We start from the raw sequence: 71,639 nt of genomic DNA, 5'->3' as shown, positions 1-71,639 counted from the left end.
CATGAGAGGAAAAAACTTGCAAACATTTAAAAATCAAACAAACGCCAGAATATGATCGTAAATTTGATTTGTACGCACACATTCACAAATATACAGAAAGATGAAAGTAAACAACAAACAGCAATTTGCTGGTAATTTTAAATATGAAAATAACCTTTAAGCTAGGCATTGATTTAACTGTACTAATGGCTGCATATTTTCATCGTGAACCGGACTAACAAAAGTTAACAAATGTGAATACTACAAGCTTTTACTTTTGCTTAGCTATCAGACTATAACACGCTGTATATCTAAATAAACCAATAAAAAAGAGATCACTAAATAAAATAAAGTCCCTTTTTCCTGAAATGTATAATAAATCAAATCAAATGGGCAACTTGCCACAGCTGCGGCTCCGGCGAAGTTGAGTCCTGTCCCGTTCTCTTGGCACCCAGCAGGGAAAAGTGAACTTTTTTCTGCCCTCTTTCCCACCTAAAGCCCTGTCCTTGTCGCCCCACTGAGCAGATGTGAATGAATCGGCTCTGATGGTTGGTTTTTAGTTTGCTGCAATATTTAAGCTTGGAGCCAGACGGCCTTTATTTGCCGGGCGACGTGTGGTGACGCAGGAGACAATAGGATCAACAAAACCAGAGCGGGGATGTATGGGAGCAGGCCTCAGGCTCCCACACCAACATGGCCACTGTACTGCCAGGGCACCGGGTCCACAGCGGAGCAGTCAGGCTACATACATGCGACTTCCTCGAACATGCATACTGTATACAGAAGCATAGATACAGTAGAGGATGCAAGAGCAGCAGCATGTGCCTCCGGCTGTGCAGGCCAACATTAGAGCAGATAGGCAGGTCAGTGACAAACTTTGAAGGAGAGCTTATGTCCTTGTGCGGTAACACTGAATACTGTTGTTTATACTATTATCTAAAGTGAGCATTAGGTCAGTTCAACTATATGTAAAGGGTTAATTAACGTATTTTCCCAAATTTGAGGAAACAGTGGCTTGCTCCTGTCCACTTTTATTTGTCTGACTGAATGACTTTTACAACTATGTCGGGCATGTGGCTGTGATTATTCTGCACATGGTTTACAAGTAACACGACATTTATATCCACACAACATTTACTATGGATGATTGGGAAAATCTGAACAAATGAAAATCTGCTTCTGCACTTTTTTTCTTGGCTTTCCATCTCCAACATTTCAAAATTAAGATATTACTTTAAAAAAGGACAACCTCTTTCACCAGCTACAGTCTTTTTCTTTTGTCTTTAATAAATTAGAATCTGCGTCTCTCAATAAATGAAGAAAAAATAGTACACAAAAAAATAGTACTCGTCCTTATATGAAACAAAGACTTTTGTTTAATATAAGCATGTCTCTAATTCGTATTCTGTACATAAATCAGGACTATACATCTTGTTTGTTTGCACACTGTTATCTATATTATTTCTGGTTTAAAAATACCATAAATGCAATTTTATTAAAAAAAATTATGTAAACACATTTAAAATTTTAACTTTTAGGTGAACAAAATGTGAGTTTTTTAATGCTAGAAGAGACCTTTTTGTGTGTATGTATCTCATACGTGTGTCATTTATGTGTGAAAACTGTGAAGCACTGAATGATTGTACACGCTGTAATGTCTCTATTAGGGAACTAGTCAAACTCTGCCAGCTGAGAGAAGAAAAACATTCAGCTCCAAACTTTGATCTCAGAGTCATTCCACAGATGTTTGCACAGAGGAAAAGCTGCAGCGGTTCCCAGTGAGGTTGTTTTCCATTGTTTTGACAATTACACTATTAACAAATCACCATGAGTTTTATAAGGCTATTACATAAAACATAAAGATAGGCGAACTGGTATGTGATGCCTATTTAAAAATATAAATAAATAATTTTCTACCAAACCAAATAAGTCATATTTCCACTCCACAAAGCGTAAAAATACACGTTGAGATGTTAGACGATGCAGGTTAATTTCCAATTTGTCTAGTTTATCCTGATATGTGGAACATGTCAGTGATAAACATGACGGACTTCACCAGTTTGAACTGGTTCATTAGCAGCAACTGCTAAGATGGAAAAGAAAGGTACAGCAGGGAAGGGTTGAGCACTATTACTTCGTACAAAGAAACCCACTGTAGTCACCAGACCAATATTAAGTTCAATCTTTCATCCTCCACAGATGGGGGCTATTGTCAGAAAGGTGAAAAAATGGAGGACTTGTGACTGAGAAAGCAGACGGGCAAACCCAGAAACCAGCAACTGATAGTTATGTTATTTTGAGTAACCTCAAGAAAAGCAGAAAAGAAAGGAGAGTAAAAACCATTTCTGAAATCAACAGCACAGATTACCAGATAGAGTCACAAAGTGAAGGATGAGTGAGTGAGTGTGGGTACAAAGAGAGAGAGGGGTACTTTAGAAAGTTTATATGTCATGGAAAAAGTACCAGCCAGACTGCACCAAAGGTAATCTTTGAAGGGTTCTGTTTTTCTTACAAATTGTTAGGTGAAGCTGCATTTATCACTGAAATAAGGCAGTGGAATTCAGCTTGACTGTTTTTGTGCTGCCCTTTTTTGGTACTTTGGTATCTTTTTCGGGCAATTCATAGATTTTGGAGTGTGGTTTAATGTCCAAATAAACTTCATTCACCGGACACCCTGCAGGCTACAGTGCTAGCTGCACATGGCTACTACTGGGTTGGATTTGCTTTTGCACTCAGAACGTTCTGAAATATTTGTATCTTTGACAAGATACTCAAAGGTTTTGGTCAATATGATAGCATGCCACAGTTGATGGAGATTTTTTGGCTGCACATGCATGATGGTAATCTACCATTCTACCTCATCCCAAAGGTGGCTCAAAATCTGATTACACTGGAGCCCATTTGAGTACAGTGCCAACTTCAAGTTTGGAATGATTTGAGCTTTGTGCCATCTTAGATGGCAGCATTCATCCAAAATTTTTAGTCTCAGTTTCCTGTTCTTACTTGAAAGTGTTGGAACCCAGTGTGGTCTTCCGCTGATGTAGACCATTTTGGTCAAGGTTCAACATGTTGTGCATTCAGAGAAGCTCTTCTGCATACCTCAGTCTTAATGAGCCATTATTTGAGTTACTATTACTTTCCTATCTCCATGAAGCAGTCTAGCAATTCTCCCCTGACCTCTGACATCAACAAGGCATTTTCACCCAGATAACTGCTTCTCACGAATTATTTTTTCCTTTGGTGATCATTTTCTGTAAACCTTAGAGACGATTGTGCGGCAAATCCCAGCAGATCAGCAGTTTCTGCAATATATAGATTAGCTCAGGCATCGGCAATTATGCCGATCAAAGTTCCCTAAATTGCTAAATTGCCTTTCTTTCATATTCTTTTTTTTTTTTTTTTTTTTGCCTGTCCTGTTTGGTTCTTTTGCCGTCAGAATTGTTGTCTAAAGGCAAAGAAAGATGCCCGACGGATTTACTTTACCAAATGGACCATCCCAGCCTTGCTGTATTGGTCTATTTGATTCACCTTTGCTTTTATTGTTTATTTTATTTTCATTTGCTGAACACGGGACAGACTTGACTGGGGAAAAGAAAAGGGAGAAAGAAAGAGGGAAAGTGAAAGAGTGGGGAAGAGGGGCGGTGATAAAGGGCAAAAACCAAAAACCAACAAAACAAACAGACAAAAAGTACATATATCAATCACCTGGATCACCTGTTGAGAAAGAAAAAAGAGAAAACAAGCAAAGAAAAAGAGAGCAATATAATAAACAACATCATAGCGATGATCTATGTGAATATAGGTAGCAGCCAAAAAGGGTGTAGTTTGTGTGTGTGAGCACCCGTGTGTACACCTGTGAGCTTGTATTTAAAAGGTTCCTTCATGTAATGATCTGCTAGAGGGTGTGGGGAGCCACAGCCCCATCCTCCAGGGCATGACGCAGGTATGGAGGAGATAAAGGCTCCAGACATCCAGAGGCCCCAAGAGCAAAGGAGACCAAGGAAGACTAACGGAGGGGCAGCCGCGCCACTATCCCAGAAAGAGCTGAGGAGAGCCCCAGATGAGGGGTCGCTCAGCAGCCGCGGAGCAGAAGCCAGGGGGGTTGCAGTGACGTGCCCGTGAGCTCTGCCGGCAGCCAGCTGTGCCAGAGTGACCGAGCCCCAGGCCGAGAGGCCGAGGGCACCCCACCCGAAGGGGGTGGGGGACAAGCAGCCACCAGGAGTGAGCCGGTGGGTACCTGGATGCCCATCCCCGGACACAAAGAACCACCAATGCACCGATGTCTGAGGGCGTCTGCCACTGGCAGGAGGAGTGGTGGGGGGAGATAGGCCTCCATACCATGGAGTTAGGCCTTTCTTTCACATTCTGATGCTCAGTTTGAACTTTAGCAGGTCATCTCGATCCCGTCTACATGCCTAAATGCTTTGAGTTGCTGCCAAATGATTGGCGGATTAGATATTTGCGTTAACCATCAGTTGTAACATATAATAAAGAAATGATCCACCAAGTGTAATTTGAATTGTCATAATGACAGTCAGTAAGCCTTTCTTTACCTACGGGAATAAAATCAAACTAATAATATTCGTTTTTTTTAGCAGGAAAGCTAGCAGGTCTAGCAGGTCTTTGTGGTCTACTGACCAAATCTTTCTGATCTTACATTGTAACAAGTTGCAATGTTTGAACACTCTGAAGATTTATTTTTATTTTTATTTTTTGTATTTCTTTTTATATATGGCGTCTCATCTTATGATATTGAGCAACAGTTTTTTTTTTCTTGAAAAATGCTTTATAAATAAATTGTACATGCTTACACTCAAAAGAATGATTCTATGCCCTCGTAAACGTGAAGCAATCATTTTGACAGCTGAAAAAGATCAAATCAAAGGTTTAATTAATGAAAAAATTAATCATTTTAAAAATATGCTCTGTAATAAAAGAATGTATACTGGTCAAGTACATTTTGCTTGACCAGCTACCATTAGATTTAACATTTTGCATTCCATTTTCATGTAATCAGATTACTTAAAGTAAAAATCTTTAGGATTATACTGAAGTTTACACTGGTAAAGGTTTGTCCTCCTAATTAATTAGTATAAAGATGCAACTTCAACCTTACTGCCTTTGTAGTATCTGTGTGTAAAGTCTTCATAATTACCATCATTAAAAACATTACCAGTAATGATTTAACATAAGTTTGTTGCTACTTGTCTGTAAAATGGTGTTGTGTGAATAAAAGGCTTTACTATGCCCCATGTTTCTGTATGAGCATACGAGTATAAGTATAAGCAATTAGGATGTTTTGCATTAGGATGTTTTTGTACTGAAATGCAGAACCTTACCAGCCCGACAGACTTGCCCTGTTCAATATCAACATTGAGATTTCTTTGTGCCAACATTTAATACTTTTATTATAAACCCCACTTGAACTTTGCAAGAGTTTATTTGAAGAAAGCTTTTGTTTGTTCTTAGTCTAAACTGTTGAAAACTCGCTCTCTTGGTAAAACATCGATGCCCCAACTTAAAGGAAAGAACAGAACAATTACAGGACAGTCACAGTCTGACAGTTACACAACTCACTTCCCTCTGCACAATCACACTTCCAAGTTCCACAAATGCCCTGTAGTCCCTGGCTTCAGTGAAAGATGTTTGAACAATGCTCTTGTTCTTAAAAGAGCTATATGGCTATTCTGCTTGTTCCTGAAGTCACACTGTTTAGCGTCTTTTGTCATGTTTGCATGGCTTAGTGACTTTTCCCATTTATTTATACATGAGTTTGCGAGATGAGTGACGCAGCCTATTTGATTAACAGAAAGTAGTAAGCATTATCAATATCTAATAAAAGAAAGAGATGCACCATCACTGATTAATTGTTTTCTCAGTTTATTTTACAGATTTTTCAGATAGACGCTGGAGGTGACCTCATGCTCGAAAGCCACGTGTAAAAGATGTATCAGCACTCAGAGTTAGCACTCATTAATCGATAAAAGTCATCACTCCTTTTATGGGCGTATCTCCGCTCTGCCCATGTTACAGCCTGCCCTCACTCTCTCTCAGCCAATGGTGTTCACAAGCCTAGGTGACATCACAGGGCTGGTGAAGTAGCAAATCCACCTCTTGATGTCTGCTCTCTGATCTGTTGGTTGGTGGCAGATTTGGCCTCCAAACAGAGCTCCGCTGATCCCACAGCTTTTCACAAATGAATGATGTAATCTTTAGCAAACCATGCACTAGGCACTATCTTGCCGGGTTAAACGTCCCCGAATCATTTGCTACACTTTTTCTCTGCCTGACATGGCAGCCAGGAACATGAGTGTAAATGTTGCCTGACTATAGAGATATAGTATGTCTCCATGTGTCCAGGAGCAATCATATCTTCCCTTATAGAAATGTTCCCAACAAAAAGGCCAAATCCTTGTTTCCTCTGGCCCTGGGTGGCACATGGGCTCCGCCCGTTGTGCGTTGGAGAATAGAAGCCATGCGCAGAGCCCTGTAGAGGCTTCAGGGTGTATCCACTGAGCTGGGGGACCAGGGGAGTCCCTTTAAAGAGCTGTGTGTTGGTATAGTGGACGCTTGCATGCTAAGCCCTACGGTGGGCCCGTGAATGGCTCCGGGATTTCGCACAAAGACATGATGTCATGATGCAGGGTGCGGACCCTATTGAGCACGTGCATTGAGGCGTGAGGCCAGATTAGACCTCGAAGCAGGGCACCAACTGGACGTTAATCAGAACGCCAACACGCTAACAAACATATCGTACGGTGATCTGCCTACAGCGTGATGGTGCCATGCATTTCCTGCTCGCAGTGCCTTTGAAAGAGAGAAAGTAACCAAAATCTTAGGTTTGTAATGAACTTATAAATGTGATGCAATTTAAGACCTCTGTTACATCTAACAATATGCATTATGTGATTCCAACACATTGTAGCAGGGGGTTGGTTTGATTTGGCCTCCCCGTTACCCTTCACACAATGAACATCTCACACCACTCCCTGAGGGAAAACATTTTTAGAGGAGGAGTACTTTAGAAGCAACAAAACACTTTTGTATGCACGACATATAACACATATATAAGGACTGCATACAGTACAATTACACCTTCATCAGCAATGAAAGCAGAAGGTTGTTTCTTCTTTCTTTTGTGCTTCTGCTTTGACCCCATCGTGGGGTCATGTCCTTGCTGCAGTTAATGGCTGGACTCTCATCACTCTCTGTGGAAGCAGTCACCAACAGGTGCTGCAGTGCACATAGAAATACTCTTTTTCTTAGCTTCAAACAAGCACTCACACTTTAATATTAAAATACTTGATAAAAGAAGCTTTTTACAAGAGTGGATCAAATGAATCAGAGAAAAACAGAACATGGAATAATAAGAAAAGAAAACTTGTCAGTGTTGATGTCAATATTGCCAGCAACCCAAATTAAAAGGCAGGAAACATCAGTTAATTTATAATAACATTTTTTAATGGGAATTGGTGACCCCAACAAGCATATTAAACCATCCCATGGGCCTAATATTTTGTATAACTTCCTGCAGACCCACAGTTCTCCTCTAATACTTTTTTCTAAAGACATCGAAGTTCAACAGTCAGCTAAAATGCCTGCATATTATGCACAGCAGTCCTCATGCATTACACACTTTTGAAATTGATTTGTATAATCTCACAATAGGGGGCATCATTACTCAACAGAGGACTGGCATCCAGCAACTCTGAGGCTGCACGTCCACAAATGCAAAGGATGTTCGGTAGCAACATCACTGAGCCTAGAGAGTTATTATAAGGAGAAAAGACAGAGATTACAGAAGACAGAGATATATTCCATGCCATCCATGAATTTTTGATCCATCCTCTCAGAAGAGGGCATAGCCTGAGGAAGATTCAGCACCACCAGCTGTGTTACTGCTGTGCACAGCAACTGTTATCATTTCTTTTTGCGACTTGCCTTCAAGGTTTATCAGCACACTTCTTGACATGTATGTATTGTATGTGTATATATATGTATAAAATATCTAAATCTTTGGTTTTGACATAAAATGATAAGACAGGAAGGCTATATTCTTAGTGTACCAAGCCATATGATTGCGATATGACATAACATGTTTATGATTATTATATATGAGGCTACAGCAACACCTTCATTCTTTTCTTTTTCAGGCATTCGGTTATATTTGCAGCTGTGCTTGGGATCATTGTCCTGTTGCGTGACACTTTCAGCCAAGCTTTAACTGTCAGACATATGGCCTCACGTTTGACTCTAGAATACGTTGGTATACAGCGGAGTTCGTGACTAACTCAGTGGCTGTAAGGTGTTGCTCCTGTGGCTGCAAAATAAACCCAAATCATCACCCCCCCCCCCCCCCCCTCCACCATGCTTGACAGTTGGTATGAGGTGTTTGTGCTCATATGCTGTGTTTGGTTTCCACCCAATGTGCCACTGTGCATTATCTCCACTTTGATCTCATACATCCAATGGACTTTAGTGTTAACATCTTGTGGTTTGTTCAGATGCAGCTTTGCAAACCTAAGCCATGCTGCCATTGGAAGAGGCTTTCTTCTAAACAAGTCGTTTTTTGATTGTTCTGAACTTTAACATTTAACATGCTAACTTAGGCCTGTAGAGTCTGAGATGTAACTCATATTTTTTCCAGTTCCTCTGAGCAACAGTCTGACCTTTAGGTAAATTTGCTGGGAAGACTGGCAGCCATGTGAATTTTTTTTCCACTTGTAAGTATTTTTCTTTCTCTATAGATTTAGGAACTTCAAATTGTTTGGAAATCCCCTCATGACTCTTCCTAAATGGCAACAATTGTTTCTGTAAGATAACTGCTTATCTCTTTCTTCCTTGACCTTTGCAGGCCAGCAAATTGCCAAAGCATCTGCTTCTATAGAGGCGCTCACACTTACTGATGGAAGCTGTAGTGGTGTGTTCATCTGAGTTTTTGTTGCACGGCTGCACATCATCAGTTCAGAATTCTACAAGCCCAGTTTGATCACACAGCACTTTAAAGAAAAAACCTCTTGTTTTCAAACTCATAATGTTATTGTGTCTTTTTTCACACTCTTTTAATCACATGAACTTCACATGAATCATCTCTGTTGCTCGTAGTTCTGTACACACAGAGGAGACATTCACTGCGGGTTTAAAGCGATGGCATCAGCGATGCCCTTCACAGATTACAACGTGACCCGAGGGCAGCAGTGTGTCTCATGACAGAGCAGAACACTATGACCTCAGTGACATAAGGCTTATGTTTTAAAGACAGGGATACGCTTGTTTCTAAACTTGTTTGTTTAGTCTGCAAACATAAGGCCATGCATGTGTGTGTGAATATCTGAGTTTCATCATTTCTCTTTGTATTCCGTGACCTACTGCCTCACTGACAAAGTTTTTCTTTGTGTTTCTTTCCTTTTATTTTTAAATCCTTTTTCTTCATGAATCATCAATTTGGTTTTTGAGTGGTGTTGAATAAAGCTTTCTGACATTCAGATACCATCGCTTCGCTAGCAACTGTCTTTGTTATGCTTCCACTTTCACACAGACGTTCTTTGCTTTCAGGAAAAAAAAACAAAAAAACATTCTTCTCAGTCAAATTTTTCATTTCCTTCGAAAACTGGTGCCGAGCTGGTGTCTCTTTCCTGAAATGGGGAGAAAGGGTGAAACCATTCGTGAAGGCATTCAGAATTTACTGAGTGAACACTTGCTGTATTACCCAACAGAAACTGGTGAGAAGACAGACAAAAGCTGCAGTCTAGGAGCATGACATGGTGAAACTAAACTGAAGCCAAAAAAAAAACATGCCAAGCCTTCCAAATTAGTTAAAATTCACATATAATGAATACACACACCTCCTCACATGAATCTACACATACACACACAGGCCCTATATGTGTCGCATTTGGTCGCGAGCCACAGTATTGTGTGTTTCAGGGCTGAGTTCTTGCGCCCAGCTGGAAATGAGTTCTACCATTGTGTTTTGGGAAGTCATATTTGTTGAATTTGGACCAACCCTCTGACCTTCATGTGTTCAGTTGGTCACACGGGCATTAGTCTCATGGGACAGGGTCATTTAGAGCCTGGAAGTGCATAACCAGGCCCGCAGAACACACTTTACTACAGGAAATGGCAGACAAAAAACCTCATATGCACTAAACTCTGTTTGCTGAGAAAGTAAAATGTGTCATGACAAAGCCAGTAGTAGTGCTGACAAATTAAAGTTTGTTCACTGGTAAATATTTTTTACCGGTTATTGTGTGACATTTTGTTGGAAAAGAGAGCAGTGTGTTTAAACGGTGAGAAGATTGGACTGTTTGGACTAACTACCTGCATTTGTGTTTAAGGCTTCCCCTTCCGTGTCCTGTTAAGACTAGCAAACACCATCCTCCTGTGTCTGGTTGTTCAGTGGGCCACCGATATCAGATCCCAACTTGTTTGCAGTCTGATAATAGTGTTTTAATTTCTGAGTGTTTTTTGGCAAAGTTTGATAAACTCTCACCAACTTCATCTGGCATTTTCAGCAGTCTGCTACAGTCTTTTTGTAAGAAAGGGATTTTGTGACTGCTTTCTACTCATTCGGTAATTCAGCATAGCATCTGTCAATGTCTTTATGACGATATGAGGACTGAAAAATTGAAAACACAGTTGAAATAAGAAGTTGTCATTCATATAGCTTTAAAAATGTGGAAGACATTGCTAAAGAGATAAAAAACAGGAACCCAGAATGACTTCTGACTGCTATAAATGAAGTAGCATGGTGGCTGCGGTGTAGGAGGTGGTCTAGGTGAATTACTTCCTGGTCAAGCTTTACATGATTGAACAGGAGCAACCACAGCTGTATCCTAAATGCCTCAATACATGCGAATTAAATGTTTTATACAAACTGGCAGGGATTTCAACCGCATCATTCACCTCCAAAGACCCAGAATGAACAAGAGTTCATTCAGTAGATAAATTAACTGTGAGATCAGAAGATTCCACCTTGAATAAGTCATTCTTAAACTGTTGACACTTTCCCTGAGCTTGAGTCAGAGGATATTAGATGTAAAAGTCACAGACAACCTGGGAACTGCAACTGGGGGGGGGGGGGGGGGGGTTACAGATTTTCAGGCTTTCAGCCCTGCATGAGGAAATGAGCCATCCTGAGAGCTTGACTGAGTCCGCCCCTAGAAGAGAGAGTGACAGAGAGAGACTGGGTGAGATACAAGGCATGAATTGTTCTCACCATTGAATAAAGAAGGGGCAGCTTCCGCTCTAGCAACACCAGGCACTATGGAAGCGGAGAATCGGTGCGCATACAATGGAGATGGGGTAAGGAGAGGGGAGGCAGACAGGAGGTGTGAATGGAGGAAGGATGTAAGTCCTGTGCCCGACTAGATGTAAGAACCTGGATGAGAAAGATGCATTTTAGGACGACCACTCAGGAGAAAACTCCTTGACTTTTGTGCACATATCACTTGTTGCACTGACTTTCTCACAACCTGAATACAACCTTTCCAGAATGATACATTCCTTGGGACATGTATTAATATATTATTCATATACATTAATTCTATTGCTCTGGGACACAGAGCCACTGTGGGTCAGGTGTGTAGAGACTTGAGTAAATATGATTATTTTTATAAAATAAACAAGCTGACATCTTCTGACCTTTGTGAAACTTTATTGGCTTTTTAAAAAAAAAACAGCTTGAGAACAAGTGCATGAGAGAGATGTAAGTGTCTGGCCGAGTGTAACAATTATGTTATTACAATTAGTGTGGCCGATCCTTAAAATATTATCTCATATTCTCTCATATTGTTTTTAATGAAAATCAAAGATTACCAAGTAGCAAAACTACTGACAGCCATTACAAAGAGGACATAAAGTCTCTCATAGGGTTGTAGACGAAAGAGCCGGGTGCTCAAAATAAAGTACCCAGTACCAGCAAGGTGGCCTTAAAGTGGTTAACAATAGTTCTTGTGCATTTAGTAATACAAAGAAACATGTGTAGATAACTGTTTATGTATCTTTATGTTTATGTATCTGAGCCACCTTAATTCTTCTTTACGTAGAAGATGAGTCTGCTGTGATCATAAAGAAATGGTCATGGTCAGCAACAATACTCGAGTAGGCTGTGGTATTTAAACGATGCTAAGTTGGTAGTAAGTGCCAGGAAAATCATTGATACAAAGTAGGTAAGGTACTTTGCTTAGCATCTTGGAGCAACTGTGACCACATAATTTCCTCTAGGATTAATATAAAGTACTCTGATTCTGACTGATAAGGACTGATTCATGCTTTCATGTCGCTTTTTTTTTATTCTGACCCAACCATTGAAACATTGCAGGAGAAATTGACACTCATCAGACCAGGCAATCCATTTCCAATATCTAAGATAAATTGTGATGACTCCATGGAAACTATAGCTTCAGTTTCCTGGTCTTAGCTGACCGGATTGACATCCGTGGTCTTCTGCTGTGGATCCAAGGTTCACTACCTTGTTACCTTAGTTGCAATGAGTGTTTATATTTCAGCTATACCGTTGTCTTCCTAACAGCTCAAAGCAGCCTGACTGTTCTTCTCTGAACTCTGGAATCAACAAGGCAATTTTTCCCAAAGAACTGCTGCTCAGTGAATATTTTCTCTTTTTTCAAACCAGTCTCTGTAAACCCTAGAGATGTCTGTGCAGGAAAATCAGCAGCAAATCAGCAGTTTCTGAAATACTCAGACCTGGCTGTCTGGCACCAAAAAACCATGCAACGTTCAAGGTCACCTAACTCACCTTTCTTCCATGTTCATACGTTTTAAATGTTTCCATATGTTTTCTGGTAACTTTGCCTGACTGCTGAGGGTTATTGGTTTCAACAGCCACATGTGCTGAGAGTCAGCAGAACGAAAAGGAAAAAAATGCTGTCATCTGTGAAACCAAAACAATACCATGAAAGGTGTTAAAAGATGATATAATACTTGGGAAAATTCAGATTCAGAGTGTTAATATGAGCAACGCCTTTCATTGAGAGATCATTTATTAATTACTTATATTGATTACAACATGTTTAAGATTTAAAAGCCATTTTTAGCATTTGATATAAAAAAAAATATCACCCTGTGCAGCTAAGCACACTTGCCTCTGCCTGGGAATCAACAAGGTGTTTTGAAACCTGCAAGGAAACAAAACAAAAGGAGGATGAAAGCTATGATTTTTTGAGAAAGTGCCGAAAGGGTGACTAAGGTTCTGAGAAATGCAGAGTAAGAATGAACCTGTGGGCATGCATATCACTCAGGAAGAGCAGTCTCAAGGACTGGATGTGACTTTATAAGAGAGTAACACCCTCTGTCTCTCTATCAGGGAAATCCAGGCCAGACCCAGGATGACTTCATGCTCAGATCCTCTCAGTGAGCCAACCACCCAACACAATGTTATCTGTAGATAGAAATGGACACGCGGTCAGCCATCTACTGGCAGCCACCACCGAGGTGTTCTCACATATGCTACGCTGGCAATGATTTATAACTTGATCTTGTTTCTTCGAATGCATCTGGGACACTTTAACAATGAGCAGGAAGCCATAAAACATAGCCACGGTAAAGTGTCTAAGACAGAAAATACACAACAACAATTCATGAACATACTTAAATTGTTAAATCAACTGTAAAAGTGCCTCTTGCTTGTTATTTATTTGATTTAAAATAGTTCCACTCAGGGGTCCATCAGGCAGAAAGAAGCAGTCCTAAACTGCTTTTTTGTTGCCCTTGCCTGGTGGCTGCACGTCGCACTTCTGCTGGATCTGACCAACAAAGCTGTTCTTTCATTCACTGTTTGTTTTTAGGGTTATATAGGAGGCATACTTAAACACACCCCGTGTCTGTCTTCAGCCATCATACAAACTGAAAACATATGGGCTAAATTTGTTCACACACACACACACACACATGCATACACACAGTACCCATCTGTCCTCATGTCTCAGTTAGTTAGTCGTCTTGGGTGAGGGGTCACACAGATATCCCTCTTCCTGCATTTGTTAGGCTCCTTCTCCACGGCTGCACACTGGGATGCTGTAATTCTACCTTGGTGGCGAAAATATGGCATTAAGTCCATGTTTCCTTCGGCTCTTTCCATATCTTGATAACCTTGTTCTTAGGAGGGTGGAGAAGGAACTGACAAGGCCCTCTGCATGGATTTTGTTTGCTTTCATTTCGACATTCAAACATTCAATAATCTTATAAAAGCTTTTGGAATAAAAACACTGATAGCTGACTTTACAGTATGCCTCACCGACGTTTATTTGAGGCCCCTGGGTATTTTTTACTCCATGTAAATATGTTAATATTTGATACAGATGCAGAAAATAATGGCTTTTCCTTAAAATACAGTGGGCTACAGGTCCATTTACTCTCCAGCCTTGTTTTAAAAAGAAAGTGTGCTGCTTGTTTTGATAGCGTGTATTCAAACTGTGCTTATCTTGCCATATGTGGCTGTATAAACCAGTAATTTACCCCCCAGCATCAGCAGCAGAATGTACAGCTGCTAGAGAACATATGGAAAGATTCAGCAGCTAAACCCTGAGCTCTCAGGAGACAGTAGAGATTGAAACAAAATGTCAGACCTACATTTTAACAATCTTTAGTGTTCTTTAATGTTAATAGAAGTTAATCAAATAAGTATTTTAACTTAATAACTAAATATAATATAAATCACACTCTTGTTTGCTAACCTGTTCACCGTATTAACTTGAAAGGGTATAACACAGTCACTGACCACATGGCTATTTACATCTCTTTAACCGCTCAGGAACACAAATATCTAATCAGTTAATGAGTGTATTTAGGTGTGTAGGCATGGTCAACACGCCCTGAAGTTCAAATTGAGCATCAGAATAGGGAAGAAAAGTGATTTAAGTCATTGGTATCAACAACATTTCACGGTTGTTGCTCTGAGTAGTTCAAAAACTGCTGAGCTAATGAGAATTTCCTACACAGCCATCTCTAAGGTTTACAGAAAATAGCCCAAAAAAGAGAAAATATCCAGTGAGCAGTAGTTCTCTGGGTAAAAATGCTTAATTCATGACACAGACTCACCAAAACTGAACAACAAAAGACTGGAAAATGTAGAATCGAAGGACTAATCTAATTTCAGCTCATCTCTTGCTAAAGGGTGTTACCACAGCAGGTTGCTTTGCATGTTTGATTTAGCGGTTTTACACCAGAGGCCCTTGCTGGCACAACCTAAAATGGAGCTTGTGTCTCCAGCTGAAGTCAAACAGCTGTATGCATCTAAATAATTTAGAGTCAGCTAATAATATTACAGTGTGAAGTTTAAATTCAAACTATTTGTTATTTAATTTATGTGATTTATTTAATCCCCTAAATTTCAAATGTAAAGTGAGGCCTTTGAAAACAACCGTTATCATGCAGTGTTGTTTCTCTGTGGCATGTCACAGATCATGAGCCAAAAAAGGTTTACAGCCCACATCCCACATTCTCTCATTACACCACTGAAAGGATCGCAACTGAATTGTACATAGTAGTCAGTGCCAAAGCCATCGGTATTACTCAACATTACTCAGATAGTTCACTTCCTTTATGACTCCTCTACCTGTGCTACTGTTATTATGTGGCTTGACAGTAACACAGGTAAAAATTTAAAACAATTTGTAGCAAAAGCAAAACGAGAAATAAAGACAGAGCGAGTCTTCAGAAGTGTGTTTATGTTTGTAAGTTTGTTGCGCCCCATATGAGAATGTCACAAAATCAGGAGAAAATTCTAATTTCCCAGCATTGTTCATTTACTTCTTGTATCAACAATGACGGCTTTGTCGTATTAATTATGCGATGCTGCCTCAGATGTTGCCATAAAAACACAGACTGTGATCAGTGCAACTGTGAACAGAAATAACAGTGGAACGAGGGGGGTCCTGGTCCCTTTTCCACCGTTAGGCAATCATTGTAAATGTAATAAAACCATGTTAAAGAGAAGTCCTCACTGTGGTACACATGATGAGGCTGTGAATATGAATATCCAGCCTTTTTGCCATCTGTGCCACAATAAGGATCAAAGTGTTGTTGGTAAGAATAGAGCTGATCTCACTTTGTGGAGACTTATGTGACGTCTAAAATACAACTACTGTGGGCCTCTTGCAATTTCGACCTTGTTGGTTCAAAGCTTTGTCGGCCTATTATGTGCAGACAACACGGCTAATCACTTAGTGCCTCAACCACATGCTCTGCACGGCTTGTCAATGAAGCAACAGTATTTTAATAATAACCAATAGTTCTCAGTAAAAACGTCAATGAGAAAAGGGTGTGGTCTGTGTTTCCATTGGTCTTGAAACATACTGCCTTGAAAAACTGTGTCACTATCACACTAATAAGGTCTTCTTTTTACTTTACAACAGCTTACGATTGGAAACTCATGGCTTCAGTAACTGTTAAGTCACTTATAAATGAAATATCAATACAGTATCATTGTCATTCGTAGTGTTTTCTCTGTTTTTTTTTATCTCTCCTTGAGTAGTGTTTTTAAGATAGTGATCATTCTCGCTGGATTTGTGTGTTTTTTATCTGATGTGACATTCCACTGCTATCTTCACATCACCTGGGAACCTGAGTTTCATCTACTATCAGGCTCCTGATGTATATCTAGCTACCACTACTTCATGCCATTTGCATCAATGCTTGACTTCAGTCAAGATTTTGCCCCTTTTTATTCCCTGTAATAATATGAAGCAAGTTCAACATACACAGGATATCTTTCTGCTTTTTGCCGTCACTTATGCTAACATGAGGCTGAGCGATCGTACAATACTTGTTATCTTGACAAGCTAAACTGGAAATTATCATTGTAGGTACAGTCACATGAAAGGGGTGGCACTAGCAGCGTCTGGTCTCATTTTGCAAGGAAGATAAAGCCATAACATCAGGAAAATATGAAGAGGTTAAACATATAACCTAATGCATAGCTGATATGAAGATACCAGCCGGGTACTATAGCAATGTAGTCTATATTACCATTATATATACCATCATGCTCCAAGGAAGGCAATCTCTTTCATAAAGGCTGGAGAGAAACCCCAGGTGCACCCACATTTAACAACCGGCCTCCTCAACACAACCTCTGATTGGCAGCTACAGGCTGACCTGGGGAAACAACTTAAGTTCCCACAGCACATTGCAAAAACATCCCTCTGGCCAGATATGATCATTATTTCTGAGGCCTCAAAAGAGCTGATCATGCTGGAACTCACAGTGCCCTGGGAAGAGCGGATTGAGGAGGCCAATGAAAGGAAACGTGGAAAGTACCAGGAACTAGTGCAGGAGTGCAGGGGAAGGCGCTGGAAGACTTTCTATGAGCCCATAGAAGTGGGTTGTAGGGGCTTTGCGGGACGATCACTCTGCAAAGTCCTAGGCTGATTGGGTGTGGCTGGGGCAGTCAAACAGAGGGTCATCCAGGCTGTGAGCGAAGCGGCAGAGATAGCCACTTGGTGGCTTTGGATTAAGAGGGCTGATCCGTGGGTAGCTACTGGTACGCAAGTTGGGGCCTGATCACCCCGGCTGGGTCGCCTGGGTGAGGGTGTATGATGTTGTGAGACCCGAAACAACTGATGACCCCAGGATACATCACTGAAGATGCGTACCAGTGCATCCAGGAGATGTGTCTTGTATAATATTGGTGCAGTATTTGAAACACTTTATGAATATTTGAAGACTGGAAAGGGCACACTGTATTAACAAAGTTTAGCCTATTTGAAGGTTGAAAGTGTCCTGACTATATCAGTTAACAGGGTTTCAATGCCTAAAATGCTACACCTCTAGTAGACCTTAATATTGTTAATCCATTAAATTAATGTTTAGAGGGGTGTAAGACAGTCATAGTTTATTTCACCTGCAGGCCCAGTGAGTTTAAACCATCTAAGAATATACTAAAGATTAAATGTAAAAGCAAAATTCAACCACATGCTTAGATTTTGTGCAGATTTGATGTAAGGTCTACTAGAGGTGTAGCATTTTAGGATCATTCATTATGGCATTTTTGCTGTTAACAAAGAAAAAAGAAATAAATCGAGAAATAAAGTCAAGTATCTATATTGATGCTCATCAGGGAAAAACATAGACATGTGCAGACATCCAAAGGATCAGGAATGGTGACTCAGCTGATTGGTAAGTAGGCGGTGACTTCGTACCTGTTAAGGTCAGAGGTCAAATTTATTTATATAGCACACTTCCAGAAAGATGATGCTTCACAAAGTGCTTAACAATATAAAAATGCCATTAAAAAGAAACAATATATAAACAATAATAACAATATAAAACAATGATAGGATAATAAAAGAATTTAAAAAATAACTAAGACTATTAAATAAGACCAAAATGCTTGGGTCATAGTGTGTTAAAAGCCAGGACATAAAAATATGTCTTCAGAAGTGATTTAAATTGATCAAGTGTTTGTGCACTTGGTCAGGTCTGAGACCTGCCACAGAGAAGGCTCTATCGCCACGAGATGTGAGATTAGTCTGTGGGATGGATAGCATTAATTTCGAGCTACACCTCATGACTTTTCCTAGAGCATAAACAGAAAGGAGCTCAGACAGGTAAGAAGAGGCTCGGGCGTGAAGTGACTTAAAAACAAAAAGTAAAAGTTTAAATTGGATCCTGTAGTAGACAGGAACCCAGTGTAGGGAGGCTAAAGCTGGAGATATATGATCTCTCCGTTTGGTACCAATGTTAATATGTATTCTGGGAAATCTTCTGCAGACTAAAGGTGTCTGTAGCAACAGGTTACCATGGTGATAAACCCTGATAAGATTTGTTATTCTGAAAACCCACCATTTCCTTAAGCCTGAACTTAGCTGGATAACCCCACTATTCACTGTAGATCACTGTGCTCCCTCAACTACAACTAAAATGAAGTATTGTGTTTTTGTAATGAAAATGTTAAATACGCATATTGCAAATAAGTTATTCTAGTAACAACTAAACCCATGTTAATTACTTGGTTTATAGTGGCAGGATCTGCACCAATCACCAGGATTGAGGAGGACACTGATTCTGGAGCACATGGGACTACGCGAGCTAGACCTCGGGAAGTTGGCCACCCTATATATGTCTCTTTGGAACTCAAGAAAGATCATCATTAGCTCATGGGGTTATCTCTAAAGCATGATCTTAGTTAAAACCTGCCAAAAAATTCACTTTGAGCATATTTTATGTTTTTGTTTTGTTTTGGTGTTTTTTATTTAAGACCCAAAATATGTGTAGTGGTTAAAAAAAAACACCTGGAAATATCATATCATATGCTTATTGGTAGTCAGTGACATGACTGTGTATTTAAAAAAAATTATCATTGAGCCTCTGTGATCTTCTGGCCCCGTCGGCTGTAAAACCAGACACAATTCTGTGCTGGAAATCCTGACATAACCTTAGGAACATGTTTCACTATTATACTCATAAATAAATAAATACATAAATGAATCAACAACATTAATAAAAACCACCACTTTCGCTGGATGGACTGAGGCAAAGTTGTAAACTGCCCTGTGGGTTGATCATCTGAAATTTTGAATTGTTTCTGGAAGTGACATTCTGGGCTTAAGAAAAGAGGGACCCATCCGTCGGTTATGAACTCACAGTTAAAAAGCTAGAGTCTGTGGTGATGTAGGCGTACATACAAGCGCATATAATTATTTTAATTACATTAAACAACCTTGACTTTCCGTGTTGAGAATTTCCTACTGTGGATTACAAATTCCCGTTAGTGGGAGGATAAGGTTGTAATGACCATTCAGAAGTACATGTCCATCAAGCATGGCTTCCCTTGGACTTGGGTGAGGCAGGGCTGAAATGTGCAGGGGTCAGACTCTCAGGCTATTGGGGAGGGTTACGTTAATGCATCCTGGCAGTGTGGGATTTTTCCATCAAACACTCAAGTACAAATTCTGCATACTACGCTCACTCATAGAAATTCATATAATGCAATCCTCTCCCACTCTTGAGCTCACTGTCACACATACACACATGTTCAGACCTCATCCTGGCACTACTGAGAAGCTCTAAGCGACAAGATTACTTTAAGTCATGGACAGCACTTCTTTGTTACAAATCTCTTCGTGCTGTTATTGGATGTGAATGCTGTTCCGCTTCTAAATCCATCCTGATGTTCAACACAATGGGACCATCAGAGCACATCCTTTAAACTGTGGAAAGCTTCGTAATTAGGAATTAGCAACAACTTTTCCATCCCTTCAAAAAATGGAGTGAAGCTGACTGAAGCCTTTAAGGGGTGTTAGATACTCCATGGGCTTTTGACGAAGGAAATGAAGGGAAAAAAGAGTAAATTATTTAATTAATGACCAGCAACCTTTGAAAAATGAAGAAGGAAAGAAGAAATATTCAGAAACATTACACCCAGACACATTTCTTTAAATTAAGCTTGCATGCAAAGAGTGGGAAAGAACAGACTTATATAAAACTAATGTAAAACATATATATGGCCATACTGTATGTATATGGGTGGGGGTACAGCAGAGGTCATACCTCCTCTGGCCAGAAGTTAATGAGTTTGTCACAAGATCCTTCTTACTTGGTGCTCCTGCTATTTATACTTAAATATTTTTCCAGTTCCACAGTCAAAGGCACAGTTGTTAAAGAGGAGAATTTAACCATTCATATGACAATTTACGCCATGAAATTGGCAGGGATAAGAGGCCCAAATCAGTAATTAAGAAGTTATGGCAGTCTTTGAATAGAATAACAAGGTCGATGGAAACTCTTCTGTAAAAGAAAAGTTTGACTTTATGGTAAATAATCCTATTTGCTTTCTTGTCAAGAGCCTAAGTATTAAATGTGAAGGTGCAGTTGACAACCTTTTGACAAATCCTGAAGAGTTAAGAAGGAAAGTCAGGTCACACGGGCCGACAAGGTAAAGAAAAGATAACACAAAAGGTGACATATACAATTTCAGAGATAAAATCAACAATCAAATCACATCAGATCAGAATTATATACAAATTATCTGAGCACTTAGAGGTCCTACTTCTCTTAAACAACATGGCACATGGTGGCACAGTGGTTAGCACTGTTACCTTACAGCAAGAAGGTCCTGAGTTCAGTTCATCAGCCCGGGGCCTTTTGATGTGGAGTTTGCTTGTTCTCCTTGTGTTTGTGTGGGCTCCCTCCAGGTACTCCTGCTCCCTCCCACAGTTCAATCGCATGCATTTAGTAGGGATAGGTTAATTGGTAACTCTAAATTGCCCATAGGTGCAAATAGTTGTCTGTGTCTATGTGTTAGCCCTGCAACAGACTGGCAACCTGTCCAGGGTGTACCCTAAGACAGCTGGGATAGGCTCCTGAGACCCTGAAAAGGGTCTTTTGTGCCACATAATCAAATGGATAAATACCCATGTTTATTCTGAATGTGTAAAAAGTAGATACAGTTGCAGAAGTTTGATGGGAATACTTTACTGTGGTCTGTGAATAGACATTTTTATTAAGGGTTTTTCTTTGTCCCAGAATCTTGAGACAATTAGACAGAGCATTAAAACCATTTCAAAAAAGGAAGACTGGACTACAATGCTTAAAAAAAAAAAAGGTCTGTAACTCTGTAAGTTAAATCTGCTTTTCTTTCCAGAACCTGGTGTTGTTTAGGAAAGAAAAACAATTTGTACATAATAGTAAACAAAATTTTAGCTCCCAGCATTTTTAGAGTTTTATTGGACACTCATCAGCGCTGAAGACCTCAAGGCCTCAGTATCGCTAAAAAAGACAGTTAGGCAGTGTAATCTGGTGCAAGCCAAATCTTCATTGTTGATATCTGACTTAGAATAATTTCTTTTGTAGGCTTTGAAGTATCTTCTTAATTAAATTACCAGTAGAAACTAAAAGTCACAACATTTTTGGTACAGTAGTTGTACCTCTTATACCTTGAGTTAAAGCTCCGCTCTTCAATATGCTGCATAATCTTTGTGAGAGACTATTATGAAGTAAACGACGACAACTTGATTCAACATAACAAACCCCACAAAAAATTACCTTTAAAACTCTGTATGTAGACCTATTGTAAATTTAACATTAAAATCTTCTCATCAATAACCAAGTTCAGGTAAACCTTGTAAATTGTCCCCAGCAGCTCCTCTCTGTTCCCAGCAAATAACATCTCGTCTGATTACAGGACCTGTTTAATCTTCATTCCTCCCTGTTGTGGTTATAGGCGTGGGTACGAGGCAGATTATTTCCTGGCCAGGTGCAGTAACTTCCTGGAAGCCAAGCTAACCAGTCTGGTGTTGCTGTTACATTTTCTATGACGCTAACACTGCATAATGGGTATAGTTCCACATAAAGTACATGTATTTTCCTAAATGACCTAGTATTATTTTTAAAATGAAATGTGAAGTGGTGGGAAACCTGAATGTTTCTGAAACACGTTAAGGACATGCGAGAAGGGAAGTTATCTGCCTGTGTGTTTTTGCTCTCAATACTTCATTATAACCGTTGGAATGGCCTCCAACAAGGAGGAATTAAACCTGAAAGATTCCTGTTATATAATAGAACATGTGTCTGCAGGCAGAGGCCAGTACAGGGGGTCCTCGGCTGACACTCACATTACATTCAGCAAACAGGGAAACAAGGGAAGAGGAGGATGAGCTATTTTGGTTTTGTTTGTGACTCTTTGTTGCAATCCCAAACTTTACCAACTGGTTGCAGGTCTGTGTGACTTTTGAGGAGGGATGAAGGGAAACCTTGAGACGAACAAGTGAACAAAGCAGGTACGGTGTTTTGACCGAAATCTTGATTCTCCTGTGTTTACTGGTTTCCTGAAAACGCAACTTAGAGTAAAGTTGTTGGTCGTTGAATTAAAGCTAATCCCATTTTCACTAGATAATTTGGATTTACAAGATCAGAACCTGGATACCCAAGTCACTGTCAAAAGCACCTCATTACAGTTTACATCTCACACTGTGGGAATTTCACCCTGAACACAGAAAACTCAGCAGTAAACCCAAGAGGCGCACGGTAAATAACTGTCTTGAAGTTTACTCTGACAGGAATTGCCATTGATCCCAGACAAACAATTCAACTTCCCCTTCCAGAGAACGCTTCCCAGCAAAAAATAGAGCACCAGGGATGTAAGAATTAAGGGGGAGTGTGGAGAGGAAGAGGAGGAGATGGAGGAGGAGGAAGCGAGAGAGAGAGAGAGGGAAAGAGAAGGGAGGTCCATGGGGGAAACACTCTCTCGTGATGCCCTGTTTTTTCTTCTCGTGCCCCCTGTGTGGACAAACAGCTCGTGGTGGGAAGACACAACGCTCAGATGCCGGCGTCAAGAGTCATCTTCTGCTGATGTCCACAAGAAGGTGGTCCTACGATCGCGCTGTGGTCATCTGCATCTACACCTGCCATCTGTCCGCTAACTTAAGGAAGACTTCGTTCCTCTGAGGGACCATCTCTGCCTGATTGAAAGCAGCTTCTCGAATATCGGCACTAAAGCAGAACGGTGGGTAAGCATAGAAGCCTCTAATAATACTCAATGAAATTTCAGTGAAATGATGCAGACTGTCTGGTAAAAAGCTGCGAGCATCTTACTAAAGCAGCGATGAAGTCTTTAAGGGAGTGATGATATCTTGAAGAGAGGTACGATGGAGTGGGAGGCCTGGTCTGTGTTAAACCCCCTGTCCTCCCCGGCAGGTACAGCTGTCAACCCACTCACGTTAACTCTTTTTGTCTCGCTCTTCTTCCCTCATGGCTTTCATATAAGACAAATATACTCAAACAAAGCACAGTACTGGGGGGAACCTAAAGCACAGAGCCACCAGCAATGCATACCTACTCAGTGAAGACTTTAAGAAATCGTTATCCCTGTGCCGTGATAATTCTGCTTTAATGCTAGCACAATTTACCCTTACAGTTTCTGTTCTTCTACAGAGAAGTGATAAAATCAAATTAATGAGTTGCCTGTAGATACCAGTTACTCTTCTGAGTGTGCATAGAGAAATACAGGCGAAAAAACCCAAAAAACTAAAGGACTCTTTTGTTCAAGCAGGCTTTCTAAGAGCTGATGCCTTAACAACGGTGGAAGACATTTAAATTCTTTAGTAACAGTGCTACGGAGCACAACTGCTCTATTATAAGCAAGTCTTTCATAATCAAAGAGGCCTCTTAAATACACGGGCGGTATTTAATGTCGTAATGATACAGTTTGGGGCGTTTTTTTCTCCTTTACTTACTATTTAGGGATTTGTTTCAAAGATGAACTGTACATTTCTTTTTAACTTACTCCCCCCAAAGTGCAGTTTTTATGTATGAAATAAGAACTTTTAGGACTTCATATTTCAAAATAACAGATTTATAACTTCATGTGATGCTCAGTAAAAAACAAACAAACAAACAAACAAACAAAAATCTTACTCTGTGATTTCAGCAGGATATTCAACCTAAATCTGTATCAGTGTTCCTCTGTTTGACATTGAAGCACCAACAGCTGATACATCCACACTTAAAAGTAGCCATTAGCATGGCTTAGTGTGAATCCAGACTCCCTCTGCCATCATAAAAAAAGAGATTTGTTTAAATACCTGCCAGTAAAAGATAAAAGATTACCAGCTCGCTAATCTGAAAGCAGTGCCCTATGCCACGGCTGGATGGTATGTGTATTACTGAGTATATAGACTGTCTTCAAATAAGTAAACACCAAAATAAAAATAGATAAAACTGCTTTTCATGATCAGGAGTTTGTTAGGAGGTTGTTTTGCTCCCTGAAACACCTTGCAGCTTTCTGGCCTGAAGGTTCCAGCGTAATGCCATATGCAGCACAACAATAGATCATAACAGGGCTGTGGGTCTGTGTACAGTAGTGGGTAGATGAAGAGCCAGACAGCCATGTAAGGTAGCAGACAGCACATCGGCCTGCTGGCTTCTGCTGGTGTGACTGATATATGGGAGCCCAGACCCGTGCGGGTCTGTAAGAAGTGGCAACAGGTGACTCACATGAGAGCAAAGAATTCTCGCTCTCGTGCCAAATCAGATCCACTTTGTAGGTCACCCTACACCAATCTAACACCAGCCAGCGTGCCACTATAGCTAAACTTAAACACACTCATCCTCGATTGTAATCCTGGCATTTCAGGAACAAGTCCCTAACCCAAACAGCTGCTGCAGGACTGGGACTGACTCTGGAGACGTGCTAAAGTTCAAGCATTAGAAAAATAAATACGTGTGTGCATTGTAACTGGGAAAAATAGTACGAGAGAGTAAAAATAACCAAGTGTGAGTGACTTCAACTTGTATATCCTTATCCACTATGCTATTGATATCTAACTGAAATAAGCTCAGAAAACTTGTATGTACTGTTTTTAACACATGGCGGTTCTGTAATAAAGCTATACTGAGGCTGTTTCATTGAGAGGAACACAACACAACCCACCCAAGGTCATAGAGTAAAATAGTGACAAGAGTCAAAAAAACTTCAGATAATAAAGTTTTATTGTATGCTATACCTAGTTAGAGGATGTGATAGAGATGAATATCACTACAATATATCATAATTTTTAGATTTAAAATTGAATTAAAAGCATAACAACCCAACTCTGGTTCATGTAAAAACAATTAGGTGCTTAAAACACAATGTGCAACATTAGTGTCTTGCTGTTTATTTAACTTTTTCCTGCAGTAATCTATGCAGCGTTATGGATTGTTTTGTTTTTTCCCAGCGCTGATCACATTTCTGTCACTAAAAAAGCATCTTAGCGCATGCAGCTCATTACAGAGGCTTTACAAATGCATCAGGCCTTATAGCTGCCGATTAAATATCTTCAAATAACGCACATGACCATTTTCTTCCCTAGTTTGGCTATTCAGTTAACAGGGTTTTGTATGCTGGTAACTCCAAAATACAATTAGGCCAAATTTGTCCTTCCGTAGGAAAGAAATGACTTTTCCTGATCTCTTCAGCAAATCCTTTCAGACACGAATAACACGATTGTTCTTAATGCACAACATACGTTTTCCTCCACTGATGGTAGTCTAAACAATGCCCCATCAGAGGGAAGCGAGCCAGGAAAGTGTATAACTCACCACGTTACTGTCTGTGTGCTTGTGATGACAGCGCAGATCAACCAGTGTATCCTGATCCCCTGAGAGCATCCGGAGTCTGTCAAACACGGCTTAGTGCTGAAAGGTGCACATCACTGAAGGAAAGTTTAAATCAACCCTGCCCCCTGTTGTTACCGGGCTGTGGATACACTGCAGGCTGAGGGGGAGTTGGAAAAAGAGTGTGTAGTTTATAAAGCTCATCAGTAAAATATCATCAAAAGGATTTTATTGTCTAAGATTTAGAAACCACAACTGAGGGAATGTGCCTATGTCTCTTTTGTGTTATGACACAAGGTGACTCTGGTGGGCATAAATTTATAGCAATACAAACATAGCTTCGTGTTCCTGTAAGATTTCCCTAGCCTCGGGCCTTGCCACCAGCCTCACTGGTTCTTAAACAAGCTCCACCGCCCTCTGGCACCGCTGATGTGCTTCTTACAGACTGCGGGATTTATTGTTGAGTTACAAGGCAGAGAAAACACACAACATTTTTCCTGTTGGTCTACAGTGAGTCACAGCAGCAGCCATCACCTCTCAGTGAAGTAGCTGCTGCTTTTCTCTTAACTTGTCTCAGCTGCCTGACTGATGTTCTGACTGGAAATTACAATAAGGCTGCACACTGTGAGCCCGGTTTGAGTTGACCTTGCAGTGCTGAAACATCATCGTTTTTCCTTCAGGCACTTCGATCAGCGTCAAAGGAAATAAGTCAGGGATACGTAATGTTGCATTTACGCACTTTGCTATTTTGAATACAACATAACTAGATTCTCCATTACTCCTCCATTACAATACCACTGAGATTATAAACAGACCTGACAGCTGTGATGGTGCACAGGCAAAGCGCACTGTTCAGAAAAGGGCACAGTGGATCACAGTAAATCCCTGCAGCACAGGTGTGATCGACAACCAGTGGCAGTAAAAGGCACTTTGACAGAAACGGTTCATAGGAGCAGCTCGTCTCTGACCTCCACCCCTTTCACCTTCTGCTCATTTCAATGTCTTGCTCCTGCTGTCCACAGGAAATCATATTGTTTGAGATTGCTTCCTCCGAGAGCAGGAAGAGGTATTCGAGGGAAGGAGACCGTAGCCAAGAAAACAGCCTCACTCCACTTGTTCTGAATTCTGCTTTGCCTTCCTTTCTCATCGCTGTGTATGTACACCATGTGCCCAGACTGACGGACTATGAGTCCTTTCTAAAAGAGGCAGTTTACGCAATCAAATCCTGCTTACAAGATATCAGCATCTAAATGGTGCACAGCTTTAGAACCACGGGGGAACTTTGGCAGCCTTGAAACTAATATTGCATTAAATTAAGAAACTGTGTGAGAGTCTGAATACCACTGTACCATTGTACAAATAGATTAGGGAACAATCAGTCTTCACCTAATCTCCCTTTAAAAAGCAAAACTCATTAAAAACATGTATCCTCTTAAAGAACATCATTTTACAAAATGACTTGTTCTGGATCTCTTCTACGCTCACGGCTCGAATCTGGGATTCATTTAGAAAATGACACATGCAAACCAGCAAGAGATTGTCACACAGTTTGTCATAGCCCAGGGGGAAATGCATTGTTACCCAGGTTTGCACAGGTTTGTTGTCAGTATCAGCTGATAAGAGCGTGGCTGTTATAATGTGCGGTCTCCTGGCATTGTGCTGGCTGGATTCTCAGTCACTTCCTCAACTCTGCGGCTGTTTGCGATTTACTTCCAGTAAAGATCGTGAGCTTTTTATCCGTTTAAGGCTCTGGGCCAGCTGCTGTCCAGTTATCCAAGGTGTCAGATGTATGCTGGAAAAATAGCACAACGCAGTTTTCCTGTGCTGCGCATTGGCTTGTCAGCCTTGGGCTGTGGATGGAGGTTAAACGTTTCTTTTCCAAAATGTTGTCATACTGGTGTTTTGTTTTCTACCACTCTGTGCTGTAGAGATACGGAGCACAATGCCCTGATTTTCCATCTTATTGCCATATATATACTTCATAGAGACAGAGAGGGAGGGGGCGAGACAGATGGTCATGGTCATTTAGACCATATCTCGCTGTCACACATAACCAGAGTCAGTGTTAGCCAGTCGATTCAAAACCTTGCACTGTGGACCAAACAGCTATTTGCTATGGAAACAGCTGCTCAAGGATTTCCTTCAGGAAGAGATGAGAGGTGGTAAGAAATCATATTAACATCCCCTGTGGCTTTTGTACCTCTCTTTTTCTCTCTCTCTCTTTAGACTTGTGCTTGGTTAACTTTTAGTTTTATGTTCTGGCATTTTATTGTGAAGCACTTTATCTTGAAAGGTGCTGTATAAATAAATTTTTGCTTACTTACTTACTTTGCTTGAAGGGATTATACTGTATATAATTTCCTTCCATGAAAGTATATTTGGCTTTTGGCTCCTTTAGAGTAATGTCTACATGTTCTGCTACACCACCAAACAGAGCATTAACTTCAAATGCGTGACGCGTTGGAAAAACCTGTTGACCTGTGACCTTCAGCCCTTTTTTCTTTCTGAGGTGTTTTAACCGGCTTTTATTTCTTAATTGCGTAGTAAAAGCTAAAAGTAGCTACATGCATATTCAGCCCATAAATGTTAGAAGTCACCACTTGATCCAGTTTGACAGGTTTTCTTAACCCCTCCATGATGGCGGTCATCTGTGTCACCCATAAAGCTGTCTAGTAAACCGCCTTATAGGGTCATTCTCAGCTGAGACTTCCCAGCCTGTCACTGCCATGTTTGGATCTTACCCAGACTCTCAATAATGCTTAAGTCAAGAGATTAGTTTGAAACAAAAAAAAAAAAAGAGAAGAAGAAGAAGAAGCAGTCTGACTGACACCTCCAGATAGATGGAGACTGGAATCTGAAGGAGGGTTTCATCCCAGCAAGGGAGGACAGTGGCCATCTAAGCCATTGCACTGAAATTGTGAGTGGTGTGCCACGGGGGGAAATGGGAAATGTCCAGCTCAGGCCAGGTCACAGCACTGAAAAAGGGCAAAAGTCTTTCTGTGCTGACTCGCCCCTTTGATGGAGGCGTGTTTCGCTGTCTGCAATTTAATCTGTTTTAATAATTTGGAACAGGACAAGAGGGAATGTAAACACACATAATCTAATGTTTAATAATAATATTATTATTTTCTTTTGCATGGCTACCAAATTTCTTCTCCTTCGTCTGTCTCTCAGGGGAAAAAATGGCTGTTCTCATGTCACAGTATCCAGCCCCAAAGCGATTCACAGGCAGAGAGGCTATTTTTATGCCATACAATGCCACTCATACACCAGGTCATTCCCATCAGCGGGAATGCAGATGATCTACAGCTGTCACTGATTGTCTGCTTGTATTTCTCTTTTCCCCTTTTCCCCCTCCTCTTCCACTCTATTCATCCTCCACCTCAGAAACTCCCCCTTTCCCCCTCCGGTGCACCCTCTTTTCACCTTCCCCGTTGTTCCTACCAGCTCTTTGTGCTTCAGGTGTGCGCCCAGGCCGTGAGTAGTGATGGGGGACTGGACCCTCCTGGGGAATTTCCTAGAGGAAGTCCAGGAACACTCCACTTCGGTCGGAAAGATTTGGCTCACCATCCTCTTCATCTTTCGTATCCTGGTGCTGGGCACGGCGGCAGAGTCCTCGTGGGGGGACGAGCAGAGCGATTTCCTCTGTGACACCCAGCAACCAGGTTGCACCAATGTGTGCTACGACAGGGCCTTCCCCATCGCACACATCCGCTACTGGGTGCTGCAGATTGTCTTTGTCTCTACGCCCTCCCTCATCTATATGGGCCACGCCATGCACACAGTGCGCAGGGAGGAGAAGCGGCGAAAGAGGGAGCAGGAGGAGAGAGAGGCGAGAGGTGAAGAGGGAGGAGACCTGGAGGGGGAGAAGGAGTACCTCCAGCAGAAGGAGAGCGGAAAGGAGGTGGTTGCTGACGGGAGTGGCAGAGTTCGCCTAAAAGGGGCGCTGCTGCGGACCTACGTCCTGAGCATTTTAATCCGTACAATGATGGAGGTGACTTTCATTGTGGTGCAGTATCTTATCTATGGGGTGTTCCTCGATGCGTTGTACCTATGCAAGGAATTGCCCTGTCCCAATCCGGTTAACTGCTACATGTCACGGCCCACGGAGAAGAATGTCTTCATCGTCTTCATGCTGGTGGTGGCCGGCGTTTCTCTGCTGCTCTCTGTGTTGGAGCTCTACCATCTCGGCTGGAAGAGCATCAAGAAGTGCATACACAAAAAGATGATGCAAAAGAGCAAGCAGAGAGCTGTGACGGTAGCGGTGTCTGCAGCCTTGGAGTCCAACAACTCACCACAACCATCAGTCTCCTGCACCCCACCTCCTGACTTCAACCAGTGCCTGACAGCCCCCGCCTCCATAAACCGCATGACCTCCATGGCCTCTCATCCCTTCAACACCAGAATGGCGCTGCAGCAGAACTCAGCCAATCTGGCAACTGAGCGACATCGTAGCTGCGACAACCTGGAGGATGATGAAGACTTCCTCAGGATGAGATACAACCAGGTACCAACAGGCATGCCCAATAACTGCTCGCCATTGCCTCTGCTACACTCAGTGTACTTGAAGGACAAACGGCGCCTGAGCAAGACCAGCGGGACCAGCAGCAGGGCTCGCCAAGATGACCTGGCAGTATAAATTCACAAAGTGTGGTGGATGAGGAAGAGAGGGAGAAGGGCTGGACCTTCGGAAGTAATGTGTGTCTGGGAGATAGATCTCTGTGATGGAGGCATGAGCTGAGGCTAACTATGAACTGTAGCACCAAGGCCTGACACTTGAGCACATGTGATGAGTGGATAATGTGAACTTGACTTGTGTGAGCTTTGTGTCCTAGAGCTCTAAAAAAAAACTGCAAAACAAGCTGTAAAGGAGAATAATGAGAACAGAGTAACAGGTTTGACACCTGACTATTGCACATCAGGAGTAGAGAGTTCTTTCATTTTAAACCAGTTAACTACAGATTAGCTGATTTTTGTCACACACAAATGCAAAAAAAAAAAAAGAAAAAAAGATTTGCAATAAATAGACAAGATCGCAGTATGCTAGAAACTGTGAAGCTCTTCGATAAAGTGCCTTATCAAGCGTCAGAAATATCTATTTCCTTATGACATTGTTTTTGTAATTATTTAAAAGCCACGGTGGAGACTGTCATTTAAACCACTTGTTGACCTGATTGTACTATACCTGCAGGCAAACATAAAAACGTAACTCGGAAATAATAGCACTGCAATCTCAAAGCCTGTCAGTGAAGTCAGTCCTATACTAGTCAGAAGTCTTCTGTGCACAGAAAGGAGAGAATGTAGCCTTTTACAGGATTTTCTTTTTGAAGGTCCCTCAAAGAAAAAGCAAGCGGTCCTGCTTGGATGTTGTTATGAATGGATTCAGCCACTAGGTGGCAACAATGCACTAGCGTTTCCCCTTTTCTCTCCCGGAGCCATTGTGTTAAAAGTGTGTTCCTAAGAAATGTGTGAGTCGGTTGGTGTCTTTGAATGTATTGTTCTTGTAGCACAGTAACTGTGCGGGTAGTTCATAACCATGTTGTGAATATACGTCTTTACAAGTGGAAGATGATTTTTTAAAAATATATACATGTATATGTACATAAACATAGCATAATATTTGAAGAACTGTCCATCCTGCTGTACATCCACTGCAGTCTTTGGTTATTTCACACACACATTTATGCAATAACTGTCATCGCAAACCCACAACAAATAAATAAATCATCAGCTGTACAATCTGCTCTGTTGTTCTCAGCGTGTGATTTATTCAGTGCTGTACAACACTTGCCTTTGATTTGTCTGTCATATGAACATAGAAAGACTTTAGTATATGTAAATATGCACACACTAAACTGTTAGAATTGCACAAGATGAACATTTAGAACAACTAACATTTAAATAACGTGCTCAATGCAGAAATGCTGAAATCAAGACAAAGTGATGCAATTTCCAGATCCGAACAAAGATGAAGAGTCTCCAGCATTTCTGAATCACTGTACCATTGCTGCAGCGACTTTCTGTTTGCCGTCCTCACAAAGGACCTGCAGGAGACAGATTGTGGAAGATGAGCAATGTTTACACAAACAGAGACTGTCTCGCCATTTCTGCCAGGACGCTGAGGTCTGGTATCCAGCTTAATCTGCCACATGCTGAAGCTGAATTGGAAAATCCTTGTTGCTTTTGTATTATTTTTATTTCTGTGGAACCTCAGTGCTTTCTGAGATTGAGCTTCACAGAGATATTTGTGTATTCTGAGTTAGACCAGGATGGTGATAGCACATTTACTGCTTAATAAAATGTTTTCCTGTCTTCTTTTCTAAAGGATTCATTTTTAAAAAATAGTTTGAAAATTGTGCAAGAACCAGAATCAGCTTAAAAGGATATAAATGGTCATACATTAAAGAAAGACAAACACGAGACTAAGCATCAAACTAAAATTAATACAAATGTAAAACCTACAAGGAAGTTTATAAGTTACTCTACAGTGAAAACTATTAAGTGTTATATATCTTTTCCAAATGGTGTCCTTTTAAGACCTCTTTCCAAACAAGAGTAAGCCCAAGGAGATTTTGCTTTACTTGAGTTATGATTCAGTAATGATTAAGAGGACTCTGGCAACATGGAAGATGAAGGTCCCTTCAGTGTGACTGGAATTCGTGAGCAAGTCATGCGTTAGGTATCTCTACGTGAATGCGTGACTCACATCTTTTTTTTAAAAAAAGTTAATTCCTGAAAAAAAGTCTTCTTTTTAAAGATCTTATATAAATATAAATGGGGCATGTTTCTTGTTTTTTTTCTGCAGTTCTGCTTAAGACTTTCGGAAATTTAATTTAATAGATTTACATGCTGTAGTTAGAAGGAAAAACTGGGGGGAAATTCAGACAAAAAACAAGTATTAATATCTTTTACTGAAATAAAAACAGCTAAACTTGTTGATATAACACACATAGAATAAGTACGTTTGTGCCATAAGATGGCTGAGATCCAGATCAGGGTCAGCCCTCTTTTCTTTACATTTTCCTTAAGGACCTGAACATTCTTATATTTTTTTCTAAATAGTCTTAAGCAACAAAACTCCAGGCTTTTTTCATTAATTTTCCTGCAACTGACCAAGAAAAAAACTCCAGCAAAGCCCTGCCGCAGGACCTGAAGTATGCATCTGGCCCTTTTTTATTCATCTACTGTTCACTGAAGCTTCATCAAAAATGCTCTCAGTGAAAGGGTGACTGTCAAGAAGCTGTTTTTAAGGAAGGGAAACAGAGAGAAGGTGCTGAGGTATGCCAAATTACACAAGAAGTAGACTGAAAACCTTGTCTGGGGGAGTTCAGGCTGTGTTTTAGAACAAAGGTGGTCATAGCAAATATTGACTTTCAAGCTTGTCTGAACTCCACAAACTCTGTTTTACCGTAATGTACTGCATATCCATTTTTATCTCAAGTTATATTTTTGAAAAAGTCATGTCTTGGGTTGCTCGAGACTTTTGCACAGTAGTGTACATTTGCAAATAAAGATTACAACAACAAAAAAAGCTCAGAAAATCCTCTCTTTTGGATAAACAAATTGTCCAAATTCGAATATATTTGATCTATAACTTTATAAAATAGATTAAAGTAACAAATCCTCTTAGTTCGAAATGCAGATACAGTTTCTTCCTGTAGAGGGGAGTAGCGTACTTTGGTGGTGTTCTCCCCTTCAAGTCTCCAAACAAAAACAGAAGAGCGGCAGTACTCCGAGGGGATGTCGGGAAATGTAGTTTAATCTTCACCTCTCTCTTATTTGCTTCTTCTGAAGCATTATTTGCCGGCCTACAGTTACCGACATGACTTGCGCCTCTGTACCGGCGGAAACTTAGTTGCTGAATGACTGAAGTGAATTTTGTCATCTCCCGGACGCCGTGTATGTTTTAATCGAGGGTAACACTTTATTCTGTATCTGTAGGTAATGCTGTGGCTGTGTGGTAGCAGTGATCTTCCTTGGTGATACTGGCATCGAGGCTGACAGCAGGGACTTTACCCTCTGCTGCACCTCGCTAGTTTAGAGTTCACCTCGGTTAGCTCTGTTTTCGTAACGTGTTTCACTGAGTTCCTGTTGCCTAACCTGTGCCCTGTGCTGTTGAAATGCTAATAATCTGAGTTTTATGGCAGAACTAGATAGTGTTACAAAAAAATAAACATTTAATGAGGAAAACGTCACATCCTGGGGAGCTCATTGCACCAGTGTTGCACCATCAGAAACCGTCAACTTTTTTTCTCTCTCGTGTTTTTTTAACGTCAGGTATGCAGTTGATTTGACAACTTCCGCTTTACTCAATGTGTTACAGTTGGCCACACCATCATCATCTCTGACATCCCTGACCGTGACAGGAGGTCTAACTGTACCAGGTAACACAGGTTAGTGAAAAGAGCAGAAACAGCTGTTAGACTGATTTTAATGGCCTAACAAAGGCTTTTGCTGCTTTTCTTGTCTTGTTTATTTGAAATCCTTTGAGTTTTCACAGTTTTGTATTGAAAGACTGATGAGGATTTGTGACTGCTGATTAACTGATGTTGTTCAAACAGAATGTCCAAATAATTTAGTTTAAAAGAGTTTTAAATGGATGTTTGTATGTTTTCATAGTCTCTTAAAACCATGCACTTGGTAGCTTTAATAGTTTTTAGATCAAATTCCAACTTTCTAATCGATCTCTTATGTAAGGGACACAGACTGTTTCGATCCTGTGCATATGCTTTATCTCACTCTCAGTGGCTCTGTGGTGACAGCTGGTGTCTTTTGTTCACAGCACAGCCATGAGGGGACTTTGGGGCGGAGCGGCTGCGTTAGGGTCGGTGTCCGTGGCGTTTGGCTCGATGCTGTGGTCACAGCAGAAGACTAAACCGGAAAAGGCTGCTACGGGTTCCAACCGTGCTGACACAAACGCTGATTCCCCTTACGAGCTAAAGCTGGTCCAGATCTTGTTCCGGCACGGCGCCCGAACGCCCCTAAAGTCAATACCTGATATTATGGAGGTAAAACTGTCTTCCGTTAAGAGCATGTTTTGTAGAAAATGATGTTTCACACATGGAAAAAAAACTGCAAATTCTTTTTTTCAACAAAGGCCCAGTGGGTGCCAACGCTTTTGGAGCCACCGCCGCACACCAGCATCGACTATGTAGTGACAGATCTTCAGGGTGGCCCCAGGCCCCCGGCTCCTATAGAAGACAGCTATCGGAAAAACATACTTAGTGTGAGTCATTGTCTTTTTTGTTTTTTTAAATAGGTGTGATGTGGCTGCTGGCTGTCATCTGGCTTGACTTTGACTCTCACTATGAAAATGATGGAATAAACTTAATAATGCTGCTTTGCTTTTAGTGGTATGACAAAGTTAATGTCTGAACACATTTCTTCTGGGCTTTCCATAGACCTTATGTGTGTAGCACACTTGTTACTCTCCTCAATTCATGTAGTTTTTCTCCATCTAGTGGCTTAAAGGTGCCACTACAGAAATCACTGGCCTGGGCTCACTCACTCGCCGCTGAACTGTACGTAGAGCTTCCTATTGACATATCGTGTCCAGTCACAGTGTCCGTGGAGCTGTTACTTTCCTGTGCTGAGAGCTGCTTTGCTAAAGAGGTTTAACTTGACTGGATTTAGCTTAGAAAACTAAATCCCCCAATATGGACTCCGGCCATTCTTGTACCACATCCAGCCCGGATTCCTGCATGTGATCACAGGTGTGTGTCTGCCCGGCCACATCTGTGGGTATATAACCTGATCCTGTTTGTTGTGTTTGGCAGGGTGGCACATTCCCTGGTCAGCTGACCACACTGGGCATGCAGCAGCTGTATGAGTTGGGCAAAAGACTAAGGGGGAGATACATTGAAGAAAGCGATTTCCTTACTTCCACATTTAACCCAGCTGAGGTCTAGTAAGTGGTCCAAATCATAATGAGGAGCAAGGAGAAAAAAAAAAAACCCTCATATCTGTGCTCTGACATTTTGATAGATTGGGTTTATGAGTGCAAGTACAAAGGATATGAGTTTAAATGCTTTTACTATTTTAGAACTGGGTGCCTTCCATGACCTATTTTTTTCCTCCTTATTTCTAGCGTGCGCTCCACTAATATTGTGAGGACCATTGAGTCTGCCAAGTGCCTGGTTGCAGGGCTCTTCCAGCAAAAACAAAAAGGTAGAGCGGAGATGTGCAGTATGTTACTTATCCCATTTTTCTGTCTCATCTCATCTGTTTATTTAATTTTTCATTTATTTTGCAATTTCCTGTTCTACTTGCAGCAATTGTGCCTATTTTAACATCGGAGGCCGAATCTGAAATCCTGTATCCTAACTATCACGGATGCAAGATGCTTAAAATCCTTTGCGGGTATGAAGAGAGTGTGTTTTCCTAGCAATAGAGTCCCATCAAGCCTAAACCATCCTACTGGAGCCTTGAAATAATGTGCTGTGGAAACATTATGAGCAGAGTTGAGGCGCCTGTGACAGGTTGTCACGGTGTATCTGTGTTTTGTGGCTGACACCGCGTGTGTTCTTTGCAGCCACCGCTGGGCAGAGTCGACCACTCTGCCAGACATCGCGGCAGACCTGCAGAGCATCCAGAGCGAGCTGGGGATCGCTGCTCACCAGAAAGTTGACTTCATCCTCATTAGGGATGACATGGTTGCCAGAGAGGTGACACTGCCACATTGTGATTTATGTGACTTTTTGCCAGCTCTCGCCACAAGCTATCAGAATTACATAGGATTTACTGTAAAGACGTGGCCAGGAAGCCGCAACCTCGCAAGCTGCTGCTTATGTAAGATGAAACTCAGCATCAGAGTTCATTAATCTTCTTGAGATCCAGCCTGATATTAACCCAGATATTAAGATTGACAGCATGTGTCCATGTGTCACAATAGAGGGTGAAATCACATTTAATGACTAGGAAGCCGCAGTTTTTCTGGAGGGTTCTCACTAGTCAAAGTCAGCGGTGGTGTCGATGTCTATCTGTTGTCATTTAATTCTCACAGACAAATGAAATCAATGCATTTAGCTTCATGCTATTTAAACAGAAATTATACGGAGTTTTTTTTGAAGACTTGCGACTTGTTCCTTTGCATTAACAGACACACGGCCTGCCCTGCCCTCAAGTGCTCAACACCTGGAGGGATAAAGTGGAGCAAAGAGCCGTGGATATGATGTGCCATATCTTCGAGCCCAGCAAGAGGTCAGATTAACCAAAGTCACCAGTCCCAGGGGCTTATCTAAAAGGCCAGATTGAGATTTACCACTTGTGCATTCAGCTTCACAGGCTGCCTTTCTCTTGCTGTCTGTGGCAGAGAGAGCTTGCAGCTGTCTGTGGGACCTCTCCTGCACATGTTGGTGGACAACATCGAGGAGAAACTACAGGGCACCTCATCAGAGCCAAGCAGGTTGGACGCGCATTATTTCACACATAACTCTGGTTGGTCTTCAAATGCTTCACTCTTGAAATGCTCTCTCGAACAGGAAGGTGTTTTTGTACTCCGCACATGACACCACTCTGATTCCTTGTCTCTTGGCTTTGGGGATTTTTGACATGAGATGGCCACCGTATGCCGCTGATCTCACTGTGGAGCTGCACCAGAACCGGAAAACTAATGAGGCCTTTGTTAAAGTGTCATATGTAGGCGAGGTAGGAGCTGAGAATGTGTCGCAGGATGAGCAAAAACAAAAAAAAATTGCATTTTTTTTTTTTTTTTCTTTCTATAACCTCAAGTTGCTTTTTCTTTCTGCAGGATCAACTCATTGGGGGTTGTAGTGCAGTCTACTGCCCCTTGGAGGAGTTCAAACGGGTCCTCTCCACGTACTCGCTGAGCCCTGAAGACTACCACTCGCACTGCAACAGAACCGTAGGCCCGACCGAACCCTGAACCTTGAGCAAGCCTTCGCATCGGCACACCGCTGACAGCCAGCACGCATCACGCCTTTTTAACGTCCTCAGTCCTCTCTCCATCCAGCCGGCATCAGTCATTATCATCTCACTGTCAGAGCACGCTGGAGTACAGCCACTTTTGTAGAGCTTTCGGGTTACACCGCTTGCTTTCAGGAGTCAACATCATCTTGTTACCATGGCAATCACATTAAAGGTGCTATAAATGACATTTTGAAGCACTGAATGGTGCACTAGAGCACTGGCATCTTAAGACCAAAGCAATCACCCCCCCACCCCCTTTCTCTCTGCAATTCATTTACAAACAGAAAGGTTGTGCACACGTGAGCCAACAAAAAGCATCCAGCCCCGACCATCACTCTATGCAAACACAGTAAAAGCCATTAAATGGCTGTGATATGCTGCATGCCCACCCACCATCAGCGGCACTTTTCCCATATTTTTTGTCCTGCATTCAGATTGGATGTGTGTTTTAAAAAAAAAAACAAAAAAAAAAACACACACACACACACACAGATTTTGTTGACATCTTAGATGGACTAACAATTGATGGGGTGCTTTTATTGCGCTTGGTAATGTCATAAACTGTAGTAACATTACCTTGACTTCCCCTGCCTCTTCTGTTTGTGCTCTTTGTGGGGGTGGGGCACCATGTGAATACTCTGAACTGCATTCTGTCTCTTTATAAATGCAGGGAGGACAAACATTTTCAAAGGGAGGGACTCATACACAAACGCACATGTGGCTACAAAAACAAAGAACAAAGAAACTCATTTTATAACACGCAGGAGGCTTGCAGCTTCGTCCTCTGCTAAGATCATCATCACTCCACTACATCTGTATGAATAGCTTTTTGCTGCTATATGAAAAACCCGATATATAGAACCTTTAAAATTAAGTTAAACGATTAGTTCAATAACAGCTGAGTGCAAAGTGGAAGAGTGTGATAGATGCTTTATATTTGAATGCAAGTTAAGCTTACTGATTAAGGCTGAAGTTATTTTATACTTTCTAATTGTTAACCCCACAATTAGCTTCGTTTTTAAGAATAAACTGGTAACTCACCTGAACAGGAGTAAAGTTTACATTTGTTTGGGATTCTTTATGGTTGCAAGTATTTGCTGCACTGGGAAAATATAAAGCATATGTGAATGCTGCAAAGAAAATGTTTTTTGCAACTAGGGGACATCTCAGTCAGTAAAATGATGTGGTTTGTGTTTTTAATTAACTTAGAAATGAGGCCTTTATGGCACATTGGAATGTATTACATCAGGCTTTAGTCTAGCACTGATATTTATTCATAGGATAAATTTGTTGTTTTTCCTCTTTTTGGGGTGGTGTTTGTTAACATCTCCAACAGCATTCTCAACCTTTCCTTTACACTTTTAAACAACTACTGCAGTTATGCATCACACTGATATATGGACAGGTTTGTATTATGTGGCCTGTGTCTGATTGCTGATTAAATTATTCCATCAAATCAGTTGCGCTCCCAACTGTATTCATCATATTTGGACCCGGGCGCAGCCCTCATTGTAGCAGGAGACTTTGACAAAGCGAACCTCAGACAAGTCATGCCAAACTTTTACCAGCATGTCTCGTGTCCAACGAGAGGGGATCGGATTTTGGATCACTGCTACTTAAAAAAAAAAAAGAACCTAGAACCATATTCATTTCAATCATTCTTCAGGGAAGTATAGTTTAATGTACTGGATCAAGTGTTTAGAAAGGTGTGTAGAGACTGTGTTAGAACACTTATTCTACTACATGTTTTGAATGCAACATTTTGCCTCCTTGTGAGACCACAGTGCAATGCATGCTTGAATCACACGGACCCAAGTGTTGCGCTTTTCCAGAAACACACCTTGTACCTCATCTGTGGGAGGTTCCCATGACCTGCCACTCAAAATGTAAAGATTTATTTTGGTTTGGTGTGACATGAATACAGATTTTAATCAATATGGAGTCTTTTTTTTTTTTTCTCCCCCCTGTAAGCTCACATCTTGCGAGAGGCTCTGAACTATTCCCACAGGCCAAATGAAACTTTTAAAATACAGGTTAGAAAAACCTCAAGGCCTCTTCTGAAGCTAGTGGAGAAGCATTTGAACGCTTCAACAAGCTTGAATCTATTTTAGAAGTGTGGTGTCCTCTGAAAATAGTCTCACTTAGTACCTCCTGATAAAATGGCATATCAACGCTGCTCCTTAATATGACTTGCACTTCTTGTAGCAGAATGTTGGTAAGCTGGTATGAGTATGTACAAGACAAAGACGTGTAACTAGTCCTTGTAAGTGAAATAGTAAAGACTCCTCTGTGGAAACATACACACGTGTGCGCACACACACACACTCCATAGACATGTATATAACAAAAGAATATCTTTTATTTGTAGTCCATCACCACAGCCCTGGTAGGCTATTCTGCACCAAAGCCAATGGAGAAACACATGACAAGCTTATACAATAGAGAAAAGAGAAGAAGTCAACTGGATGGTAAGCAGTACGTGTTTACATTTCTGTGTCTCACTCCGGACACCACACCTGCCTTACTAAAAAAAAAAAAAATTATTTTATCTGTTTAAATTTTTTATACCAGATCTACCTAGCTCTAGTTCTATAATACCTGGCATACCTGCTGCGGCGTACAGCCACTCCTGTCCTATTCTGCTGACCATCGGGAGATTATTGCTGTGGGAATGATCATTACCCAGAGTCAACAAGAGAGTCAAAACAAAACAGGAACACAACAGGAACAAGAAGAACACAGCACATCTGGGTATTAGCAATAGTATTCACGCTGGCGAGCGTAGGAAGTCCTGAAAGTTTTGGAGCACAGAGTCAAATGTCATCTACAACTTGAAATGGACTGGAGATTATCATGGTGCGGCAAAGCTGCCAGGATCCTCACACTTAAAATGTGTTTGCTCTCAATGGTAAAAATAGAGAAAGAAGACGCTTTCTGCAGATGGTCCATGTTTGTGCTTTTTTAATAATACTATTATCTTAATGAGGTCATAGTTTGGTTTGTTATACACTGGAGTTACAAAGAAAATTAAAATAGACTAAAATTTGAATAGCCCACCAATGGTAAACAGTACAGTATTTTTAGGGGGACGTTCCTCCCCCAATGAAAGCTTGGTAAGAGGAGTTGAGAGGTCACTGATAGAATGCCTATACATACAGACACATACATACATACCACACAAACGCACATTCGGTCAAGCACGCCAACGCACTCTCACGTATATACTGTACAGATACAGTCAAAACAATGGAGCGAGAGACAAGATGGATTTCCACTAAAGTCTTCACAAAGCACAAATTCTTCTTTCCTTTCTCTTGTTCCATACCACTTTCGCGACAAATTTGTTTTTTTGTTTTGTTTTTTTAATTTCAAAAAAGTAGACATATACTGTAGCATCTCCACGCTGACTTTTAGTTAGGTTTGATTCCTCTTTGATGTCGAAGTCATCTTTACAGTCAGATAATCAAAAAACCCCAAAAACAAACAAACCAAAAAAAACCAACCCAAAACCCCCCCCACATGAACAGTTTTGCAAAACTGTGTGACCACAACAATCCCATACATTCTGAAGTTCATGAGTCAAAATTAAATGTTCTTGTGGCAAAAGTACTCCAATGCGGCCCTGTCACAGTCTCCGCCGGAATAGTTCACACAGGACATTACCAGGTGACTGGTTATCTCCACTCTGCTCATTTTCTGGGTACGCTATCTCGTTCATATTTTACCTCCTTTACTCGAGTCCATCAGTTTAATGAATACTCTCCGGAGTCCGATATCATTACTCCTTCCTTGTGTATTGTCCAAGAACATTCTAGATACAATGTTTCTGTTGGATTAGAACATTCCAGGGCCCGGACTGAAGCCCATGTCCATGTCACGAGGCCTCATCTGAGCCCCCATCATCATTGTCTGCTGCGGGGGGCCGCCCATGCCCTGCAGTGACATCATCATGTTAGGTGAGCCTCCAGGACCTGGGTGGGCCATTTGTCTCCCCTGAATCATCCCTCCTGGGCCCCCAGGAGACATCATCCGGTGCTGAGGGCCCATCATGCCTTGGCCCATGAATCCCGGTGGCCGCATTGAATTGTGGCCAGGGTTGCCCATCGGCATGTCTTGAGGGCCCATTCCCCCAGGACCAGGTCCCCCTGACATTCCCCCCATCCCCTGCATTGGCATCCCCATCCTTGGTGGGCCGTCACCCATCATGCTCTGCATGGGAAAGCCAGAAGGGTGTGGCGGTTTCCCCCCGGGGTTGTCTCCTCCACCTCGAGGGTAGTAAGACAGAGTCTGACTGGGCTTCTCTGAAGGGATTATCCTGGACAGGTCAAACTCGGGAATACCAGAAGCTCCCGGCCGCATTACCTCATGAAGGTCTGCGTCACTGAATCCACCTTGCATGTTATTGAACTCTGGCCCACCAGGGGTATTGGGTTTGCACATAACCCCATCAGCCCCTCCCCCATGAGACATATTCCCCATCCGTCCTCCCATAGGTCCTCCCTCTCCCTGGAAACCCATAGGATGGCCAGGGAAGCCTTGGGGACCAGGACCATTGTGCGGAGAGAAAGGGCCTTGCTGGGAAGGTGACTGGGTTAGGGGGTATCCCTGGCCCCGGTGAGGGTAACCCATGCGTCCCTGTGGCATCATTTGAGGGTTGGCCATACCAGGGTCTTGAGGATTTGGTGGTATCATCATACCATGAGGCATCATGCCTGGGCCCATATTTGGGGCATTGGGAGAGGGCATCTGTGGGGGCATGCCATGTGAGAGAGGCTGGGATCCCATTGGATTCATACCTAGAGGGCTGAGGGCAGGCATAGGTCCAGCATTTCCAGGTCCCATCATACGTGGATTGCCTTGGTGATTCATTGCCATACCTATAAGTCAAAAAGAAATTATTATATACAGAGTATAGCGACTGGTAAAGTAGCTCAAGTTCAGAGAACTGAAATTAAATATTATACAGAAGATATTTCACGTCTTACCATTATTGTTCCCTGACGGCAGGTTAGGGGAGCGAGCTGGCGGTGAGTCATCATCAGAGCTGGCAACAGTCTTTATGGCATCGTGGTAAAGTGGGGTGGAGCTGGGCATTGCAAACTTGGACATGCGTGACATCATGATGGAGAGCGGGTTCTGGGATAGTGTTGGTTCAGGAGGTATGGTGTAAGGGCTACCAGACGGGACATTGCCTGGGAGAGACATGGAGCCAGATGGAGCCCCTGATGAAGGAGGGGCTGAGGGAGGGCCGTTACCACCTAGACGACAACATATGAAGAAACAGAGGACATGACAAAGAAATAATAAAATACAACATTCGAATTTTTTTCTTCTTGTGGATTGTTTTACATTAAACTACCACAAGTGACATTCCTTGCAATTTGTGTGCAAATTCAGACTTAGTAAGATAATGTGGCTACTATATTATGTGGCCAGAAGAGGGAGCCACTGGACCATAACCCACCCAACCCCACCCCACAGATGTGTTAATCTGAAAGATCTGATGAACATGGAAGATAAACACATCAGATCCATATCATTTTCAGTTTTTAGGTTGATTCTGTTTCAACAAGTTGAGTCAAATATCTGAAATGTGATCACTGAGACAATAACTATAACTAAAATTCAACCCAATAATCATTTAAAAAATAAAATCCCAATATTAACTGAATACAACTTCTCTTTTTTCATTGTTTTTATTTAGGAATTTTCTTTTTGCAAGAAAAGGGTACAGATAACAACAGAAAGGGAAAAACAATGCATACCTTGCTCCATACTTGGCATCATATTTGGTGAGGTGATACTGAGTGGAGGCTTGCCACCCTGAGGGGGCACTCCAGGACTCTGCATGGGTGGTTTTGGTGAGGAAGCCCATCCTGGAGATGGGTTAGGGAGAGAAGGAGATCTCATATGAACAGGAGAAGCACCTGCTGATCCCATCATGGAGTGAGGAGACTTCATTGGTGCTGAAGTTGGAGGTGCTGGGGGGGCAGCAGGGCCTGTGGAACCGGTGAGCATGCCAGCCAGTTGGGACGGTGTTTGAGGGGACTTAAGATTAGCCGAGGGAGAGCCCATCATGGGGGACTGCACTTGCCTCAGAGGAGGAGACTTAAGTGGATTAACACTGGGAGAGTTCCCACCTCCTGCTTGGACATTCAGATCTGCTGGCTTGCGGCCCCTCTGGCCTTGTGCAGGACCCCCAGCAGAGGGAATATGATTAATACGGCCATTGCCTCCAGTTGGTGTAGATCTGTGCTCTGGACCAAATGCTTGGTCTGCATGTGGACCCCTCATTCCTCCAGCACCCCCAGGGAAGGATCTCCCAGGCCCCATAGGAAAGTCTCCTGGCTGCGTCTGCTCAGGGAATGACCGACCCTGCATGGGCCTGCCTTGTGGACCCATATTTTCCATTGGCCCTCCACCCCCTCTCATTCTCATCATCTCATCAGGGCTCATATTCATGGGGGGATCTCGTAGTTTTGAAGGATGCATATGAGGTCCTGGCCCCGGGCCAGGCCCCATGCCAAACTCAGGTCCCATTTCCCGGCCCCCTATTCCTGGCAGTCTAGAGGAAGGACTCATGGGACCATCACTGGGCATTCTGGGAAACATACCCATGCCATTACCTGGTTCCATTCCACTTCTTTGGTGTCCCATCATCCTCTGCATGTCCATCATCATCCCAGGAGGAAGACCCTTCTCTCCACCCATTCCTTGGTGAAACATTGCCTCTTGGACTGACTGAGGGTTTGGGAAACGCTCACCACGAGCTCCTGGACCAGCAAACATTGGCCCAGGTCCTCCAGGGAAACGCGCTTCTCCTATACGGGGAGGCAACTCATCAGGCCATCCCATTCCAGGCCTCGGGGGGCCCTCCATCTCGGGATTCATCATGCCAGAGAAGCCAGGCATCCTCTGCATATGTGGGGGCATACCCCTGGGGCCAGGACCCATGCTCATGCGCTCTGGATAGTGATCCGGTGGCCCACCGGGTCCTCCCCACATTTCTCCTGGGCCCATCTGATAAGGAGGGGGGGGCCCTCGCATCATGCCACGTGGACCATGGGGGTGCATCATCATATCAGGACCAATTGGCCGGTGTTGCATTTCTTGTTTCTTCCTCTTCTCTTCGTAAAATTCCTGCTGTAGCTTCAGCCACGCCACCTGTTCTGGGGTCATCTGCTCTCCATCTCCACATCCACCTGGGCCTCCCATGTGTGGACCCATTTCATCCTGTGGAAATGGGGGCATGTCCCTGGGACCATGGGGTGGGCCAAAAGGTGGACCTTGTGGACGAGGTCCTACTGGTCCACCTGGTGGGCCTAAACTCTGAGACTGCGCTATCATAGCCTGTAAGGGGCCCTGCTCAGACCTCCGGGGTGGCGCATCAGGACCCCCATCATGGGGTCCACCATGAGATTGTTGAGCTCCAGCTGGCGGGGCATCACGGTCATCAGGGAAAAGCATGCGCTGAATATCTCGCAAGGTCTGCAGAGAGCGCTGCCGATGTTCTATTTGTTCTTGTGACAGACCCTCTGTGTTCACCTCCATGTTCAACAGCTCCTGGGTTAGCTGCTGGTGTTGCTGCTGCTGTTGGGGTGTCAGACCTGTTCCACCAGTTCCTCCACCCTGTCCACTTTCACCTGATGTTGGGGGATTGAGGCCAGCCTCTGGTTGGGTTGCAGGGACCTGGTCAACTGGGGCTGTAGTGTTACTGGGGCTGCTGCTGGGAATATTTTTGGATTCCATGCCTGTAGAGGATGAGCCTTCCTGCGGAAGAACACCAGATTGGCTCCCTTGATTTGAAGGCTGTGGTGGGGCTGGCTCTGACGTGCCAGGTAAGGACGGGTTGGATCCAGGCTGGTGGCTCTGATCTTGGGTGTGGGACGGAGGCTGTTGGGGAGGATTGGAGTCGTTTGCTGCATTGTTCTTTAACACAGAGAAAGAGAAACGGGATTGAGATGTAGCAGTGTCAACATAATCATGTTCATATATATATAAAATTTCATATATGCCATGTATATATGTTAGTATTTATTTACTATGAAATGAGTATTTACCAAGAGGAGGTGAGCTATGTCCCTGTTGTTGGAGATGTTTGTAATGTGGAAGACAATGATGTTTTCTATACGGCCACTAATAACCTCTTCAGCTGCCCTGAGGACAAGGAGGCAGACGGTTAGATATCAGTCATCAGACACAATAGTGAGTGTGAGTGTGTGAGACAGTGAGCCACATGAATGAGTCTTAGATGCGACCATGAAGGTAATGCCAAGGTCAGCAGACTAAGAAAAGTATTACACGTGCACACCTTCTACTGGGCATCCACATATTTGATCTCCAACTCCCAAAAGAGAGTGGTAATCTAAGCCAAGCATGTACTCCCACTGAAAAACACACGTGCTTGTGCAGATACACACAAAATATTTAGGCTATAATTGAAAAAGCTGGGTGAAGGACAGGCGAGGAAGCCAAGTACCTTAGTCCCACATTTACAAACAGCTTTAACAGTCACTGATGACAGAAGCACAAAGATACACTCAATGAAAATATCACTGTTAGCAATTCTATTTTAATCGTGTTGCTGCAGATGTAGGTTTTTATTATGTAAAAGAAAAAATGTTTTACTTTCTATAAACTCATTAATATTTAAAACTTGGCTAGATAAACCAACTGTGAACACCAACAATTAAACAGGAATATTCTATTTCTAAGCCAAAAAATATATGACAAATACGAAGTAATCGAAAAGGTAACTTCTGGCTTCCTTACTTGTTAGCTATCCCTGTGCTGAAGACATAAACAAATTTTGAGCCTTGTTTCTGGCCACTAGCAGGCTCTGTTGTGGAGACTTGGCCTCCCAGTGTATTGTGGGAGGGCGTTGAGGAGCGACTGAGTCCGGCATTGGAGGTAGAATGTGTGACAGTGTCCTGGGGATTCACATCGCTGGAGTTTGAGTCTGCGGGGAGAGAACAGGGTATTACCCACGACTTTAAGCACAGACTTATGGGAAATGTAGTTCTACTGAAAACCGCTGTCAAGTCAAGTTGATTAATGGAGGGAATATTATATATGCTTGAATGGACATGTTAATACACTTACTGAAGAATCCTCTGTTATCTTCGTCACTTTCTCCCCCAGAGTACCAGTCAGCTCCACTGTACGGCGCCCTCCTCTCCGTAACACATATCCTCTTCGCCCTGCTACTATCTGTACGCACACACGCACACACAAAGCCATCAGTGGCCTTAGGTTTATCAGTGTGACTGGCAATGAGGGACTGCAAAGTACATCTTTCAAGATGTCCAATTTGTATTCTCTTGGCAGAGTGTGTAGTATTAGCAAACAACACAGCAGATGATTTGATAATACTGTACTGGCTATGGTGATTCTTACCTGTTTCCTCACTGGTAGGCGTACCACTCTCTGGTTGTTCGGATGACTCTGCAGAGTTGTTCATGCTCCTTTTGGATTTCACCTTGGAGCTTGGGCCGGAGCTTAGGCTCTGGCCGTTTTTAAGCCCCACTCCACCTGCAACATTTTGAGCCCCTTTGGTCTTGGGGTCACAGGGTGAGGGCTGTGATTGGCTGCCCGTACTCCCTGGTTTGCCCTGATTGGGCATTTTAGAGTCACTCTGGGCGGCAGTGGAGGGAGACACGACAGGAGGTGATCGTACCATGGCCTCCGTCTTAGGTTTAGGGCTGAAAAACAATGAATAGATAAGGATACATTTACGCCATGAACTAAAACAGCTACTTTGCCTTGAAATCTGTGAAAAACATCAGATATTTTGGATACAACAAAAGGCCAGGGGCATTTTAGCAGGCTTATCTAATAATCATTTTCTGGAATCAAGAATGAACCAGGTAAATCACAGATAAATGCGGAGGCACCTCGCCATCCATAGGGTCTTTAATCCCACGACACCTAGTTATAACATGTGCCTTTTTCCCCTCTGATATGGTACCCAAGAGGGGTGGCAGAGAGAAAACCAAAGGAAAATGTGAACTTTCTTGTGTTCTTTTAGTCCTTACACACCCCCCCCCAACAAAAAAAATAAAAAAATCAACTTGCAACTGCTAAACACAGCATCAGTTTGACAACCAACAGTTGGCATAGATGTCTGTGAACGCAAGATTAAGTTACCGGTATGGGGAATTCAGTGCACACAGATCTCATCTGCAAAGAGACAGGGCACCTACAAATGACTGCTGCTAACCGGCTCTGAGAGCAGTTCAGTTCAGGCAAGCAGGAAACATCCAACTGGCAGAGAACTTCCATACCACACCCTAATATCTTTCTTTCTTCCTCATACACACACACACACACACGCACGCACACGCACACACACACGCGTACATGTACACACATTTGTACAAGTAGCATAAAACATATGCCAACATGTCCAAAAGGTTCAGCCACAGCTCTGCACACTGTACGTATGTAGAGAGACACACAGCCAGCACAACAAGAAGGCAAAGCCATAAGTTTGGCAGTCCGTGCAGTCATTTCCAGAGGCTCCAGAACCATGAGTCAGCAGGGAAAACTTCCAAGCCCAGTGTACTCCCTGACCCTGGAAGAGCTCTGGATCACGCATCAAAACCTTAAACTAATAATTCACAAAAAATGATTCTACATTAGCATTACACCTGACCAACACCTAATTTCCACACCATACAAGTAAAGCAAATTGTTCAGGTTTGTACCACCTTCTTGACCTTGCCAACATGCAACTCTTATAGATTTATCAGGTATCGTGTAGACATACTTGCTTACAAGCCTCACTTCACAATACCGCTACAATTAAAGACATCAAGAGAGTAAGTTCAATTCAGTAAAGAGAAATGAAAATACCAGAGTAGTAATAACCTTAAAAAGCATAAGGATAACATGTTAGCTTTATTTTATTTATTGTTTTTATTTTATTTTACTTTTTTGTTTTTTAATTTTAGATGTGCAAGTGAGATGACTTTATAAACGGCCGAGCCTTCCTCTTTAAGAAGAAGGCCCTGTAGGTAACGTGTGTGCCTCAGGGTCCTTGCAGGGACTGAGTGACTCCGTCTGTCGAGTGTGTAGGAAAAAGTAACATTACAATCATTAAGCCACAGCCACTGGTGAAGTGCAAGCAGACAGAGGTAATTAAGTTAAAGTAATCAGCCAAAAGTGTCTAGATAGGGCCTAGTTTCTGTGTTAACAGCTATCCAAACGCATTCTCTGCCTGCTGCTACAGAAAAGTAAATGATGTCCATGCAAAAAGATTACTTAAGAGTAACTTCTAACTATGGCTAGATTTTTTAGCCAAACTAGAGTAGAGACACCATTTTAAACTAGGTCTTCCTACCAGGTTTAGGAGCTGGAATAGAAAAAGAAATAACTGTCCTGTCTCCCTGTGCTCCCGTTTTTCTCTTCACTTTGCTTTCATTCCCCCAAATAGTCGTGGCAGACAGTTGTGCCTCGTGTAGCCTGGTTCTACCAAAGGTTTCTTCCTGTTCAAAAGGAGTTTTTCTTTCCCACTGTCACAACATGCTTGCTCATACTGGATCATCTAATCGTTGGAGTTTTCTGAGTACTGTAGGGTCTTTAAATAAACCAGAAGTGAACTGAAATTGAACTGAACTCTGTGCCCACATGCATCAGTTAGCAAAAGAGCTGCCCCATTCTTGATGGCTATAAGGGTTTAAACGACATGCTGATTGTAAGCAGCGTAAACAGATTTGACAGCACAAATATGTTTATTTCTTACATTCAAATACTAGAACGACAGCTCTCTAGAAAGTACAGTACATATGAGCAAAAAGGCCGCCTTAATGTGGCCTCGGTCTTGCTGATTTTTAAAGTTAATATTTCTTATTTCAACTAAATCTAAGCTGGAAAAACAGGCAGAGCTTTTCAATTTGCCCCTTGTTCTTAACTGTTGTTAATGACCTTGGCTTTTTTTCTTCTTCTTCCTTTTTTCCAATTACGTAAAAAAAAAAAAAAAAGATTTGCCGTGGACAGATGTTTCCTCAGTAAAGTTTGATTACATGTTATTGAAGCTAAATAACAAGCTTAAGTGGTTTAGTCATCATTAATAGTCCACCAAATTGTCTAGGAAGGTTGTCTTAACAAAAAAAAGAAGAAAAAAAGGGTAGTAGTTTTTCAAACAACCCTTTAAAAAGTTTTATTTCCATGTACTTCCAAAGATTTTCATGCAGTTAAAAATGCTTTGCTGTCCATCATAAACAGTCTGGATTAAACATTATTTTAATCCATAGCTTTAATATATAGCCAGTATAACCTAGATTTCAGTTACACCCACAAAATAGCTGATCATTATTAGAAAGGAAGTATCACAGGGCAATATCCACAGGTATTGTATGAATCCACTCACCTTTGTGTGTTGGTGGACGGGGAGTTCTTTAGCCTATTGGAGTTCATTGATGGAGCTCCCAAGACTACAGAACAGGGTGGAGTGATGAGCTGGTGAGGACTGCCTGTGTGTGTGAGCGGCGCTTTTGCACGCACGTTCCTGGAGCCAGGAACAGGATTCCCAATGTTCGACAGGTTTCCCCGACCGTCCTTGGCCTCTTCTCTCTCTTTCTTTCCTCGTTCCCTCTTGCTGAAATGTGTCGCTGCTGTACCTGCCGCCGCTGGCCTCTCCTCTTGGACCTCCAACATTCTCTCTACGTCCTTGTCTGTGTGGGTGTGCGTGTATGTGTGTGTGTGTAAGTGTATGTGTGTGTGTGGGAAAAGTGTGGAAAAAAATAACAATAGTCCAGAAGGCTTCTCTTGTTCTTGTTCAGTGTGTATTTATGAAATTCCCCCAAGGGGGCTTTCAACGGCCCTTGGGCACACTGTTGAGAGAAAAGAAGGAGAAAAAGGACCGTTAACAAAACTGGAAAAGGCAGACGCCGTCTCAAGAGAGTTCAAAGCGACACTCTACCCAAAGTCTTCTTATTATCAATCTTCCTGTCTATGAGTGAAAGATGGAAAAGTTATTTTTCCCCCTCTTTTAAAGTTGCTTTGGGCAAAACAGGGCTTAATAAAGTAATTCTGACATTATTCAGTAAGAAAATCGTAGGTCAAATTCATTACCTGACGACTTACACAGACTTCAGTCATTGTTAATTGTAACCTCAGCATGTTTGTTTTTCCCCCAGTGTCTGAAATGTCTGCTTATAGTGCTTTTTTTTTTTCGCCCTCAACACACTCAGTGCTTCACACACAGACTTTATATGGGCAGGCCGCCCAGGTATGTTAAGACCCGCCCAAATACATTTAGAGACTGGCTTTAGCTTTATTCCATATCCATCTGAGAGAATGATGCCATCCACAACGAATGGACAATACCCTTTGCTTTTATTTTTAAAATTCAGACACCACTAACCCGCTTGCCAGCAGATCAACAGCCTGGTTTCTACTATGACAGCTTTCAACATCATTCAGCTGCTTTCCAAGATTATCGCATCCTGCAAATGGACAAATTACATGCGCCGTCTTATACTTAATTTATGGTAGACGTTGTGTCTGTTTGCATAGGTATTTGCCTGCAGAGAGGCTCTCCGTAGGCAACCAACTCCAACGTCAAAAGTCCTCAAAAAAAAAACAAAAAAAAACAAAAAACAAAAGCACATAGCTCGACGTGGATGAGTGTATGCATAACCTGAACCCTGACGCCTTGAAGAGTGGGCCACAAACAGGAGCAGCATGAGAAGCTGCAGTGGACGCTTTTCTTTATTTTGAACACTTGGTTTCACTTCAGCAATTTGTAAGTTATAAACCTGCTTTTGTCCACAAGTGATGGACCAAGCACAAGCACAAGCAAGTAAAAGTAGCCCACAGATCAGTTGTTTGTGGCGTCGCCCCCTAGTGACAGTAAACAGCTACAACATGTATACAGCCATCCACAAAGCTGTCTGTCTGCAATACCACCGCAGAAGCGCCTTAGAGCCCTTAGACTGCAGCTGGTAATGATAATCTTCTTCAACTCTATAGATCTGCTGTGTCCTCAAGGTCTACCGACTGGGGGAGAACCGGTTCATGTGTTTGTATCGAGTGCTTCGGAGCAGACAAAGTCTACCACATCCAGCTGCAGTCCAAAATGGTGAAGGATAAGAGACTCATTAAAGAGACGGCGGATTATAATGATCCGGTAATAATCACCAAATACTTCACAATTGTATTTGCAGGAAAAAGTTACAAAATAAATAATCTAATAATTTGTTTAAGAAATTGTGCATACACTGTCTTTGGAAGCTCATGGGTGTTCCTACAAACACCCCTGCAAGTACAGTCTAAATCTGTTGTGAACTCTGGAAGTACGTACATAATTTCAATCCTCATTGTTCAACATGTGTTAGTTAAAACAACTGACCAACTTAAACAGCTGACAGAACAAAGACTGTAAAAAACAGCAGACACAAAACATCAGTCTTTCCCTCCACTAACTCTATAATTTGATTCAATTTATACATCATCAATATGCAAGATTAATCATCTCAAGGTGCTTGATAATATAAATGATCCACTATAAGCTGATATTGAGTCTGGTTCAATATTAACTGATAAAAACTAAGTCACAGCCCAAACGCTGCCACCACTGCTTAGTTTGTCCACCAGAGAGCACCAATATTTATCTGGAAAAAAGAAATCTGTTGATTTACATATAATGATTTTACAATAAAAAAAATAAAAAAAGCCACCAGTTAGGTTAGTCATTGATACTTTCTTTATCTTTGGCACATGTGGTAGAGCTGTCGAGCTGGTACTGTGACTCACACCAATCACTGTCTTTTGTGTGTGTTGGTGAGTGAGAGCGAGAACTGCACGAGAATCCTGTTCAAGAGAGCAGCCCAGTCAGTGAGATTACATTGTCATCCTGAAAATATTTAGGAGCTCTTCCAAAACACTCAGCATTGTAACTGGCTCCAGAGTCCCCCTGGGGAGAGGGAGGTGGAATGGTGTTTGGGGGTTGTGTCGCCCCCTTTTCTACTTGTATGGGGGGATGGTGGCAGCACTGGGAAGCAGACAAATACACCGACTCCTGCTACAGCAGCAACACTCATCTCTCACTGGTCACAGAAGAAGAAGTGATTTACAGCAGTCAGGAGCACAGATTACTGCACACAGGCAGACGCTGGCTTCTCAACAGAAACAGAGGCGGCTTGTAGAACCAAATTAAACTGACTAGATTAACCTTTAAATGTAAAAAACATACTGTAGTGGAGACACTTCAGAGAAATGCTAGGCTCATTATTAAAAATGTAACGAAAGGCAACTTCTTTTACGCATTTTATATTGAAGCACGTGTAATTCTGCAGCTGTGATATACAGCATAAATCAGAAACAAGAGCTTCTGTTAACGCGACAGTCCCCATATTCAAAAGTTCAGTTAAACTTTGTGTCTGAATAATTACACACTACCAGCTGAACAGGCACGCAGAAAACAGGTTCTGCTGTTAACGTCTTGTTTCTATAATTGGAGCTTGTCCTAGAGCGGAGTCTAACGATGACACTATATCAGATGCTATCGGCTACTGTGTACCGGCCACAAAAACTTTAATGCCCAGGGTTCCCCTTCACTTTAACAATGTAAACTGAATTTAACGTCTGTCTCCAAGAGAAATCTAATTGGATGAACCTTCCTGCTCCTAAAAAATTTAAATGTACACTACAAAACCTAATGAGATATTAATAAAGGCTACTCCTAAAGTGGCATCTGATTGTGATTGTTGGTGTTTTTAAACAGGTAAAATGTTTAGGACACCAGTAACAACTAGGACTTTTAGAGGGTGTACCATTTCATCTGTACATTAAAAAAAAGCAATGAACGTCAGAAAAAAAAAAAGCTGACTGACATTTAAAAACACCATTTACTTTGCACAAACTGGGCATGATTGCCAGCTAGGGAAAGTTAGGCTCCTCTATTCCCTCTTCACAAGGTGCTGAGGGATGTATACTGAACTCTTTTCAACCATCACAAGCACTTTGCTTAAAGCTCAGTGAACCCTTTAGGATAAGGTGTCCAGCCCAAGTTAAAAATGTTCAGACCTGGTGGGATCAGGCAGTACTTGGCCTTGACTGACTCCTTCACTATGGAGCAATACTAAAGGAGGAGAGCCTTGAGAGAAGAGCAAGAAAAAATAAAATAAAATAAAATCACTTAAAATATATATATATATTTCGTTTGCATTAGTAGATATAGTTTATAATATATCAAAGAACCAGTCTTCTACTTCATTCAACTCCAACTTGCATGTAAAGCCTGGAGGGGCTTCATCTAAATCTAAACCCCAATAACAAGCATATGCGTGTGATGCAAGTCTGTGCGCGTACATGGAAGCAAACAGCAGGAACTGTCAATCATCTGTTCTTTCCAATCGCACGCTAACAAGACACTAATTGGAAAGCTTGCTGACATGATTGTCATAAGGAATACACGGACACACACACACACACACACATCAGGTGTGTACGTTCCAGCATGTCTCACACACACACATTTAAACAAGAAAGCATCATAGAGGTAATCGCAGAGAATTCACTTCCTCCACCTCCAGTAAAGATGCTGAACTGTCTATCACGGCAAACACGAGATGATGCAGTTCATGCAAGTTAATGGGAAAACAGCATAATGACGCTCCAAAAATGAGCTTTTTGCCTGTGATATAAATATGAAGGGGGCAGAAAATAGTTCAATTCAATTAGATTTGGGCTTTCCGATGCGGGTGGCACTGGAAGACTATTTTATTTTCATGCTTATGTAACAGTCATCGTATGCTGCCTGCTTAGAGAGTAGACCCTTCCAATCTACGTCACCCAAATTCCTCTGAAGGGGAGTGGGAGGCTTTATAGCAATGCAGTATCTACTGGTATACTCCGCTGGTAAGGTGTGGGATCAGCGAGAAGAAAGGAACCCTGACCTTGCTGTCAACATAGTCCACTGGCTGAAAATTTTAAACACAACAAAGATTTATTTAAAAAAAGAAAAAAAACAACACACACACACACACACACACACACACTCACGCCATCTCTCTTCCCTCATCTCAGCCCTGCTGGTGGCTGTAAAAGGGCCTGCTGATGTTTCAGCCTTATTTATGCAAATCCCATTTTGCAGTTCAGTCACAATGGAGTATTGCTCCCTCTTTCTCACTCTAGCTTCCCTACCCACTCTCCGTCTGTTCACCCTCCATCTCAAGAATTGCTTTTGCCCATTATTTGTTTAGGGGAAATATCAAAAAGCATTATTTCCACCTCTTCTCACAGTTTTCTGTAAGAATATATAAAACACATGGCCATCAGCAACCAACTGTACAATCTGAAAAAGCAGCAGCCAACTCAGTGCAGGAAAAACAAAACAAAACAAAAAAACAAGGCTCTACATCTCATCACAACAGCTTATACACACACACACTTCAATTTAGTGAAATGGTCACATGAATAAAAGCTTATATGCAACAAAATGATTTTTCTTTAATCTGACAGAGTGGTGAAATAAGGATGTGCCTTATGCCAAAATATGCCCTTTTCTAATGAAAACACATTTTAAACCTTCCAAATGTTCAAACTATGTTTGATTTCTTCCCTTAGGAGTTAAATATGTAGTGAAAATCTGGATAACTTTGGTAAATGGTAAATGGCTTGTATTTGTATAGCGCTTTACTTAGTCCCTATGGACCCCAAAGCGTTTTACACTACATTCAGTCATTCACCCATTCACACACTGGTGATGGCAAGCTACATTATAGCTACATTATAGGCGCACTGACAGAGGCGAGGCTGCCGGACACTGGCGCCACCGGGCCCTCTGACCACCACCAGTAGGCAACGGGTGAAGTGTCTTGCCCAAGGCAAGGCAAGGCAAGGCAAATTTATTTGTATAGCACAATTCAACAACAAGGTGATTCAAAGTGCTTTACAGAGACATTAGAAACAAAAACAAATAAAAAGCATGATTTAAAATTGATTAAAACAAGCAAACAAACAAACTAACTAAACACACACCAAGGACACAACGACCGAGACTGTCAGAGCTGGGGCTCGAACCGACAACCTTCCGATTACAAGACGAACTGGCAACTCTTGAGCCACGATCGCCCCTTTGTCAAAGTAAGCCACAGGTGGTGATTACAGGATATCAGCACTGAATTTCTGTACTTTTACAAAAGCTCTCTGAGTCAGTCCTTTAACTTTGTCAGTGTACTGTGTGTATAATGGGAACAAAGCATAACACAGTGGTGTCTGTGTCAGATACTGCTACTGTGTGTTTATCAACATGGGCTTGAAATGTTAGACTGGACTATAAAATTTATGATGGCTGCTCTCACTGACTATATTACTTTTTGCTTTAGTTATTTTTTTATGGTTTTCCAATCTACATGCGCTGTACTATACCTTAAATTGCATCTTAGCTTCTTGAAGGACAGGTAAATCTTCTATATCCGTTTGCTCTATTTGTGATTTGAATTGAGTTTTTATAAGGTTCTAAGCATGAGTATGTAGTGAGTAGTAAGACAGCAGGGCCACAAAGTAAGAATAGTGGCTGTAATGTCACTTAAACAGAAATACTGAGTTACAGCAAGCAAAACTTGCCAATCTGTTGAACTCAAGGACAATGAGTTTTATTATTTATACATTAAACTTGTCATTTGCAATTCTACTTCATTATGAAGCTGCCACCGCTAAAATACTAGCATTTTAGTTTAATGTAAAGTTATGTAAAGTTTAATGCAAATCTAAAATGATGACAATGATGTTGTCATGCAGCTTTAGCTCAGGTAATAAACAGCACAACCTGCACAAACATTACAGCTACTTTCAGCTACTACCTTCACATACCTGTCTTGAAGAAGTGAGACAAAAAAAACAAAAAAAGAAAACAGTAAGATAAAAAATGAAAGTAAGATAAAGATATCTGTTGGACATTAACAATACCACAGTGTAGGAAACACCTGCATGCTCACCTGTTCAGGTGACTTCCTGAAAGGACTCTGCCAGCATGCCACACCCTGCGTTGTGCTCATTATTTACACTTAGCGAACACAGAATGCAAAGAATCCCGAATGTCACTAAAGATAGAGCTGTGACGCGACTAGACTAACATTTGACATTATGCATGCACTGTGAGAGGCTCAAGGACGCACGCACAAGTATGACCAGGCTTCCTTTCAACTGAAATCAAGTTGTTACAAGAAACTTAAAGTCTTCTGTATTTTCCAAATTGTTGACTGCTCCCAGAGTCCAATATTTACACACCTCCATCTTTCTCCTTTTTTTTTCCTCAGCTCCCGCCATTACTTCCAATATTAGCTTTCCTACTGGTCCTGCATAACAGCCTTCCCAATTCAAACCATCCACAACACATGTTCTCCCTCTGGTCTGCAGACCAGGCCCACCATCCCCTGGGAGGCGACATGTGTGTAATGTCACACTGTGTCATATCATATCGTGGTGACAGAAGCCTCACCGTATCCATCACAGTGATGGAAGTGGCAACGAAAACAGGAGGATGGGAAAGGGGTGTGATACGGTAGTCATTACACAAGCCATTGTCTTCACAGAGAGTGCGGGTGGGTGTCTGTCTCCCAGTCGAGTGCAAGTAGGCAAACACACACACACACACACGCTGACTCACTAGTGGCACATCTGCTGGCGTAGCCTGGGAATGGTGCCATGTGTAGTGGCCAGCTCCGGCAGCAGGACTGGCACTCAGCACTCTGGCCTGCTCTGATCTCCGTCTCACACACTTCACCCTGCACTTCCATCTCTTTCCATCTGCCCTCTGTCTCTGCATCCCTGGCTAAGTGACTGTGCCTTGCTCACACACTCACACAAAACAAACACACACACACACACACACACACACCTTTGTGCTCAATACGAGACAAAGAAAACAGGATAACTGGCAAGAACGTGCCTGTACTTCTATGACAGGAAGTGCAAATTAAGGGGGTTGCTAGTATCAAAACCTGACAGTAAGATTTTTAAAAAGGTATCAAGGTAAAAAGAATCCGACAATATTTCTCACTTATCAAATACAGCACATCTTGGACTTTATAGATGAAACATCAAAGACTGCGCAACTTTTGGATCCCAGATAAGACTTGGAACAATAAATCACACTGAAAACATTTATACGAGAATAAAACTGGTTGTAAAACCCTTCGATGTCCATTTGGATCAAACCAATCAGGTCAAACTGTAGCTGAGATTTCTACTGAAGTATACTCTGTTAGCTGGAGAAAGCAGAAAGACGACCAGAGCTGGAAGTGAGCTTGTGAACATCGATGTGGGTCCAGTTCTTAACCATTATACCTAGAAGCTGGTCACCCTTCTATTAATTCTACTTCATGACTAGCACATCTTAGCATAGTAAGCCATACTAACTCATGATATACCATAATATGAGAGACCTTATTCTGGGCCTAAGGAGTTTAATTCTGGGTTGGATGTCTGAATGATTACGTTCACCAATCTGTCCATTTTTTAAGAAGGTCGTAGCCTTGCAGTCAACCCATGCAGTCACAAGGACGACATGCAAACTCCACAATTAAAATGTACATGTATCCCAGTAGATTTGCTTTCAGCTGTGACATCAAAATACATTGTGTTACACTGCAGAGTACAAAGTGATTGAGGCAAAAGAAAACTCCGGCAAAGAAAAGAGGGAGGAAAAAAAATTAAACTGCCTCTCTTTAAGTCTGCTTGTTAGCTGATGGTGCATCATCCTGCCAATTAACTGCTGGTGGTCTCTCTTTGGGTCTGTTCAGGTCAACTGCATTTCAGATCTAGTCCAATTATCTTAAGGTCCGTTTAAGACTGAGTATGAATTTTTTCAGATCCCCTCTGGATCCCTTTAGGATCAAAATTTTAAACCCATGAAGACCTCCAGTAGAACTGCTAATTAATGCAAGAGCACTCCTGGAATCAGCAGTCACTGCAGCAAATATGAGCAGTAAACAGTAAGGCACATACGCATTTTTCCCCTCTAAATAATGATTTCTCTCATTTCTATCTCAGATATGAATTAACACAGGAATAGCACTCAGTTAGGACAAACTCTGCTGCCCTCTGTGCAGACCCCTTCTTTCCTCCCTTCCCCTGCTCTCTGGTCCGTGACTCCCCTTCCTTCATCCGCACAGTCGCTCCCACACTCGGGCCACATTCCAACCTTGCTCATGCTGGGAGGACGTCTCCCTGTGACTACAAGCATTGTGGGAAATCCCAACGGCCAGGCCTTTCAGCAGCCATGTAGACCACTGAGGTAAAGAGGAAAAGAAATTTGCGTTCCTCACCGGTCAACAAGCTTTTCTTGCAAGCAACTTGTTATTAGTTAAAACGTTTCATTAATCAAACTGCATCAACATTTTTAAAAGAAAATTAAGCAGGAAAGATAACAACACACTATGCAAAACCTCAAGATGTGCTTACCCAAAATATTTTCCATACATTCTTTTCTGTATTTTACAAACCACAGCGCCCACAAGAAACAGGCTTTGCAACCTTTCAAACTACGTAACAAAGCTCAGGCATCTTTACTGACCTGGTATTTCCTAAAGAGAGAAACTACACACAAGCACACGCACACACACAACGAGTATATAATAGATGTTCTATCTTCGTTCTTTTATCGTACAACAAAATTAGCACTCTGGAGAGAATATGAGACAGATTGTGTCCCTGAATTACCCCAGTTTACACTGGTGTGTCATACCCATGGAATTTTAAACACACTGGCTAAGACCTGCCTAATTAAATATACAGTCACGAGCAATATACACGCACATAACTATACTGGTGCACAGACAAATACCAACATGAGGCAGTACTTAGCTGTCTTAATAATGTCGGAGATCCACTGAGAACTCTGCTTCAAGTTTATGGCATGTGCTGTTCCCATGAGTCAGAGCATGCTCGTGTGCATTTCTGTCTGAGCTTCCTTTAGGTCCCTGCATATAACCATGGAATCGCAGCAATAAGTGATATGTAAAGCCATGCAAAAGCCACGCCCCTGGTGAACTAACTTAAAATGAAATCTTCACATTAATGGTGATGCTTCTTAATCCTGATATCAGATGCATGCTGAGCATCCTGCCTGGTTTCTTTTTATGCAATTTATTCACCAATAACCATTTAAGGCGATGTTTTTTAACTGCCAACATAACTCAAGAAAATACATTTTCAGAATGAAGCTTAGAGTTGTTTTGTTCCTCACATTCATGATCTAAAATTGATTAAGAAACAACACATTCAAGTCCTTTGCTCACAACCACAAGCAGGTGGCTCAAATTACTCGACAGCGGGTTAAAAAAAAAAAAAAAATCAAATACAGATGCACTAAAAGAAGTGCATCTTCACTGAAGGGCCCTAATACATGTCAAATCAGCATCTGTATTGGAAGGTCTCTTGAGATTCCCATCTGAAGCGATGAGCTTATAATACAATAAAACCAGTGTGTGTAATTTGTGCCACGTCCAAGACACATGACATTTGTAATTATAGGCAGCAACGTGTGAAAAATCCCCTTTGTCTGCCTCCTATAACAAAGCGCTTACAGTTGCGGTCTAAATATAAAAATAAAAGATTACCTTTAAGTTAGCTGATTTAGATAATTAAGGCGCTAACATCTGATTTTGTCTGCTTGGGAACTACTGTTTATATGCAACAAAACAAAAGCTAATTTTTGCTACTGGTTATAAATGATCTGATTACAATATAAACAGTGGTGACTCTAAATTGAGATTACTCCATTGTGAATAGTCCATGAATCATCTATCTAAAGATCTTGGTGCATTCTAGTTAAAATCAAAGTCTGACTCTTAGTGGGTTAAGAAGGTATGATATGCATCTTCTTGTGCCCAATTACGGCCCAATCTAGGTGACACAGGATGAAAATAGGCAGTTGATTTTTCTCACATAATACATACATTCAAAAAAAACTAAAACTAGCATGTTGACATTTTTCTGGGTGTTTCGTAGCACTTCTGTCTTTCCTGTGTGGTTCATCAATATCAGTACAGAGCGCTGTGCCAGCTGTTGAGTTTTCTCAAAAGTTCAGCTGTGAACAACTGCAGGCATGGCAAAGAAGATGAAGAATGATTTTACCACTTTAGTTTAGGTGGAACTGTGAAATGACCACTAGTCAACCAGTATTATACTGCTTCAACTGCCATTGTGTGTTTGGATTCTTTTCACAGAAAACATAAAGTATCAGGAAAGACTGCAAGCGTGATTGACTGGGTAGCACCGTGTAGTCTGCCATGTTCCTCAATCACGAAAAGGCAGGATTTCATAACTCTATATTCATCTAAACTGACACAGTGACCATTGTGTGGTCTGAACCCTTGTTTATATGCATCACTGTTACCCTCACCCCAAGTGGTGGTACGCGGTACCTACTCAGCTCGACTCATTTTCTACTACAACTGTATATCATCTAAACGTGCGTGGGGTTGTTTTAGCAACACATCCAAATGTCCTGTGATGTCCTTTGTATGTGACACAAACAATACAACAATGAACGACGTCGAGCCGATAGCATATCCGCTCAGTCTATGGCTTTTACTCAGGCCGTGATTTTTGTGCCGCTACTTTTCTCGATGCTGGATTTCAAAAATGACAGTTTTAATTTTTGGGAAGGAGTCACTCTCATGACACCACTGACTGGCCAATCGGTGGCACACAGTCTGCTGAATTTACATTTTCCGATCAACTCCGCTCACTTGGAACCCCAGCCAAGCAAGTACTAAAAGAGTACATGGTACCAGGTGCTATCACTAACAGAAAACCCGAAAAAACGAGTCAATTCGATTCAAATGCAGCCGTGTAAGTACTAGCAGAAGAGGGCTATTTCTTGCACCTCTTAATTTCTGTAACCCAATATACACACAGCCAGGTTATACACAAGTGTACAGCCGTGACAGCCCTTACTGACATTTCAATTATATAAATAAAGGAGCTCAGAGATTCCCAGATTACACAGAGGAAGATTCTCGAGTATCTTGAAAAGATAAGACTTCCTGAAGGGGAAAACTGATTTATTTGCTTGATTCTTCTGGATTCTTCTCCTCTTATACCTGCGCTAATGCAGAGGGCTTTATTCTGAGCAAGCTTTTCAAATGTAGTGACCATAAGACTCAAGTCCAGTATAAACCACAATTTTTCCATCTTCTTCAATACAGATGCATCTTCTTCAATTTTTCCATCTTGAGGCTGGTAGGGGGGCTGGAGCCTCTCCCAGCTGTCATATGGCGAGAAGCAGGTTACACCCTGGACAAATCGCCAGTTAATCACAAGGCTAACAAAGAGAGAGAAACAGACAAACATTTTCACTAATCTTCACTCAAACAGCCAATTTAGAGTCACCAGTTAACCTTACATGTGCGTGTTTGAACTTTGGAAGGAAGCTGGAGAGCCCAGGAAAAGCCTACACAAGCACAGGGAGAACATGCAAACTCCAAACCACCCAGATGCCCGATGGGTTTGAACCCAGGACCTTCCTGCTATGAAGCAGCACAGCTAACCCCTGCACAACTCTGTGATTTTTCACTATAAATTATCTATTGACGTTACTGTTAGAAAACAGTCAAAACTAAGCATTAATGAAAAAGCATCATTCTTCAACTGAGAAGCTTACACTTTGGTAGAGTTGGTATTTTTGCTTAAAAATGGACTTAAATTAATGTTTGCTTTACATCAATATATCAACTTAGTTGCAAAACAATTTCCTGGCAAGCATTATGTAGATTAATCACTTCAGCCATATAAACAACATTTAACTCTATGAAGCTTTGTTTATTTCTCACAAACTAATTTAAAACAGTGCATTTTTTTTTTACAAAGCGCTGAAACTATCACTTATCAGAAGCTCAACTAAAGAGAATAAAGGGCTGGAGCACCAGAATCTTCCTCATATTTACAGTGATCGCTTAGTCAAAGAATACTTACCGATGAAGAGTTACCACAGCAGATGAATAAATTGAGATTTCAAATTAAAACTGAGCTCCCTGAATTGTGTTAAAGTTTAAACAAACACTGTTGGGCATCTTATCGGATCACCAAAGATAAAGAAATGAAACAATAAAAAACTCCCAGTTAGTCAACTTCATCACGATACAATGCTTTCTTCTTGTGGCCACCTTGTTATTCGTAAAAGCCATTTTTCACTCATGAAAACGCTGGACGTTATCCAGGTCATCAGAAAGGGATGTTGTCCAAAGTTGCACTTTCACAGATGTGGCACACAACAGGTTGTAGTCAGAGTCAAACGTTTCTCACTTCTTGAAATACTTTAAGTGTTTTTGATGAGAACGCCGCCTGAATGAAACATGCAGAAAGCAGGACACAGGATGACCACCTGCTAGCTGTGAATTTACCACACCGTTATCTCACAATCAAGACATCACTCTGACTTTGTACTGGGCCAGCTGGCAGATTACAGACTAAGTAATGTCAGCCCCACTGTGAGTAAGTGTGTGAAATCAGTCCTGGTCATATGGTAAGCTAGGCTAACCCAAAAAAAGTGTCAGCCTTGTAGCAGGAAAGGCCCTCTGCTTGGTGGCTCACAGTTGAGGTAAATGCAGTTCACAGAGCTCCCACCCCCCTCCCACAACCACCACCACCCAGGTTCCACCTGAAAGCAGCTCTGTTTGCGAGCGCCCTTTCCCTCGTTGTAGAAGAAGCAGCCTGTCTGTGCCATAACTGTCAATCACAGCGAAAAAAACATGAAAGCAGATTGATTGGTACGTTCTGACTCAGCCAGACACATCCCCGAGGATCTTGTATGGGCAACAATCCCACCACACATCCACACGAGTCCGTGACCTCCTACACTAAAACGATGTGAAAATGCAGCTATTAGAGAAACACATTTATACATTCAGCTGCAGCTGGTAGGAAAGCGGAAAAGACTTATTACTACGGGCTCCATGTTGTGAATTTACATATTTAGGCCTTAACCGTACCCCTTATATTTTATTATTATAGTAATTAATCTTAATATTTCTTATGATGGACCAACTGTGATCAACAGGACGCACACAACCGATGCGCTCGCTTTTGTACAACAGTTTGTAGCAGATTGAGAATTCAGAGATTTTGCAGATTTGAAGTGTGTAATTTTATCCACTGAAAGCACTGATGTCCATGTTTCTACAACAGGATAAAAGTTTTGTATTGTTTTAATACCATCACGTTATTATCCATCCATCAATCTGTGTATCTTCACTCTGTTATTGTCTCCCATTTGTCTTCCATTTTATCCCATTTCACCTCCTATTGTTACTGGTTCTAACTGGCTTCTGCCGTGTAACCCAATTTGCAGCAGGAAGATCATCATTTTCCACTTTCTCTCTCTAAATGCCAATTCCGCTACCTAAACTTCATCACCGATTTCATCAACTGGCTCAATCCGATACAAGCGAACGTTTTTTCCCCCCCCAAATAGCACCTTCTGAACCCACTGATTGCGACTAATTGTTGATTTTAATTACACTGACTCTCGTAGAAGAACTGTGTTCACAATTTCATGCCGAGGATGAGAACCAGTGTTGCTAGAGATTAAAAAAAAAAGTTGCTGTAGGCATAGATACCTATCAAATGCATTAAGTCCATATTTATATCTACTGAAAGAGAGAGAGAGAGAAAATATATCAACTGTCCATTATAATTGCCAGAGGGGTGAACGGGCAATATCAGCAGCAAAATACAAATCAATAGCCAAAGAAGTCAAAAGTTTCTTTTAACCTTCATCCGCTTACACCTACTCTCAGAAACGTCCTGCAGCAGCAAGCTTATTTTAGTGGTTTTGAGCAATCCTCTACAATCTGAGGTGTTAAAAATTGCTTTCTACATCCGTTGAACTAAATAAAAATATCTTCTATGAGTTCAGAATTTTATAATTTCTGCCCATTATACCATCATATTTCTACAGTTCTGGTGGGAACGATGAATATGACTGCGCACCACAGTACTTGACAATCCTGTTTTATAGGAGTTTGGTGATTTTGAAGTGTTTCAATTCCCTTTAAGGGCCACACTGCAGTATATCAAGTACTTAGATTACAGGTCTCTTGCATTGTAGTAGAAATTTAACACTGCTCGACTTTAAAAAAAAAAAAAAAAATACACAAAATCTTACAATGCTAAGTTAAGGGCAGAATAATGTTAGTAATACAAGTTAAACGTCAAACTTTATTTTCCCTTCTCCTTGTGGACATCCTACAACCGTGAGAGCCATTCAAGAAATTAACTGAATTTCTTAATGAACTGTGAATGAATGTCTTTAATGAACTGATCTTTCATTAGTGCACATAAAAAAGGTCATACAGAGATGAAATAAACCTTTAAAGCAGTAGAAAAACACACTGAGTCGGGTATAGTCTAATCCACTATACGACAAGGGAGGGGACCCCCCCCTTTACCCGCCACCCGTTACACAGTCAAAGAGACAAACTGCCTCTCCAACACATCCCTCCACGTCATACACAACACAAGGCTTGTGAGTTTTAATTAGAAAACCCACGAAGCAAACAAATGCACAGAAACATGAGAGTCCAATACTCAGAGGCAAAAATAAATCCTTTGCCGCTTTACATCAATATCCATTTCCCCGCGTCCTTCACCTCGCTGTGGTTTTTGGTTAACACACTTCAGATTAGATAGCAGATAAATAAACAGTGCGCACAGCGTTCTCAGGAAGAGCGCCCTGACCGTGTTGTGTCCTCAACATGTGCAGATCAGAGAGCGAGACCAAACACTGCGCTGATAGTCCAATGCACTGCGGCGGTGAGGTCCTTTTCTCAAGCCGCTACCCCCTGAGCGTCAACAGCAGTCAAACAGGCTGCCTGCTCCGCAATTCAAGGCTCCGTCATCAGAAAGCAGGCACCTCCAAAGATAATGTCAAGAGATAGTGACCGCCGTTGCAAAGTGCCCGCGCCTGACTTGTTATGGTTACATCACAGCAGCGTTAAGCTATCAGTTTATGGCACCAGTGAGTTTTTGACAGCAATTATAGCGTGGAAAAAGCATTAGAGCTGAAAAACATGCGCCTCGTGCTTCTAGCTCTTCTTATTCCAACATATAATGAACACAAAGGCCTTACGGCTACAGATTGTCCAAAATCACCCCTTTGTTTTAGCTTTTTCAGCAACCCCTGTATAACAGAGTCCATGTCATCTACCAGATAGTAAGCAGAAAAATGTAGACTTCAGACACTTTCAAGCATGTGTCATTTTCCATTATTTCTGACAAGCATCGGGCCACTATCTACATTTTAACACAATGAGGATTTTTTTTAAGGACAATTCAGAAACTTAAAACAAACTGTTCACTGTAAATACAGTTAGCCATATCGTAAACAGGGAGTGACTTCAGACACTGGCTTTATAATCCTGCCATTACTTGTTTTACTTACTCCTAAGCAATGAAAACAAGGAGGAAGCCCATTTACAAGCATTCTGTCACCCTAGAGAGGACAAGGGGAGTGTGTGTGTATAAGAAACTGTGTGATAAAGTGTGTAATAAAAGAAGAGAGAGCCAGAGTTGAGTTGGGTTACCTCAGAAGCCCCCCTGCCCTTTCAGCAGGGCCTCATATGGAGAACCAGGCCTTCAGGTCCCCTGGGCACTGATGTCTGCTCTCCACTCGACTTCTCCCAGTCAGCCACAGAGGCTGTGCAGGAACCTGGCCACCTCACGACAACCTACAGCCACAAGTCATTCACACCTGGAACAGAGGGAAGGGACTTTGCTCAACGGGCAAAACACAAACAAGCAAACGGCAAGAAAAAGCACTCAGTAGCCGGTGTTCACAAGTCCAACATGTAGCAAACACATAAACAGTGCAAAGCTGAGGTCATTAGGGGCTACAGTGACAGTGTAGGCTCGCGTTTTTTAACCCAGACACGTATTTATTCTTCAGTTATCGACCTGTGTGCACATAAGGGATTAGGAGAGCGTCTGTGATACTCTTTTAAGAGCTTCCTCACTTCTGTGCACCAAAAAAGCACAGTGGAAAGACAAAAATGCATTTTTTTAAAAATCCTTAACTACACAAAGTCCCAATGAAAAGAAGCAGTGATTCTACAAAAAACAAAAAGATGCATGTGAAACAGCTTCAAGACTATGCAATGATGCACATTAATGGCAGACAGCAGTGTTGCCTAGCAATTGAATTGAAGAGACCCAGCAAGGTCTGCAGTTCAGTTTCAGCAACTGGTATGTATGCTCCAAAACTGTCCTCAGACTCTGAACCTCCCCCTCCTCACTGCTAACTCAGAGGAACTAACAGCATCTGATCTGAGAAAGGACTGCTACAAAGTGCAAAAGCTGCAGACTTCTCTTGAGGAAAAAGGGAGAAAAAAACCAGAAAAAACAAGGGAAAACATTGCATTTAGCAACCTGACGAATGCTTTCAAAATGTTCAGTGAGGCAAAAGAAATCACTTGGTAAGGGAGAACAATATAAGACTTTATTCATCAGCAGTAAATTCCCAGGTGGTGACTGTGTTTTTACTCTGCTTTTATTTCCACACTGTCGGACCTGTGGATTTTTTTTATCCTCCCTGAAGTTAAACAAGATTAGTAAAATGTAAAAGAGTGATCACATTCGTTACCATGTCTAACTCTTTGTTTTCTTTTTCCAAAGGTAGCACAGCACAATGCCACAAGTTACCCACGAACAGGCCTACTCGAGGAAGTCGTCCTTAAAATATACACAAAGCTACACAAACCTAAAACTGCTAAATAAACGTAAAAGCACGCAGCAACTACAGGGATTAGACTCCCCCCTGAAATCTCAGCGCCTCACTGGACAACTCTTGGCGGACAAAGTAATTCCATGGCGCTTGAAACTCCAGGAACTTTTTTTTCTTTTTCCTAAAAGAAGTTGTTCCTGTTTCGCCAGAGAACTGGGGGGGAAGGGAGGACTTCAGCACTCGCATTCATGGAGCCTCGGCCAGCGCAAACAAAGTCTTCCCCGAAGAGGGAGGCAGTGGACGGCGGCTGAGAGCGAGAACAACGACGTCGCCCACAAGCACACAAAAACCCACGCATATATTCATCCCACGGCTTCGTTTGTTAATGAAAGTACTCAGGCCCGCCTTGGACAAACGTTCATTTTCAAGTTCTGCCCGCTCCGTTAACAATGTAACAATTAAATCGCTCGGCAGATGATAGGGCTGGCCGACACAATCAGCAGACGAGGCCTATAATCTCGTTTCGGATTTATAAATCATACCAAACACGTTTAAAATGAAGAAAATACAATACCAACGGTGTGGAGCTCCCGAAGAATGCAAAACATGCATGCTGCATTGTATCCTTTTTTCATTTTCACGAAGCACGGGCGGTCCTCCAGTATAATGGGGTAAAAACCAATATTTCTCCGCGGGTTTTACACCATGCCGAAAACATCGTGAATAATCCGCTTTTGTTGCGCTGGAAAAATCGGCATTTACGGTTCAAAGGGTGCTCACTGTCTGCCAGGCCAGACGCTACGTGGGTTTTGCTAGCCAGCCTTCGGGGACAGAGGCAGAGAAGAACGGATACCAAGTGAGATGTCCCCGGGAGGAGGACCCGCGTGTGCCCGTTGCCAGGAGGCGAGCCGTGGTAGCGATACTTTCCAGCTAGATGTGAAAAGGGGAACACTCACCTGGAATGCTATCTTAATTTCCCCTTTTTCCTGAGCGACGAATTTACACCGCACAATTATCAAATCACAACATTTTCACGGTAACATTACAAAATAGGAATATGTCTCCCCCCCATTCGCCGGAGCTTTCCAGTGGTCCTACTCCATTACATCCCAGTCAAGATTTCCTGTCGTCGCTTCCCACCACCCCCCCGTTACTGCGAGATGGTTTAGTCGAATTCTAAGTAGCAATTCTAGGTCAGGTCTGTGTGCCAGTGAGAATGTTACTGTCGGACAGCCGAGAGAGACCACTGTCCATCTCCATGTGATATGGCAAACACTACAGAAGACATCTGAAAATAGAGAAGAAGGAAAAACACACTAAACTGTTTACGTGGGATTGTTTTGCCGAGTAAACTCCTATAAAAGTAGTTACCTCGAACTTCCCTATATGAAAGAGCGTAGGCGTAGTTACGGAAGAGGATTAGGGCCACTGGAAAAAAATAAACGGGCACGTCTTTTTTTTCTTTTCGTACAATCCTGAGAAAAAAGTCAGAATTCTGACTTTAATCCCCCAAATCTGAGAAAAAAAAGTCTGAATTCTGATTCTGAGATTAAAATCAGAATTCGGAGGGGAAAAAAGTCGGAGTTCTGGAAAACACAAAAAAAGACGTGTCCGCTTTTCCCCCAGTGGCCCTAATTCTCTTCCATACGCGGTAGATAAGCATCAAACTTTTGAAACTTTTTCACAGCACATTCTTTCTGTTTTCGTTTTATTCAAAGTTGATACACCCCTTCTACAAAAGACACATGGTGTCAGCAGCTGAAACGGTTAATCGAATCTATATAAAATCAATCAGCAGCTATTTTGTCTAGACATCTTTGGGGGGGGGGAGTACAAGTTAACAAGAGCTTGTTGCCTCTGTCCTATGTGAACAGAAGAACTTAAGGCTTTAGGAATTTCGTAGCTTTGTGTTTCTGTCTCTGATATGCTTGAGGAGGATTGTCAAACATAAGGCCCGGGGGCCAGAATCGGCCGGGAAAGACTGCAATTTAATCCAGTGGATGATTTTGGAAATTGTGGGGGAGGGCATGCGTTTTAGACTCTTAACTGTATTTTAATAGGTTTTACAGCTTTTGGTAATGATAAAGACTTTCCCCATCACCATTCATATTACACCAAAGTAATGAAGTAATTATTATGCAAATAAATGACCGAAACAGTTTTGCTTTTTCACTAGCTACTAAGGAAATTTGAGGTTTTTACAGTGGGCCCATAGTTAAAAAGAGAGCGAGAGAGAAGGGGGAGAGAGAAAGTCTGATGATTAACAAAACCTTTTCACTTTATAATTACAGGACCGTCTGGGCAATGAGCTGCCAGGACTATTTCTACAATTTTACATATTTATTTCTTATCATTTAAGCCCAAAGAGTTGTGCTAACAGATCTTTTTGTTTACCACAGCAGCACTTCTTTATCATATAAGAAAAACTGAGACATACTGTTAAAATTTCACCATTTTTCTAATTATATTACAATATCTGAGAGATCAAAGTGGACTGTAAGTGGAGCCAATTTCCCCAGACATCACTGGTCTAGATCATCTATTTACCTTGATGAAGTTTAGTATTACATTTGTTAAAAAAATAAAAAAAATCTTGTTTTATGAATGGGTGCATTTATATTAAACAGCTGTATTTATATTATACTGAGAAACTCAGGGTTTTTTTTAAATCAACATAGTGAAGCCTTTTAGTTCACAAATACCAACAACATGGATCTTAAACTTCCAATTATGCATGGATCTTTTCTTTGACTGCATCCTGTTGGGGAAATGTATTTGAACATCCATACAATTTGCAGCAGATGCATGGACATATAATATCTTTTAATACCACAGTGTTAAACTCGGTGGTTTTAGAAAACTAATAGTCCAGCACTCCATTAGAGGCACTTGTCACATGGTTGGATAGTTTCACAGACCTTCCCCATCTATACCTTTCCAGCGCTGAAACTGGAGGGTGGGGGCAGTGTCTGATCATTTTTGTAAGTTTCCTAAAATGTGAAAGTTAGCAGGGTTTCAGTTTCATGTAAAGATACACCCATCCTGCCCTATTAACACACGCACATGAACATCCGGGTTCATGTGTGGATATACACATATACATACACATATACCTGTATAATTGTGCAGTATTAGTTTCAGGTTTACAGTGCTGTGCAAAAGTTTTGTATTGCCCCTCATTTATAGAGCTTTTACCCACCAAGGAGCCAGATTTTTTTTAAATTTTCAAATGTGGTCTTGAGCAATAGTTCTCCAGGCTTTCTGAAGGTCTTTTTTTTTTTGGGACATTGGCTTTCCTTCCGCACCCATTTTTAGAACCCAAATTGTATCTTTAGGCACTTTGTTACTAGAAGCCTGTTGCATAAAATAAGTACATACATTTGTACATAATTTGTTCCCATTTCTTTAGCACAAAATAGGCATATTATTTTTGGCATCAAGAAGGTGATTCCCAGAGAGTTATTAGTTGAAAACTTGGCATATATCAGCATGGCATTCAGTGTGTCCTTAAAAAATCTGAGTAAACTGGAAAAATGGAAGACGACAGAAGAAGCAGCAGACATACAAAATAATATCCAAGAAAAATTACAGCAGATGAACAGTATCTGAAAGTCATGTCCTTAAGAAACAGGAAAAATCCAGTACTGTCTCAGGACCTGAAAGATGCAGTCTCAGCCGAAGGGTGGCTGTTGAGAAGCCATTCTTAAGGAAAAGGATCAAGTATGCCAAATTACACAAGAACTGGACTGAAAACCAGTAGCATCAGGTCCTATGGAGTGATGACTCCAAATCTGAAAAATGTGTTTCTAATTGGGTTTCCTTACAGAGGAGGCCAGAAGAGATACAAGAAGGTGGTTACTGTATATGTGTATAGTGCATATATCTATTTACCAAAAGGCTTTGTGGGGGTGTTGATTTGTAAGTCTTAAAACACCTTTAATTTCTTTGTAGTCAATATTTAAAGTCACTATTTAGTTTGACAGCATTTAATCTTCAACACATAATCATT

The 71,639-nt window shown here is 41.7% G+C and overlaps 3 protein-coding genes across 13 annotated transcripts; 2 read left to right on the top strand and 1 right to left on the bottom strand.

The window, feature by feature from the left end:
• The first annotated feature begins 22,046 nt into the window (after positions 1-22,046).
• gja5a (gap junction protein, alpha 5a) lies at positions 22,047-31,774 on the top strand. 3 transcript variants are annotated; one of them, XM_040005407.1, is made up of 2 exons: positions 22,047-23,444; positions 29,419-31,774. In XM_040005407.1, the coding sequence occupies exon 2, from the start codon at positions 29,519-29,521 to the stop codon at positions 30,668-30,670; it is 1,152 nt and encodes a 383-aa protein (XP_039861341.1). In that variant the 5' UTR covers positions 22,047-23,444; positions 29,419-29,518; the 3' UTR covers positions 30,671-31,774. The 3 variants fall into 3 exon arrangements, with proteins under 3 accessions (XP_039861341.1, XP_039861340.1, XP_039861342.1); XM_040005406.1 differs by having other exon boundaries at positions 22,048-23,440; XM_040005408.1 differs by lacking the exon at positions 22,047-23,444 and adding an exon at positions 23,451-28,190.
• Positions 31,775-33,812: 2,038 nt separating this feature from the next.
• On the top strand, positions 33,813-39,418 carry acp6 (acid phosphatase 6, lysophosphatidic). Of its 7 annotated transcripts, none has more exons than XM_040005397.1 (12): positions 33,813-33,930; positions 34,355-34,424; positions 34,814-35,039; positions 35,129-35,257; positions 35,808-35,938; positions 36,119-36,198; positions 36,303-36,390; positions 36,563-36,695; positions 37,130-37,230; positions 37,343-37,435; positions 37,512-37,677; positions 37,781-39,418. In XM_040005397.1, exons 3-12 carry the CDS (start codon positions 34,821-34,823, stop codon positions 37,913-37,915), a joined length of 1,275 nt encoding a protein of 424 aa, XP_039861331.1. In that variant the 5' UTR covers positions 33,813-33,930; positions 34,355-34,424; positions 34,814-34,820; the 3' UTR covers positions 37,916-39,418. The 7 variants fall into 7 exon arrangements, with proteins under 7 accessions (XP_039861331.1, XP_039861334.1, XP_039861338.1 ...); XM_040005400.1 differs by having other exon boundaries at positions 33,826-33,947; XM_040005404.1 differs by having other exon boundaries at positions 33,860-33,972.
• Positions 39,419-40,298: 880 nt separating this feature from the next.
• On the bottom strand, positions 40,299-68,922 carry bcl9 (BCL9 transcription coactivator). Of its 3 annotated transcripts, none has more exons than XM_040005395.1 (10): positions 68,587-68,922; positions 66,495-66,661; positions 50,330-50,792; positions 47,356-47,660; positions 47,062-47,169; positions 46,732-46,918; positions 46,020-46,116; positions 43,725-45,888; positions 42,945-43,217; positions 40,299-42,836 (listed from the first exon to the last, which is right to left on the bottom strand). In XM_040005395.1, exons 3-10 carry the CDS (start codon positions 50,614-50,616, stop codon positions 41,794-41,796), a joined length of 4,464 nt encoding a protein of 1,487 aa, XP_039861329.1. In that variant the 5' UTR covers positions 50,617-50,792; positions 66,495-66,661; positions 68,587-68,922; the 3' UTR covers positions 40,299-41,793. The 3 variants fall into 3 exon arrangements, with proteins under 3 accessions (XP_039861329.1, XP_039861328.1, XP_039861330.1); XM_040005394.1 differs by lacking the exon at positions 68,587-68,922 and adding an exon at positions 68,205-68,561; XM_040005396.1 differs by lacking the exon at positions 68,587-68,922 and adding an exon at positions 67,550-68,182.
• Positions 68,923-71,639: the final 2,717 nt, after the last annotated feature.

The sequence above is a fragment of the Simochromis diagramma genome, unplaced genomic scaffold (assembly GCF_900408965.1).
Source record: "Simochromis diagramma unplaced genomic scaffold, fSimDia1.1 OVJJ01000501.1, whole genome shotgun sequence".
NCBI classification, from domain to species: domain Eukaryota; kingdom Metazoa; phylum Chordata; class Actinopteri; order Cichliformes; family Cichlidae; genus Simochromis; species Simochromis diagramma.
This window is presented reverse-complemented; position numbering and strand designations above follow the sequence as displayed.

Excerpts from the sequence above, each read along its gene's own strand:
- acp6 (XM_040005397.1), top strand. The coding sequence starts at position 34,821 with ATGAGGGGACTTTGGGGCGGAGCGGCTGCGTTAGGGTCGGTGTCCGTG. Across the intron at positions 35,258-35,807 it reads ATCGGAAAAACATACTTAGT|GGTGGCACATTCCCTGGTCA; the intron begins GTGAGTCATTGT and ends TGTGTTTGGCAG. Across the intron at positions 36,391-36,562 it reads ATGCTTAAAATCCTTTGCGG|CCACCGCTGGGCAGAGTCGA; the intron begins GTATGAAGAGAG and ends TGTTCTTTGCAG.
- bcl9 (XM_040005395.1), bottom strand. The coding sequence starts at position 50,616 with ATGTTGGAGGTCCAAGAGGAGAGGCCAGCGGCGGCAGGTACAGCAGCG. Across the intron at positions 47,170-47,355 it reads GCCTACCAGTGAGGAAACAG|ATAGTAGCAGGGCGAAGAGG; the intron begins GTAAGAATCACC and ends GTGTGCGTACAG. Across the intron at positions 45,889-46,019 it reads ACATAGCTCACCTCCTCTTG|AACAATGCAGCAAACGACTC; the intron begins GTAAATACTCAT and ends TCTGTGTTAAAG.
- gja5a (XM_040005407.1), top strand. The coding sequence starts at position 29,519 with ATGGGGGACTGGACCCTCCTGGGGAATTTCCTAGAGGAAGTCCAGGAA.